Source organism: Xiphophorus maculatus, chromosome 7, assembly GCF_002775205.1.
Source record: "Xiphophorus maculatus strain JP 163 A chromosome 7, X_maculatus-5.0-male, whole genome shotgun sequence".
In the NCBI taxonomy this organism is placed as follows: domain Eukaryota; kingdom Metazoa; phylum Chordata; class Actinopteri; order Cyprinodontiformes; family Poeciliidae; genus Xiphophorus; species Xiphophorus maculatus.
In genome coordinates this window covers 2,445,227-2,517,315 of record NC_036449.1, presented here as the reverse complement: position 1 = coordinate 2,517,315, position 72,089 = coordinate 2,445,227, and the positions used below count along the sequence as shown (strand labels likewise).

At 39.5% G+C, this 72,089-nt stretch overlaps 2 protein-coding genes across 4 annotated transcripts; both read right to left on the bottom strand.

The window, feature by feature from the left end:
• Nucleotides 1-35,338: 35,338 nt before the first annotated feature.
• On the bottom strand, nt 35,339-44,385 carry LOC111609364 (acetylcholinesterase collagenic tail peptide-like). Its single transcript, XM_023337488.1, has 15 exons — nt 44,186-44,385; nt 42,648-42,774; nt 42,287-42,399; nt 42,099-42,140; nt 41,952-41,978; nt 41,798-41,869; nt 40,369-40,434; nt 38,657-38,683; nt 38,531-38,575; nt 38,415-38,450; nt 38,251-38,331; nt 37,969-38,065; nt 37,221-37,330; nt 36,851-36,970; nt 35,339-35,597 (listed from the first exon to the last, which is right to left on the bottom strand). The coding sequence occupies exons 2-15, from the start codon at nt 42,721-42,723 to the stop codon at nt 35,568-35,570; spliced, it is 942 nt and encodes a 313-aa protein (XP_023193256.1). The 5' UTR covers nt 42,724-42,774; nt 44,186-44,385; the 3' UTR covers nt 35,339-35,567.
• A 1,446-nt stretch (nt 44,386-45,831) lies between these two features.
• rif1 (replication timing regulatory factor 1) lies at nt 45,832-70,352 on the bottom strand. 3 transcript variants are annotated; one of them, XM_023336933.1, is made up of 36 exons: nt 70,133-70,352; nt 69,743-69,788; nt 67,599-67,739; nt 67,452-67,530; nt 66,003-66,099; nt 65,791-65,921; nt 65,616-65,710; nt 64,209-64,398; nt 64,028-64,120; nt 62,565-62,703; nt 62,331-62,482; nt 62,113-62,227; nt 61,864-62,040; nt 60,481-60,591; nt 59,967-60,029; nt 59,253-59,356; nt 59,082-59,168; nt 58,934-59,007; nt 58,676-58,856; nt 57,417-57,509; nt 57,189-57,338; nt 55,871-55,970; nt 55,494-55,795; nt 54,233-54,435; nt 54,067-54,160; nt 52,981-53,109; nt 51,615-51,757; nt 51,441-51,530; nt 51,306-51,360; nt 47,997-50,801; nt 47,775-47,903; nt 47,615-47,701; nt 47,208-47,323; nt 46,937-47,087; nt 46,741-46,861; nt 45,832-46,588 (listed from the first exon to the last, which is right to left on the bottom strand). In XM_023336933.1, the coding sequence occupies exons 3-36, from the start codon at nt 67,712-67,714 to the stop codon at nt 46,296-46,298; spliced, it is 7,065 nt and encodes a 2,354-aa protein (XP_023192701.1). In that variant the 5' UTR covers nt 67,715-67,739; nt 69,743-69,788; nt 70,133-70,352; the 3' UTR covers nt 45,832-46,295. The 3 variants fall into 3 exon arrangements, with proteins under 3 accessions (XP_023192701.1, XP_023192703.1, XP_023192702.1); XM_023336935.1 differs by having other exon boundaries at nt 59,253-59,353; XM_023336934.1 differs by lacking the exon at nt 69,743-69,788.
• Between the last annotated feature and the right edge of the window lie 1,737 nt (nt 70,353-72,089).

The window sequence follows — 72,089 nt, the reverse complement described above, 5'->3', positions numbered from 1 at the left end:
TTTGGAAAATTACAAAATTTACAAGTCGAAAGCAGTCCCATTAACAATCTTTCAATACTTCATTGTCTACTCAGTCTCCAAAAGAGAAGGATGGAGCTAAGAAAACAACTGTGCCACCAAAATTGGTACGTGGAAAGTTATCTACACCTGCCATAGGTTCTAACAGAACTTTAATCATGAACCAATTTTTATAAAATTACAAAATTTACAATTCAAAAGCATTCCCATTAACAATCTTTTCATCCTTCATTGTCTACTCAGTCTCCAAAAGAGAAGGATGGGGCTAGAAAACCAACAGTCCCACCAACATTGGTAAGTTAGAAGTTATCAACACCTGCCATAGGTTCTAACAGAACTTTAATCATGAACCAATTTTTATAAAATTACAAAATTTACAAGTCGAAAGCATTCCCATTAACAATCTTCTTATCCTTCATTGTCTACTCAGTTTCCAAAAGAGAAGATTGGGGCTAGAAAACCAACAGTCCCGCCAAAATTGGTAAGTGAGTAGGTTTCCAAACCTGCCACAGGTCTTACAGCATTTTAATTATGACCCAATTTTGGGAAGTCTACAAAATTTACAAGTCAAAAGCATTCCATTAACAATCTTTTCATCCTTCATTGTCTACTCAGTCTCCAAAAGAGAAGGATGGGGCTAGAAAACCAACAATCCCACCAACATTGGTAAGTTATAAGTTATCAACACCTGCCAAAGGTTTTCCCGTACTTTAATCATGACTCAATTTTTATAAAATTACAAAATTTACAAGTCAAAAGCATTCCCATTAACAATCTTTTCATCCTTCATTGTCTACTCAGTTTCCAAAAGAGAAGGATGGGGATAGAAAACCAACAGTCCCGCCAAAATTGGTAAGTGAGAAGGTTTCAAAACCTGCCACAGGTTTTACAGCATTTTAATTATGACCCAATTTTGGGAAGTCTACAAAATGTACAAGTCGAAAGCATTCCATTAACAATCTTTCAAAACTTCATTGTCTGCTCAGTCTCCAAAAGAGAAGGATGGAGCTAAGAAAACAACTGTGCCACCAAAATTGGTACGTGGAAAGTTATCTACACCTGCCATAGGTTCTAACAGAACTTTAATCATGAACCAATTTTTATAAAATTACAAAATTTACAAGTCAAAAGCATTCCATTAACAATCTTTTCATCCTTCATTGTCTACTCAGTCTCCAAAAGAGAAGGATGGGGCTAAAAAACCAACAGTCCCACCAACAATGGTAAGTTAGAAGTTATCAACACCTGCCATAGGTTTTCCAGTACTTTAATCATGACTCAATTTTTGGAAAATTACAAAATTTACAAGTCGAAAGCAGTCCCATTAACAATCTTTCAATACTTCATTGTCTACTCAGTCTCCAAAAGAGAAGGATGGAGCTAAGAAAACAACTGTGCCACCAAAATTGGTACGTGGAAAGTTATCTACACCTGCCATAGGTTCTAACAGAACTTTAATCATGAACCAATTTTTATAAAATTACAAAATTTACAAGTCAAAAGCATTCCCATTAACAATCTTTTCATCCTTCATTGTCTACTCAGTCTCCAAAAGAGAAGGATGGGGCTAGAAAACCAACAGTCCCACCAACATTGGTAAGTTAGAAGTTATCAACACCTGCCATAGGTTCTAACAGAACTTTAATCATGAACCAATTTTTATAAAATTACAAAATTTACAAGTCGAAAGCATTCCCATTAACAATCTTCTTATTCTTCATTGTCTACTCAGTTTCCAAAAGAGAAGATTGGGGCTAGAAAACCAACAGTCCCGCCAAAATTGGTAAGTGAGAAGGTTTCCAAACCTGCCACAGGTTTTACAGCATTTTAATTATGACCCAATTTTGGAAAGTCTACAAAATGTACAAGTCGAAAGCATTCCATTAACAATCTTTCAATACTTCATTGTCTACTCAGTCTCCAAAAGAGAAGGATGGAGCTAAGAAAACAACTGTGCCACCAAAATTGGTATGTGGAAAGTTATCGACACCTGCCAAAGGTTTTAACAGAACTTTAATCATGAACCAATTTTTATAAAATTACAAAATTTACAAGTCGAAAGCATTCCATTAACAATCTTTCAATACTTCATTGTCTACTCAGTCTCCAAAAGAGAAGGATGGAGCTAAGCAAACAACTGTGCCGCCAAAATTGGTACGTGGAAAGTTATCTACACCTGCCATAGGTTCTAACAGAACTTTAATCATGAACCAATTTTTATAAAATTACAAAATTTACAAGTCAAAACCATTCCCATTAACAATCTTCTTATCCTTCATTGTCTACTCAGTTTCCAAAAGAGAAGGATGGGGCTAGAAAACCAACAGTTCCACCAACATTGGTAAGTTATAAGTTATCAACACCTGCCATAGGTTTTCCAGTACTTTAATCATGACTCAATTTTTGGAAAATTACAAAATTTACAAGTCGAAAGCAGTCCCATTGACAATCTTTCAATACTTCATTGTCTACTCAGTCTCCAAAAGAGAAGGATGGGGCTAGAAAACCAACAGTCCCACCAACATTGGTAAGTTAGAAGTTATCAACACCTGCCATAGGTTCTAACAGAACTTTAATCATGAACCAATTTTTATAAAATTACAAAATTTACAAGTCGAAAGCATTCCCATTAACAATCTTCTTATCCTTCATTGTCTACTCAGTTTCCAAAAGAGAAGGATGGGGCTAGAAAACCAACAGTCCCGCCAAAATTGGTAAGTGAGAAGGTTTCCAAACCTGCCACAGGTTTTACAGCATTTTAATTATGACCCAATTTTGGGAAGTCTACAAAATGTACAAGTCGAAAGCATTCCATTAACAATCTTTCAATACTTCATTGTCTACTCAGTCTCCAAAAGAGAAGGATGGATCTAAGAAAACAACTGTGCCACCAAAATTGGTATGTGGAAAGTTATCGACACCTGCCAAAGGTTTTAACAGAACTTTAATCATGAACCAATTTTTATAAAATTACAAAATTTACAAGTCGAAAGCATTCCATTAACAATCTTTCAATACTTCATTGTCTACTCAGTCTCCACAAGAGAAGGATGGAGCTAAGCAAACAACTGTGCCACCAAAATTGGTACGTGGAAAGTTATCTACACCTGCCATAGGTTCTAACAGAACTTTAATCATGAACCAATTTTTATAAAATTACAAAATTTACAAGTCAAAAGCATTCCCATTAACAATCTTTTTATCCTTCATTGTCTACTCAGTCTCCAAAAGAGAAGGATGGGGCTAGAAAACCAACAGTCCCACCAACATTGGTAAGTTAGGAGTTATCAACACCTGCCAAAGGTTTTCCAGTACTTTAATCATGACTCAATTTTTGGAAAATTACAAAATTTACAAGTCAAAACCATTCCCATTAACAATCTTCTTATCCTTCATTGTCTACTCAGTTTCCAAAAGAGAAGGATGGGGTTAGAAAACCAACAGTCCCGCCAAAATTGGTAAGTGAGAAGGTTTCAAAACCTGCCACAGGTTTTACAGCATTTTAATTATGACCCAATTTTGGGAAGTCTACAAAATTTACAAGTCAAAAGCATTCCCATTAACAATCTTTTCATTCTTCATTGTCTACTCAGTCTCCAAAAGAGAAGGATGGGGCTAAAAAACCAACAGTCCCACCAACATTGGTAAGTTATAAGTTATCAACACCTGCCATAGGTTTTCCACTACTTTAATCATGACTCAATTTTGGTAAAATTACAAAATTTACAAGTCTAAAGCATTCCCATTAACAATCTTTTCATCCTTCATTGTCTACTCAGTCTCCAAAAGAGAAGGATGGGGCTAGAAAACCAACAGTCCCACCAACATTGGTAAGTTATAAGTTATCAACACCTGCCAAAGGTTTTCCGTACTTTAATCATGACTCAATTTTTATAAAATTACAAAATTTACAAGTCAAAAGCATTCCCATTAACAATCTTTTCGTCCTTCATTGTCTACTCAGTTTCCAAAAGAGAAGGATGGGGATAGAAAACCAACAGTCCCGCCAAAATTGGTAAGTGAGAAGGTTTCAAAACCTGCCACAGGTTTTACAGCATTTTAATTATGACCCAATTTTGGGAAGTCTACAAAACGTACAAGTCGAAAGCATTCCATTAACAATCTTTCAATACTTCATTGTCTACTCAGTCTCCAAAAGAGAAGGATGGAGCTAAGAAAACAACTGTGCCACCAAAATTGGTACGTGGAAAGTTATCTACACCTGCCATAGGTTCTAACAGAACTTTAATCATGAACCAATTTTTATAAAATTACAAAATTTACAAGTCAAAAGCATTCCCATTAACAATCTTTTCATCCTTCATTGTCTACTCAGTTTCCAAAAGAGAAGGATGGGGCTAGAAAACCAACAGTCCCACCAACATTGGTAAGTTAGAAGTTACCAACACCTGCAATAGGTTCTAACAGAACTTTAATCATGAACCAATTTTTATAAAATTACAAAATTTACAAGTCGAAAGCGTTCCCATTAACAATCTTCTTATCCTTCATTGTCTACTCAGTTTCCAAAAGAGAAGGATGGGGATAGAAAACCAACAGTCCCGCCAAAATTGGTAAGTGAGAAGGTTTCCAAACCTGCCACAGGTTTTACAGCATTTTAATTATGACCTAATTTTGGGAAGTCTACAAAATGTACAAGTCGAAAGCATTCCATTAACAATCTTTCAATACTTCATTGTCTACTCAGTCTCCAAAAGAGAAGGATGGAGCTAAGAAAACAACTGTGCCACCAAAATTGGTATGTGGAAAGTTATCGACACCTGCCAAAGGTTTTAACAGAACTTTAATCATGAACCAATTTTTATAAAATTACAAAATTTACAAGTCGAAAGCATTCCATTAACAATCTTTCAATACTTCATTGTCTACTCAGTCTCCAAAAGAGAAGGATGGAGCTAAGCAAACAACTGTGCCACCAAAATTGGTACGTGGAAAGTTATCTACACCTGCCATAGGTTCTAACAGAACTTTAATCATGAACCAATTTTTATAAAATTACAAAATTTACAAGTCAAAAGCATTCCCATTAACAATCTTTTTATCCTTCATTGTCTACTCAGTCTCCAAAAGAGAAGGATGGGGCTAGAAAACCAACAGTCCCACCAACATTGGTAAGTTAGGAGTTATCAACACCTGCCAAAGGTTTTCCAGTATTTTAATCATGACTCAATTTTTGGAAAATTACAAAATTTACAAGTCGAAAGCAGTCCCATTAACAATCTTTCAATACTTCATTGTCTACTCAGTCTCCAAAAGAGAAGGATGGAGCTAAGAAAACAACTGTGCCACCAAAATTGGTACGTGGAAAGTTATCTACACCTGCCATAGGTTCTAACAGAACTTTAATCATGAACCAATTTTTATAAAATTACAAAATTTACAAGTCAAAAGCATTCCCATTAACAATCTTTTCATCCTTCATTGTCTACTCAGTCTCCAAAAGAGAAGGATGGGGCTAGAAAACCAACAGTCCCACCAACATTGGTAAGTTAGAAGTTATCAACACCTGCCATAGGTTCTAACAGAACTTTAATCATGAACCAATTTTTATAAAATTACAAAATTTACAAGTCGAAAGCATTCCCATTAACAATCTTCTTATCCTTCATTGTCTACTCAGTTTCCAAAAGAGAAGATTGGGGCTAGAAAACCAACAGTCCCGCCAAAATTGGTAAGTGAGAAGGTTTCCAAACCTGCCACAGGTTTTACAGCATTTTAATTATGACCCAATTTTGGAAAGTCTACAAAATGTACAAGTCGAAAGCATTCCATTAACAATCTTTCAATACTTCATTGTCTACTCAGTCTCCAAAAGAGAAGGATGGAGCTAAGAAAACAACTGTGCCACCAAAATTGGTATGTGGAAAGTTATCGACACCTGCCAAAGGTTTTAACAGAACTTTAATCATGAACCAATTTTTATAAAATTACAAAATTTACAAGTCGAAAGCATTCCATTAACAATCTTTCAATACTTCATTGTCTACTCAGTCTCCAAAAGAGAAGGATGGAGCTAAGCAAACAACTGTGCCGCCAAAATTGGTACGTGGAAAGTTATCTACACCTGCCATAGGTTCTAACAGAACTTTAATCATGAACCAATTTTTATAAAATTACAAAATTTACAAGTCAAAACCATTCCCATTAACAATCTTCTTATCCTTCATTGTCTACTCAGTTTCCAAAAGAGAAGGATGGGGCTAGAAAACCAACAGTCCCACCAACATTGGTAAGTTATAAGTTATCAACACCTGCCAAAGGTTTTCCCGTACTTTAATCATGACTCAATTTTTATAAAATTACAAAATTTACAAGTCAAAAGCATTCCCATTAACAATCTTTTCATCCTTCATTGTCTACTCAGTTTCCAAAAGAGAAGGATGGGGATAGAAAACCAACAGTCCCGCCAAAATTGGTAAGTGAGAAGGTTTCAAAACCTGCCACAGGTTTTACAGCATTTTAATTATGACCCAATTTTGGGAAGTCTACAAAATGTACAAGTCGAAAGCATTCCATTAACAATCTTTCAATACTTCATTGTCTGCTCAGTCTCCAAAAGAGAAGGATGGAGCTAAGAAAACAACTGTGCCACCAAAATTGGTACGTGGAAAGTTATCTACACCTGCCATAGGTTCTAACAGAACTTTAATCATGAACCAATTTTTATAAAATTACAAAATTTACAAGTCAAAAGCATTCCATTAACAATCTTTTCATCCTTCATTGTCTACTCAGTCTCCAAAAGAGAAGGATGGGGCTAAAAAACCAACAGTCCCACCAACATTGGTAAGTAAGAAGTAATCAACACCTGCCATAGGTTTTCCAGTACTTTAATCATGACTCAATTTTTGGAAAATTACAAAATTTACAAGTCGAAAGCAGTCCCATTGACAATCTTTCAATACTTCATTGTCTACTCAGTCTCCAAAAGAGAAGGATGGGGCTAGAAAACCAACAGTCCCACCAACATTGGTAAGTTAGAAGTTATCAACACCTGCCATAGGTTCTAACAGAACTTTAATCATGAACCAATTTTTATAAAATTACAAAATTTACAAGTCGAAAGCATTCCCATTAACAATCTTCTTATCCTTCATTGTCTACTCAGTTTCCAAAAGAGAAGGATGGGGCTAGAAAACCAACAGTCCCGCCAAAATTGGTAAGTGAGAAGGTTTCCAAACCTGCCACAGGTTTTACAGCATTTTAATTATGACCCAATTTTGGGAAGTCTACAAAATGTACAAGTCGAAAGCATTCCATTAACAATCTTTCAATACTTCATTGTCTACTCAGTCTCCAAAAGAGAAGGATGGATCTAAGAAAACAACTGTGCCACCAAAATTGGTATGTGGAAAGTTATCGACACCTGCCAAAGGTTTTAACAGAACTTTAATCATGAACCAATTTTTATAAAATTACAAAATTTACAAGTCGAAAGCATTCCATTAACAATCTTTCAATACTTCATTGTCTACTCAGTCTCCACAAGAGAAGGATGGAGCTAAGCAAACAACTGTGCCACCAAAATTGGTACGTGGAAAGTTATCTACACCTGCCATAGGTTCTAACAGAACTTTAATCATGAACCAATTTTTATAAAATTACAAAATTTACAAGTCAAAAGCATTCCCATTAACAATCTTTTTATCCTTCATTGTCTACTCAGTCTCCAAAAGAGAAGGATGGGGCTAGAAAACCAACAGTCCCACCAACATTGGTAAGTTAGGAGTTATCAACACCTGCCAAAGGTTTTCCAGTACTTTAATCATGACTCAATTTTTGGAAAATTACAAAATTTACAAGTCAAAACCATTCCCATTAACAATCTTCTTATCCTTCATTGTCTACTCAGTTTCCAAAAGAGAAGGATGGGGCTAGAAAACCAACAGTCCCGCCAAAATTGGTAAGTGAGAAGGTTTCAAAACCTGCCACAGGTTTTACAGCATTTTAATTATGACCCAATTTTGGGAAGTCTACAAAATTTACAAGTCAAAAGCATTCCCATTAACAATCTTTTCATCCTTCATTGTCTACTCAGTCTCCAAAAGAGAAGGATGGGGCTAAAAAACCAACAGTCCCACCAACATTGGTAAGTTATAAGTTATCAACACCTGCCATAGGTTTTCCACTACTTTAATCATGACTCAATTTTGGTAAAATTACAAAATTTACAAGTCTAAAGCATTCCCATTAACAATCTTTTCATCCTTCATTGTCTACTCAGTCTCCAAAAGAGAAGGATGGGGCTAGAAAACCAACAGTCCCACCAACATTGGTAAGTTATAAGTTATCAACACCTGCCAAAGGTTTTCCGTACTTTAATCATGACTCAATTTTTATAAAATTACAAAATTTACAAGTCAAAAGCATTCCCATTAACAATCTTTTCGTCCTTCATTGTCTACTCAGTTTCCAAAAGAGAAGGATGGGGATAGAAAACCAACAGTCCCGCCAAAATTGGTAAGTGAGAAGGTTTCAAAACCTGCCACAGGTTTTACAGCATTTTAATTATGACCCAATTTTGGGAAGTCTACAAAACGTACAAGTCGAAAGCATTCCATTAACAATCTTTCAATACTTCATTGTCTACTCAGTCTCCAAAAGAGAAGGATGGAGCTAAGAAAACAACTGTGCCACCAAAATTGGTACGTGGAAAGTTATCTACACCTGCCATAGGTTCTAACAGAACTTTAATCATGAACCAATTTTTATAAAATTACAAAATTTACAAGTCAAAAGCATTCCCATTAACAATCTTTTCATCCTTCATTGTCTACTCAGTTTCCAAAAGAGAAGGATGGGGCTAGAAAACCAACAGTCCCACCAACATTGGTAAGTTAGAAGTTACCAACACCTGCAATAGGTTCTAACAGAACTTTAATCATGAACCAATTTTTATAAAATTACAAAATTTACAAGTCGAAAGCGTTCCCATTAACAATCTTCTTATCCTTCATTGTCTACTCAGTTTCCAAAAGAGAAGGATGGGGATAGAAAACCAACAGTCCCGCCAAAATTGGTAAGTGAGAAGGTTTCCAAACCTGCCACAGGTTTTACAGCATTTTAATTATGACCTAATTTTGGGAAGTCTACAAAATGTACAAGTCGAAAGCATTCCATTAACAATCTTTCAATACTTCATTGTCTACTCAGTCTCCAAAAGAGAAGGATGGAGCTAAGAAAACAACTGTGCCACCAAAATTGGTATGTGGAAAGTTATCGACACCTGCCAAAGGTTTTAACAGAACTTTAATCATGAACCAATTTTTATAAAATTACAAAATTTACAAGTCGAAAGCATTCCATTAACAATCTTTCAATACTTCATTGTCTACTCAGTCTCCAAAAGAGAAGGATGGAGCTAAGCAAACAACTGTGCCACCAAAATTGGTACGTGGAAAGTTATCTACACCTGCCATAGGTTCTAACAGAACTTTAATCATGAACCAATTTTTATAAAATTACAAAATTTACAAGTCAAAAGCATTCCCATTAACAATCTTTTTATCCTTCATTGTCTACTCAGTCTCCAAAAGAGAAGGATGGGGCTAGAAAACCAACAGTCCCACCAACATTGGTAAGTTAGGAGTTATCAACACCTGCCAAAGGTTTTCCAGTATTTTAATCATGACTCAATTTTTGGAAAATTACAAAATTTACAAGTCGAAAGCAGTCCCATTAACAATCTTTCAATACTTCATTGTCTACTCAGTCTCCAAAAGAGAAGGATGGAGCTAAGAAAACAACTGTGCCACCAAAATTGGTACGTGGAAAGTTATCTACACCTGCCATAGGTTCTAACAGAACTTTAATCATGAACCAATTTTTATAAAATTACAAAATTTACAAGTCAAAAGCATTCCCATTAACAATCTTTTCATCCTTCATTGTCTACTCAGTCTCCAAAAGAGAAGGATGGGGCTAGAAAACCAACAGTCCCACCAACATTGGTAAGTTAGAAGTTATCAACACCTGCCATAGGTTCTAACAGAACTTTAATCATGACTCAATTTTTGGAAAATTACAAAATTTACAAGTCGAAAGCAGTCCCATTGACAATCTTTCAATACTTCATTGTCTACTCAGTCTCCAAAAGAGAAGGATGGGGATAGAAAACCAACAGTCCCGCCAAAATTGGTAAGTGAGAAGGTTTCTAAACCTGCCACAGGTTTTACAGCATTTTAATTATGACCCAATTTTGGGAAGTCTACAAAATGTACAAGTCGAAAGCATTCCATTAACAATCTTTCAATACTTCATTGTCTACTCAGTCTCCAAAAGAGAAGGATGGAGCTAAGCAAACAACTGTGCCACCAAAATTGGTACGTGGAAAGTTATCTACACCTGCCATAGGTTCTAACAGAACTTTAATCATGAACCAATTTTTATAAAATTACAAAATTTACAAGTCAAAAGCATTCCCATTAACAATCTTTTTATCCTTCATTGTCTACTCAGTCTCCAAAAGAGAAGGATGGGGCTAGAAAACCAACAGTCACACCAACATTGGTAAGTTAGGAGTTATCAACACCTGCCAAAGGTTTTCCAGTACTTTAATCATGACTCAATTTTTGGAAAATTACAAAATTTACAGGTCGAAAGCAGTCCCATTAACAATCTTTCAATACTTCATTGTCTACTCAGTCTCCAAAAGGGGAGGATGGAGCTAAGAAAACAACTGTGCCACCAGAATTGGTATGTGGAAGGTTATCAACACCTGCCATAGGTTCTAACAGAACTTTAATCATGACTCAATTTTTGGAAAATTACAAAATTTACAAGTCGAAAGCAATCCCATTGACAATCTTTCAATACTTCATTGTCTACTCAGTCTCCAAAAGAGAAGGATGGGGCTAGAAAACCAACAGTCCCACCAACATTGGTAAGTTAGAAGTTATCAACACCTGCCATAGGTTCTAACAGAACTTTAATCATGAACCAATTTTTATAAAATTACAAAATTTACAAGTCGAAAGCATTCCCATTAACAATCTTCTTATCCTTCATTGTCTACTCAGTTTCCAAAAGAGAAGGATGGGGCTAGAAAACCAACAGTCCCGCCAAAATTGGTAAGTGAGAAGGTTTCCAAACCTGCCACAGGTTTTACAGCATTTTAATTATGACCTAATTTTGGGAAGTCTACAAAATGTACAAGTCGAAAGCATTCCATTAACAATCTTTCAATACTTCATTGTCTACTCAGTCTCCAAAAGAGAAGGATGGAGCTAAGAAAACAACTGTGCCACCAAAATTGGTATGTGGAAAGTTATCGACACCTGCCAAAGGTTTTAACAGAACTTTAATCATGAACCAATTTTTATAAAATTACAAAATTTACAAGTCGAAAGCATTCCATTAACAATCTTTCAATATTTCATTGTCTACTCAGTCTCCAAAAGAGAAGGATGGAGCTAAGAAAACAACTGTGCCACCAAAATTGGTACGTGGAAAGTTATCTACACCTGCCATAGGTTCTAACAGAACTTTAATCATGAACCAATTTTTATAAAATTACAAAATTTACAAGTCAAAAGCATTCCCATTAACAATCTTTTTATCCTTCATTGTCTACTCAGTCTCCAAAAGAGAAGGATGGGGCTAGAAAACCAACAGTCCCACCAACATTGGTAAGTTAGGAGTTATCAACACCTGCCAAAGGTTTTCCAGTATTTTAATCATGACTCAATTTTTGGAAAATTACAAAATTTACAAGTCGAAAGCAGTCCCATTAACAATCTTTCAATACTTCATTGTCTACTCAGTCTCCAAAAGAGAAGGATGGAGCTAAGAAAACAACTGTGCCACCAAAATTGGTACGTGGAAAGTTATCTACACCTGCCATAGGTTCTAACAGAACTTTAATCATGACTCAATTTTTGGAAAATTACAAAATTTACAAGTCGAAAGCAGTCCCATTGACAATCTTTCAATACTTCATTGTCTACTCAGTCTCCAAAAGAGAAGGATGGGGCTAGAAAACCAACAGTCCCACCAACATTGGTAAGTTAGAAGTTATCAACACCTGCCATAGGTTCTAACAGAACTTTAATCATGAACCAATTTTTATAAAATTACAAAATTTACAAGTCGAAAGCATTCCCATTAACAATCTTCTTATCCTTCATTGTCTACTCAGTTTCCAAAAGAGAAGGATGGGGCTAGAAAACCAACAGTCCCGCCAAAATTGGTAAGTGAGAAGGTTTCCAAACCTGCCACAGGTTTTACAGCATTTTAATTATGACCCAATTTTGGGAAGTCTACAAAATGTACAAGTCGAAAGCATTCCATTAACAATCTTTCAATACTTCATTGTCTACTCAGTCTCCAAAAGAGAAGGATGGATCTAAGAAAACAACTGTGCCACCAAAATTGGTATGTGGAAAGTTATCGACACCTGCCAAAGGTTTTAACAGAACTTTAATCATGAACCAATTTTTATAAAATTACAAAATTTACAAGTCGAAAGCATTCCATTAACAATCTTTCAATACTTCATTGTCTACTCAGTCTCCACAAGAGAAGGATGGAGCTAAGCAAACAACTGTGCCACCAAAATTGGTACGTGGAAAGTTATCTACACCTGCCATAGGTTCTAACAGAACTTTAATCATGAACCAATTTTTATAAAATTACAAAATTTACAAGTCAAAAGCATTCCCATTAACAATCTTTTTATCCTTCATTGTCTACTCAGTCTCCAAAAGAGAAGGATGGGGCTAGAAAACCAACAGTCCCACCAACATTGGTAAGTTAGGAGTTATCAACACCTGCCAAAGGTTTTCCAGTACTTTAATCATGACTCAATTTTTGGAAAATTACAAAATTTACAAGTCAAAACCATTCCCATTAACAATCTTCTTATCCTTCATTGTCTACTCAGTTTCCAAAAGAGAAGGATGGGGCTAGAAAACCAACAGTCCCGCCAAAATTGGTAAGTGAGAAGGTTTCAAAACCTGCCACAGGTTTTACAGCATTTTAATTATGACCCAATTTTGGGAAGTCTACAAAATTTACAAGTCAAAAGCATTCCCATTAACAATCTTTTCATCCTTCATTGTCTACTCAGTCTCCAAAAGAGAAGGATGGGGCTAGAAAACCAACAGTCCCACCAACATTGGTAAGTTATAAGTTATCAACACCTGCCAAAGGTTTTCCGTACTTTAATCATGACTCAATTTTTATAAAATTACAAAATTTACAAGTCAAAAGCATTCCCATTAACAATCTTTTCGTCCTTCATTGTCTACTCAGTTTCCAAAAGAGAAGGATGGGGATAGAAAACCAACAGTCCCGCCAAAATTGGTGAGTGAGAAGGTTTCAAAACCTGCCACAGGTTTTACAGCATTTTAATTATGACCCAATTTTGGGAAGTCTACAAAACGTACAAGTCGAAAGCATTCCATTAACAATCTTTCAATACTTCATTGTCTACTCAGTCTCCAAAAGAGAAGGATGGAGCTAAGAAAACAACTGTGCCACCAAAATTGGTACGTGGAAAGTTATCTACACCTGCCATAGGTTCTAACAGAACTTTAATCATGAACCAATTTTTATAAAATTACAAAATTTACAAGTCAAAAGCATTCCCATTAACAATCTTTTCATCCTTCATTGTCTACTCAGTTTCCAAAAGAGAAGGATGGGGCTAGAAAACCAACAGTCCCACCAACATTGGTAAGTTAGAAGTTACCAACACCTGCAATAGGTTCTAACAGAACTTTAATCATGAACCAATTTTTATAAAATTACAAAATTTACAAGTCGAAAGCGTTCCCATTAACAATCTTCTTATCCTTCATTGTCTACTCAGTTTCCAAAAGAGAAGGATGGGGATAGAAAACCAACAGTCCCGCCAAAATTGGTAAGTGAGAAGGTTTCCAAACCTGCCACAGGTTTTACAGCATTTTAATTATGACCTAATTTTGGGAAGTCTACAAAATGTACAAGTCGAAAGCATTCCATTAACAATCTTTCAATACTTCATTGTCTACTCAGTCTCCAAAAGAGAAGGATGGAGCTAAGAAAACAACTGTGCCACCAAAATTGGTATGTGGAAAGTTATCGACACCTGCCAAAGGTTTTAACAGAACTTTAATCATGAACCAATTTTTATAAAATTACAAAATTTACAAGTCGAAAGCATTCCATTAACAATCTTTCAATACTTCATTGTCTACTCAGTCTCCAAAAGAGAAGGATGGAGCTAAGCAAACAACTGTGCCACCAAAATTGGTACGTGGAAAGTTATCTACACCTGCCATAGGTTCTAACAGAACTTTAATCATGAACCAATTTTTATAAAATTACAAAATTTACAAGTCAAAAGCATTCCCATTAACAATCTTTTTATCCTTCATTGTCTACTCAGTCTCCAAAAGAGAAGGATGGGGCTAGAAAACCAACAGTCCCACCAACATTGGTAAGTTAGGAGTTATCAACACCTGCCAAAGGTTTTCCAGTATTTTAATCATGACTCAATTTTTGGAAAATTACAAAATTTACAAGTCGAAAGCAGTCCCATTAACAATCTTTCAATACTTCATTGTCTACTCAGTCTCCAAAAGAGAAGGATGGAGCTAAGAAAACAACTGTGCCACCAAAATTGGTACGTGGAAAGTTATCTACACCTGCCATAGGTTCTAACAGAACTTTAATCATGAACCAATTTTTATAAAATTACAAAATTTACAAGTCAAAAGCATTCCCATTAACAATCTTTTCATCCTTCATTGTCTACTCAGTCTCCAAAAGAGAAGGATGGGGCTAGAAAACCAACAGTCCCACCAACATTGGTAAGTTAGAAGTTATCAACACCTGCCATAGGTTCTAACAGAACTTTAATCATGAACCAATTTTTATAAAATTACAAAATTTACAAGTCGAAAGCATTCCCATTAACAATCTTCTTATCCTTCATTGTCTACTCAGTTTCCAAAAGAGAAGATTGGGGCTAGAAAACCAACAGTCCCGCCAAAATTGGTAAGTGAGAAGGTTTCCAAACCTGCCACAGGTTTTACAGCATTTTAATTATGACCCAATTTTGGAAAGTCTACAAAATGTACAAGTCGAAAGCATTCCATTAACAATCTTTCAATACTTCATTGTCTACTCAGTCTCCAAAAGAGAAGGATGGAGCTAAGAAAACAACTGTGCCACCAAAATTGGTATGTGGAAAGTTATCGACACCTGCCAAAGGTTTTAACAGAACTTTAATCATGAACCAATTTTTATAAAATTACAAAATTTACAAGTCGAAAGCATTCCATTAACAATCTTTCAATACTTCATTGTCTACTCAGTCTCCAAAAGAGAAGGATGGAGCTAAGCAAACAACTGTGCCGCCAAAATTGGTACGTGGAAAGTTATCTACACCTGCCATAGGTTCTAACAGAACTTTAATCATGAACCAATTTTTATAAAATTACAAAATTTACAAGTCAAAACCATTCCCATTAACAATCTTCTTATCCTTCATTGTCTACTCAGTTTCCAAAAGAGAAGGATGGGGCTAGAAAACCAACAGTCCCACCAACATTGGTAAGTTATAAGTTATCAACACCTGCCAAAGGTTTTCCCGTACTTTAATCATGACTCAATTTTTATAAAATTACAAAATTTACAAGTCGAAAGCATTCCCATTAACAATCTTTTCATCCTTCATTGTCTACTCAGTTTCCAAAAGAGAAGGATGGGGATAGAAAACCAACAGTCCCGCCAAAATTGGTAAGTGAGAAGGTTTCAAAACCTGCCACAGGTTTTACAGCATTTTAATTATGACCCAATTTTGGGAAGTCTACAAAATGTACAAGTCGAAAGCATTCCATTAACAATCTTTCAATACTTCATTGTCTGCTCAGTCTCCAAAAGAGAAGGATGGAGCTAAGAAAACAACTGTGCCACCAAAATTGGTACGTGGAAAGTTATCTACACCTGCCATAGGTTCTAACAGAACTTTAATCATGAACCAATTTTTATAAAATTACAAAATTTACAAGTCAAAAGCATTCCATTAACAATCTTTTCATCCTTCATTGTCTACTCAGTCTCCAAAAGAGAAGGATGGGGCTAAAAAACCAACAGTCCCACCAACATTGGTAAGTAAGAAGTAATCAACACCTGCCATAGGTTTTCCAGTACTTTAATCATGACTCAATTTTTGGAAAATTACAAAATTTACAAGTCGAAAGCAGTCCCATTGACAATCTTTCAATACTTCATTGTCTACTCAGTCTCCAAAAGAGAAGGATGGGGCTAGAAAACCAACAGTCCCACCAACATTGGTAAGTTAGAAGTTATCAACACCTGCCATAGGTTCTAACAGAACTTTAATCATGAACCAATTTTTATAAAATTACAAAATTTACAAGTCGAAAGCATTCCCATTAACAATCTTCTTATCCTTCATTGTCTACTCAGTTTCCAAAAGAGAAGGATGGGGCTAGAAAACCAACAGTCCCGCCAAAATTGGTAAGTGAGAAGGTTTCCAAACCTGCCACAGGTTTTACAGCATTTTAATTATGACCCAATTTTGGGAAGTCTACAAAATGTACAAGTCGAAAGCATTCCATTAACAATCTTTCAATACTTCATTGTCTACTCAGTCTCCAAAAGAGAAGGATGGATCTAAGAAAACAACTGTGCCACCAAAATTGGTATGTGGAAAGTTATCGACACCTGCCAAAGGTTTTAACAGAACTTTAATCATGAACCAATTTTTATAAAATTACAAAATTTACAAGTCGAAAGCATTCCATTAACAATCTTTCAATACTTCATTGTCTACTCAGTCTCCACAAGAGAAGGATGGAGCTAAGCAAACAACTGTGCCACCAAAATTGGTACGTGGAAAGTTATCTACACCTGCCATAGGTTCTAACAGAACTTTAATCATGAACCAATTTTTATAAAATTACAAAATTTACAAGTCAAAAGCATTCCCATTAACAATCTTTTTATCCTTCATTGTCTACTCAGTCTCCAAAAGAGAAGGATGGGGCTAGAAAACCAACAGTCCCACCAACATTGGTAAGTTAGGAGTTATCAACACCTGCCAAAGGTTTTCCAGTACTTTAATCATGACTCAATTTTTGGAAAATTACAAAATTTACAAGTCAAAACCATTCCCATTAACAATCTTCTTATCCTTCATTGTCTACTCAGTTTCCAAAAGAGAAGGATGGGGCTAGAAAACCAACAGTCCCGCCAAAATTGGTAAGTGAGAAGGTTTCAAAACCTGCCACAGGTTTTACAGCATTTTGATTATGACCCAATTTTGGGAAGTCTACAAAATTTACAAGTCAAAAGCATTCCCATTAACAATCTTTTCATCCTTCATTGTCTACTCAGTCTCCAAAAGAGAAGGATGGGGCTAAAAAACCAACAGTCCCACCAACATTGGTAAGTTATAAGTTATCAACACCTGCCATAGGTTTTCCACTACTTTAATCATGACTCAATTTTGGTAAAATTACAAAATTTACAAGTCTAAAGCATTCCCATTAACAATCTTTTCATCCTTCATTGTCTACTCAGTCTCCAAAAGAGAAGGATGGGGCTAGAAAACCAACAGTCCCACCAACATTGGTAAGTTATAAGTTATCAACACCTGCCAAAGGTTTTCCGTACTTTAATCATGACTCAATTTTTATAAAATTACAAAATTTACAAGTCAAAAGCATTCCCATTAACAATCTTTTCGTCCTTCATTGTCTACTCAGTTTCCAAAAGAGAAGGATGGGGATAGAAAACCAACAGTCCCGCCAAAATTGGTAAGTGAGAAGGTTTCAAAACCTGCCACAGGTTTTACAGCATTTTAATTATGACCCAATTTTGGGAAGTCTACAAAACGTACAAGTCGAAAGCATTCCATTAACAATCTTTCAATACTTCATTGTCTACTCAGTCTCCAAAAGAGAAGGATGGAGCTAAGAAAACAACTGTGCCACCAAAATTGGTACGTGGAAAGTTATCTACACCTGCCATAGGTTCTAACAGAACTTTAATCATGAACCAATTTTTATAAAATTACAAAATTTACAAGTCAAAAGCATTCCCATTAACAATCTTTTCATCCTTCATTGTCTACTCAGTTTCCAAAAGAGAAGGATGGGGCTAGAAAACCAACAGTCCCACCAACATTGGTAAGTTAGAAGTTACCAACACCTGCAATAGGTTCTAACAGAACTTTAATCATGAACCAATTTTTATAAAATTACAAAATTTACAAGTCGAAAGCGTTCCCATTAACAATCTTCTTATCCTTCATTGTCTACTCAGTTTCCAAAAGAGAAGGATGGGGATAGAAAACCAACAGTCCCGCCAAAATTGGTAAGTGAGAAGGTTTCCAAACCTGCCACAGGTTTTACAGCATTTTAATTATGACCTAATTTTGGGAAGTCTACAAAATGTACAAGTCGAAAGCATTCCATTAACAATCTTTCAATACTTCATTGTCTACTCAGTCTCCAAAAGAGAAGGATGGAGCTAAGAAAACAACTGTGCCACCAAAATTGGTATGTGGAAAGTTATCGACACCTGCCAAAGGTTTTAACAGAACTTTAATCATGAACCAATTTTTATAAAATTACAAAATTTACAAGTCGAAAGCATTCCATTAACAATCTTTCAATACTTCATTGTCTACTCAGTCTCCAAAAGAGAAGGATGGAGCTAAGCAAATAACTGTGCCACCAAAATTGGTACGTGGAAAGTTATCTACACCTGCCATAGGTTCTAACAGAACTTTAATCATGAACCAATTTTTATAAAATTACAAAATTTACAAGTCAAAAGCATTCCCATTAACAATCTTTTTATCCTTCATTGTCTACTCAGTCTCCAAAAGAGAAGGATGGGGCTAGAAAACCAACAGTCCCACCAACATTGGTAAGTTAGGAGTTATCAACACCTGCCAAAGGTTTTCCAGTATTTTAATCATGACTCAATTTTTGGAAAATTACAAAATTTACAAGTCGAAAGCAGTCCCATTAACAATCTTTCAATACTTCATTGTCTACTCAGTCTCCAAAAGAGAAGGATGGAGCTAAGAAAACAACTGTGCCACCAAAATTGGTACGTGGAAAGTTATCTACACCTGCCATAGGTTCTAACAGAACTTTAATCATGAACCAATTTTTATAAAATTACAAAATTTACAAGTCAAAAGCATTCCCATTAACAATCTTTTCATCCTTCATTGTCTACTCAGTCTCCAAAAGAGAAGGATGGGGCTAGAAAACCAACAGTCCCACCAACATTGGTAAGTTAGAAGTTATCAACACCTGCCATAGGTTCTAACAGAACTTTAATCATGACTCAATTTTTGGAAAATTACAAAATTTACAAGTCGAAAGCAGTCCCATTGACAATCTTTCAATACTTCATTGTCTACTCAGTCTCCAAAAGAGAAGGATGGGGCTAGAAAACCAACAGTCCCGCCAAAATTGGTAAGTGAGAAGGTTTCTAAACCTGCCACAGGTTTTACAGCATTTTAATTATGACCCAATTTTGGGAAGTCTACAAAATGTACAAGTCGAAAGCATTCCATTAACAATCTTTCAATACTTCATTGTCTACTCAGTCTCCAAAAGAGAAGGATGGAGCTAAGCAAACAACTGTGCCACCAAAATTGGTACGTGGAAAGTTATCTACACCTGCCATAGGTTCTAACAGAACTTTAATCATGAACCAATTTTTATAAAATTACAAAATTTACAAGTCAAAAGCATTCCCATTAACAATCTTTTTATCCTTCATTGTCTACTCAGTCTCCAAAAGAGAAGGATGGGGCTAGAAAACCAACAGTCACACCAACATTGGTAAGTTAGGAGTTATCAACACCTGCCAAAGGTTTTCCAGTACTTTAATCATGACTCAATTTTTGGAAAATTACAAAATTTACAGGTCGAAAGCAGTCCCATTAACAATCTTTCAATACTTCATTGTCTACTCAGTCTCCAAAAGGGGAGGATGGAGCTAAGAAAACAACTGTGCCACCAGAATTGGTATGTGGAAGGTTATCAACACCTGCCATAGGTTCTAACAGAACTTTAATCATGACTCAATTTTTGGAAAATTACAAAATTTACAAGTCGAAAGCAATCCCATTGACAATCTTTCAATACTTCATTGTCTACTCAGTCTCCAAAAGAGAAGGATGGGGCTAGAAAACCAACAGTCCCACCAACATTGGTAAGTTAGAAGTTATCAACACCTGCCATAGGTTCTAACAGAACTTTAATCATGAACCAATTTTTATAAAATTACAAAATTTACAAGTCGAAAGCATTCCCATTAACAATCTTCTTATCCTTCATTGTCTACTCAGTTTCCAAAAGAGAAGGATGGGGCTAGAAAACCAACAGTCCCGCCAAAATTGGTAAGTGAGAAGGTTTCCAAACCTGCCACAGGTTTTACAGCATTTTAATTATGACCTAATTTTGGGAAGTCTACAAAATGTACAAGTCGAAAGCATTCCATTAACAATCTTTCAATACTTCATTGTCTACTCAGTCTCCAAAAGAGAAGGATGGAGCTAAGAAAACAACTGTGCCACCAAAATTGGTATGTGGAAAGTTATCGACACCTGCCAAAGGTTTTAACAGAACTTTAATCATGAACCAATTTTTATAAAATTACAAAATTTACAAGTCGAAAGCATTCCATTAACAATCTTTCAATATTTCATTGTCTACTCAGTCTCCAAAAGAGAAGGATGGAGCTAAGAAAACAACTGTGCCACCAAAATTGGTACGTGGAAAGTTATCTACACCTGCCATAGGTTCTAACAGAACTTTAATCATGAACCAATTTTTATAAAATTACAAAATTTACAAGTCAAAAGCATTCCCATTAACAATCTTTTTATCCTTCATTGTCTACTCAGTCTCCAAAAGAGAAGGATGGGGCTAGAAAACCAACAGTCCCACCAACATTGGTAAGTTAGGAGTTATCAACACCTGCCAAAGGTTTTCCAGTATTTTAATCATGACTCAATTTTTGGAAAATTACAAAATTTACAAGTCGAAAGCAGTCCCATTAACAATCTTTCAATACTTCATTGTCTACTCAGTCTCCAAAAGAGAAGGATGGAGCTAAGAAAACAACTGTGCCACCAAAATTGGTACGTGGAAAGTTATCTACACCTGCCATAGGTTCTAACAGAACTTTAATCATGACTCAATTTTTGGAAAATTACAAAATTTACAAGTCGAAAGCAGTCCCATTGACAATCTTTCAATACTTCATTGTCTACTCAGTCTCCAAAAGAGAAGGATGGGGCTAGAAAACCAACAGTCCCACCAACATTGGTAAGTTAGAAGTTATCAACACCTGCCATAGGTTCTAACAGAACTTTAATCATGAACCAATTTTTATAAAATTACAAAATTTACAAGTCGAAAGCATTCCCATTAACAATCTTCTTATCCTTCATTGTCTACTCAGTTTCCAAAAGAGAAGGATGGGGCTAGAAAACCAACAGTCCCGCCAAAATTGGTAAGTGAGAAGGTTTCCAAACCTGCCACAGGTTTTACAGCATTTTAATTATGACCTAATTTTGGGAAGTCTACAAAATGTACAAGTCGAAAGCATTCCATTAACAATCTTTCAATACTTCATTGTCTACTCAGTCTCCAAAAGAGAAGGATGGAGCTAAGAAAACAACTGTGCCACCAAAATTGGTATGTGGAAAGTTATCGACACCTGCCAAAGGTTTTAACAGAACTTTAATCATGAACCAATTTTTATAAAATTACAAAATTTACAAGTCGAAAGCATTCCATTAACAATCTTTCAATACTTCATTGTCTACTCAGTCTCCAAAAGAGAAGGATGGAGCTAAGCAAACAACTGTGCCACCAAAATTGGTACGTGGAAAGTTATCTACACCTGCCATAGGTTCTAACAGAACTTTAATCATGAACCAATATTTATAAAATTACAAAATTTACAAGTCGAAAGCATTCCCATTAACAATCTTTTTATCCTTCATTGTCTACTCAGTCTCCAAAAGAGAAGGATGGGGCTAGAAAACCAACAGTCCCACCAACATTGGTAAGTTATAAGTTATCAACACCTGCCAAAGGTTTTCCCGTACTTTAATCATGACTCAATTTTTATAAAATTACAAAATTTACAAGTCAAAAGCATTCCCATTAACAATCTTTTCATCCATCATTGTCTACTCAGTTTCCAAAAGAGAAGGATGGGGATAGAAAACCAACAGTCCCGCCAAAATTGGTAAGTGAGAAGGTTTCAAAACCTGCCACAGGTTTTACAGCATTTTAATTATGACCCAATTTTGGGAAGTCTACAAAATGTACAAGTCGAACGCATTCCATTAACAATCTTTCAATACTTCATTGTCTGCTCAGTCTCCAAAAGAGAAGGATGGAGCTAAGAAAACAACTGTGCCACCAAAATTGGTACGTGGAAAGTTATCTACACCTGCCATAGGTTCTAACAGAACTTTAATCATGAACCAATTTTTATAAAATTACAAAATTTACAAGTCAAAAGCATTCCATTAACAATCTTTTCATCCTTCATTGTCTACTCAGTCTCCAAAAGAGAAGGATGGGTCTAAAAAACCAACAGTCCCACCAACATTGGTAAGTTAGAAGTTATCAACACCTGCCATAGGTTTTCCAGTACTTTAATCATGACTCAATTTTTGGAAAATTACAAAATTTACAAGTCGAAAGCAGTCCCATTAACAATCTTTTCATCCTTCATTGTCTACTCAGTCTCCAAAAGAGAAGGATGGGGCTAGAAAACCAACAGTCCCACCAACATTGGTAAGTTAGAAGTTATCAACACCTGCCAAAGGTTTTCCCGTACTTTAATCATGACTCAATTTTTATAAAATTACAAAATTTACAAGTCAAAAGCATTCCCATTAACAATCTTTTCATCCTTCATTGTCTACTCAGTCTCCAAAAGAGAAGGATGGGGCTAGAAAACCAACAGTCCCACCAACATTGGTAAGTTAGAAGTTATCAACACCTGCCAAAGGTTTTCCAGTACTTTAATCATGACTCAATTTTTGGAAAATTACAAAATTTACAAGTCGAAAGCAATCCCATTAACAATCTTCTTATCCTTCATTGTCTACTCAGTTTCCAAAAGAGGAGGATGGAGCTAAGAAAACAACTGTGCCACCAGAATTGGTATGTGGAAGGTTATCAACACCTGCCATAGGTTCTAACAGAACTTTAATCATGAACCAATTTTTATAAAATTACAAAATTTACAAGTCAAAAGCATTCCCATTAACAATCTTCTTATCCTTCATTGTCTACTCAGTTTCCAAAAGAGAAGGATGGGGATAGAAAACCAACAGTCCCGCCAAAATTGGTAAGTGAGAAGGTTTCAAAACCTGCCACAGGTTTTACAGCATTTTAATTATGACCCAATTTTGGGAAGTCTACAAAATGTACAAGTCGAAAGCATTCCATTAACAATCTTTCAATACTTCATTGTCTGCTCAGTCTCCAAAAGAGAAGGATGGAGCTAAGAAAACAACTGTGCCACCAAAATTGGTACGTGGAAAGTTATCGACACCTGCCAAAGGTTTTAACAGAACTTTAATCATGAACCAATTTTTGGAAAATTACAAAATTTACAAGTCGAAAGCATTCCATTAACAATCTTTCAATACTTCATTGTCTACTCAGTCTCCAAAAGAGAAGGATGGAGCTAAGAAAACAACTGTGCCACCAAAATTGGTACGTGGAAAGTTATCTACACCTGCCATAGGTTCTAACAGAACTTTAATCACGAACCAATTTTTAGAAAATTACAAAATTTACAAGTCAAAAGCATTCCCATTAACAATCTTTTCATCCTTCATTGTCTACTCAGTCTCCAAAAGAGAAGGATGGGGCTAGAAAACCAACAGTCCCACCAACATTGGTAAGTTATAAGTTATCAACACCTGCCAAAGGTTTTCCAGTACTTTAATCAGCAACCTATTTTTATAAAATTACAAAATTTACATGTCGAAAGCATTCCATTAACAATCTTTCAATACTTCATTGTCTACTCAGTCTCCAAAAGAGAAGGATGGGGCTAAAAAACCAACAGTCCCACCAACATTGGTAAGTTATAAGTTATCAACACCTGCCAAAGGTTTTCCCGTACTTTAATCATGACTCAATTTTTGGAAAATTACAAAATTTACAAGTCGAAAGCAATCCCATTAACAATCTTCTTATCCTTCATTGTCTACTCAGTTTCCAAAAGAGGAGGATGGAGCTAAGAAAACAACTGTGCCACCAGAATTGGTATGTGGAAAGTTATCAACACCTGCCATAGGTTCTAACAGAACTTTAATCATGAACCAATTTTTATAAAATTACAAAATTTACAAGTCAAAAGCATTCCCATTAACAATCTTCTTATCCTTCATTGTCTACTCAGTTTCCAAAAGAGAAGGATGGGGATAGAAAACCAACAGTCCCGCCAAAATTGGTAAGTGAGAAGGTTTCAAAAACTGCCACAGGTTTTACAGCATTTTAATTATGACCCAATTTTGGGAAGTCTACAAAATGTACAAGTCGAAAGCATTCCATTAACAATCTTTCAATACTTCATTGTCTAACCAGTCTCCAAAAGAGAAGGATGGAGCTAACAAAACAACTGTGCCACCAAAATTGGTATGTGGAAAGTTATCGACACCTGCCAAAGGTTTTAACAGAATTTTTTCATGAACCAATTTTTATAAAATTACAAAATTTACAAGTCGAAAGCATTCCATTAACAATCTTTCAATACTTCATTGTCTACTCAGTCTCCAAAAGAGAAGGATGGGGCTAAAAAACCAACAGTCCCACCAACATTGGTGAGTTATAAGTTATCAACACCTGCCAAAGGTTTTCCCGTACTTTAATCACGACTCAATTTTTGGAAAATTACAAAATTTACAAGTCGAAAGCAATCCCATTAACAATCTTCTTATCCTTCATTGTCTACTCAGTTTCCAAAAGAGAAGGATGGGGCTAAGAAAACAACTGTGCCACCAGAATTGGTATGTGGAAAGTTATCAACACCTGCCATAGGTTCTAACAGAACTTTAATCATGAACCAATTTTTATAAAATTACAAAATTTACAAGTCAAAAGCATTCCCATTAACAATCTTCTTATCCTTCATTGTCTACTCAGTTTCCAAAAGAGAAGGATGGGGCTGGAAAACCAACAGTCCCACCAACATTGGTAAGTGGAAAGTTATCAACACCTGCCTCAGGTTTTACAATACTTTAGACTTTATTCTCATTGTCACAAGAACAACCAAATTTAAAAAGTGCCATCAACACCTACCACAGCGTTTAACAGAAATTGAAACATGAAATAATTTTGGTAAAATTACAAAACTTACAAGTCAAATGTTTCCGCATTAACAATCTTTTAATCTTTCATTGTCTACTCAGTCTCCGAAAGAGAATGATGGGGCTAACAAACCAAACATACCACCAAAATTGGTAATTGAGAAGTTATCAACACCTGCAACAGGTTTTACAGTACTTTAATCATGACCCAATGTTTGTGTAATTACAAAACAGTTCAGTGGAAAGTTTTCTAATTAAAAATCGTTTATTACTTCATTGTCTGCTCAGTTTCCAAAAGAGAAGGATGGGGCTAACAAACCAGCAGTCCCACCAAAATTGGTAAGTTAGAAGTTTTTTCGGTCTGTGGCAGCTGAAGGAGGAAGAGCTTGTCCTGCTCTCTCCTGTCCTTTTTGATAACTTTGCCTGAGCTATTTTTAAAGTGACAGTTTTTATAGTTATATTCACATTTTCGACACCATAACTGGATTACTACAAACCTAAGGACTGGGGGATTTTCTTACTTTTATTTTTACCTTACTTTTCTTCATCTCCAAGTTGAACCAGGACAAAATGCCTCCGGCTGACCCCAAGGACATTAGCAGTATTATACAACGACTTCAGTCTATAGAAATGAAGATCAAACAGCTGGAGGTGAACTTTGAAATCAACGCTAACTGTGGAAACGAGACAACTCTTCCTCAAATCAACGGAGAGGTTTGTGATGGGGTTCTATTATGATTTAGTCAAACATAATGACTGGTCCAAGTCGGAGATCGTTTTAGAGGAATTTATTAAGCCCACACAAAGATGGCAAGTGCAGACCACACATGAAGGATATCCAGAGCAGGTTAGAAATCAAATAATCATCAGTACCTTCACTGCAACAGTCCATAACCTCCAGCGTGACTTCTTCAGGAGTCTAACCACAGACTGACTTCCTGTGGAGCAGAGCCCTGCTTTTAAAGCCTCAGGCTCCGCCCACAGACAATCCAAACAAGCAAAAATACTAAGCAATTACTTCTAACTCAAATGAACTCATAAAGTATATAAATTAATAATAATAATAACAATAATAATAGTAATAATAATAAGAGAAAAAAAATAAACTTGTAAACAAAATACAATACTCAATTTAATAGACAACACCCAGTGCGCTCTGATGACATTACCACCTCATGTGACTCCCTCCCGGCACGCCACAATCCGGAAACACCCTACTTGAAAACAGAACCGGGAAAACGTTTAATGCTGAAAACAGGTTAGAATGAATGTTTAACTGAAGCAGGAACATCGCGTGTGCACCCACGATGAACCGCCCCAGTTTAAGCTGCAACAAAAGTAAGTTAGTAATTGTGTATGTGTTTGTCAGCGTGTGTGCGCGTGTCTTCGTCGGTGTGCGCGCGCATGCAGACACGGACTCTAAGTCCCAGCTTGTTACGGCTCCTCCGTCACAAGGTTGTACGCCTCGCATCAAGCAGCTCACCCTGGAACGCTCTGGGTGCCAAGCCGAATCAAAAGTCTCACACTGCATATCTGATGAAGGGACTGACAGGGAGAACCCCTCACCTGGACGAATCAGCGTGGCCGGCTCTGAGCCACATAAAGACAGTTACAAAGTCGGCCTTCTATCACCTGAAGAACATTTCCAGGATTGAAGGACTAATGTCTCAGCAAGATCTAGAGAAACTCATCCATGCATTCATCTTCAGTCGTATTGATTATTGCAGCAGCGTCTTCACAGGTCTGTAAAACAAATCAATCAAACAGCTGCAGCTGATCCAGAATGCTGCTGCTCGCGTTCTCACTAAAACCAGGAAGATAGAGCACATAACACCAGTTTTAAAGTCTCTACACTGGCTCCCTGTAGCTCCAGGAATAGACTTTAAAATACTGTTGTTAGTTTACAAATCACTGAACGGCTTAGCACCACAGTACATTAAAGATCTACTGTTATTGTATCAACCCTCCAGACCTCTCAGGTTTTCCGGTTCTAGTCTGCTCTGCATCCCCAGAACCAAACGAGGAGAAGCAGCTTTCAGTATCTATGCACCCCAAATTTGGAACAAACTTCCACAAAACTGCTGAAACACTGACTTCTTTTAAATCTCGAGTAAAAACCCACCTGTTTAGAATTGTATTTGAAATGTAATTAATTACAAATTTATTGATGGAACCTGACTTCATGTCGTGTTTTGATTGTTGATTCTATGTTGCATTGTGTTTCTGTGTTTGATGTGATGTAAAGCACTTTGAAATGCCTTGCTGCTGAAATGTGCTATACAAATAAAATTTGATTGATTGATCAACACTTGCCACAGGTATTACAGCACTCTAATCATGACAAAATTTTTGTAAAATTATAAAATTTACAAGTCGAAAGCATTCCCATTAACAATCTTTTAATCCTTCATTGTCTGCTCAGTATCCAAAAGAGAAGGATGGAGCTAACAAACCAAACATACCACCAAAATTGGTAAGTGAGAAGTTATCAACACCTGCCTCAGGTTTTACAGCACTTTAATTATGACCCAATTTTGATAAAATTACAAAATGTACAAGTCGCAAGTATTCCCATTAACAATCTTTTAATCCTTCATTGTCTTCTCAGTCTCCAAAAGAGAAGAATGGGGCTAAGAAACCAAACATACCACCAAAATTGGTAAGTGAGAAGTTATCAACACTTGCTTCAAGTGCAATTATTCCCAATATTTTAATCCTTCATTGTCTACTCAGTGTCCAAAAGAAAAATATGGGACTAACAAACCAACAGTCCGACCAAAATTGGTAAGTTAGAAGTTAATAACACCTGCCATAGGTTTTCCGGTACTTTAATCATGACCCAATTGTTGGAAAATTACAAAATTTACAAATCGAAAGAATTCCCATTAACAATCTTTGTCTACTCAGTTTCCAAAAGAGAAGGATGGGGCTAACAAACCAGCAGTCCCACCAAAATTGGTAAGTTAGAAGTTTTTTCGGTCTGTGGCAGCTGAAGGAGGAAGAGCTTGTCCTGCTCTCTCCCGTCCTTTTTGATAACTTTGCCTGAGCTATTTTTAAAGTGAGAGTTTTTATAGTTATATTTACATTTTCGACATCATAACTGGATTACTACAAACCTAAGGACTGGGGGATTTTCTTACTTTTATTTTTACCTTACTTTTCTTCATCTCCAAGTTGAACCAGGACAAAATGCCTCCGGCTGACCCCAAGGACATTAGCAGTATTATACAACGACTTCAGTCTATAGAAATGAAGATCAAACAGCTGGAGGTGAACTTTGAAATCAACGCTAACTGTGGAAACGAGACAACTCTTCCTCAAATCAACGGAGAGGTTTGTGATGGGGTTCTATTATGATTTAGTCAAACATAATGACTGGTCCAAGTCGGAGATCGTTTTAGAGGAATTTATTAAGCCCACACAAAGATGGCAAGTGCAGACCACACATGAAGGATATCCAGAGCAGGTTAGAAATCAAATAATCATCAGTACCTTCACTGCAACAGTCCATAACCTCCAGCGTGACTTCTTCAGGAGTCTAACCACAGACTGACTTCCTGTGGAGCAGAGCCCTGCTTTTAAAGCCTCAGGCTCCGCCCACAGACAATCCAAACAAGCAAAAATACTAAGAAATTACTTCTAACTCAAATCAACTCTTAAAGTATATAAATTAATAATAATAATAATAATAATAATAATAGTAATAATAATAAGAGAAAAAACAAACAAACTTGTAAACAAAATACAATACTCAATTTAATAGACAACACCCAGTGCGCGCTGATGACATCACCACCTCATGTGACTCCCTCCCGGCACGCCACAATCCGGAAACACCCTACTTGAAAACAGAACCGGGAAAACGTTTAATGCTGAAAACAGGTTAGAATGAATGTTTAACTGAAGCAGGAACATCGTGTGTGCACCCACGATGAACCGCCCCAGTTTAAGCTGCAGCAAAAGTAAGTTAGTAATTGTGTATGTGTTTGTCAGCGTGTGTGCGCGTGTCTTCGTCGGTGTGCGCGCGCATGCAGACACGGACTCTAAGTCCCAGCTCGTGACGGCTCCTCCGTCACAAGGTTGTACGCCTCGCATCAAGCAGCTCACCCTGGAACGCTCTGGGTGCCAAGCCGAATCAAAAGTCTCACACTGCAGATCCGATGAGGCAACTGACATGGAGAACCCCTCACCTGGACGAATCAGCGTGGCCGGCTCTGAGCCGAAACCCACCTTCAACCTCAACACCTGCTCCACCAAAGAAAAACAAACAAGCAGCTGCAACCAAAACGGTTCCACCGACCCTGCTCCCAAGGACAAAGTGACCAGCCCGAGCCTCAAAACATTCTGACTCTGTGGGAATCCCACTGAAAAACATTGTTTCTGTACTCCAGCCTGAGTCTCTGAGTGAAACCTCGCCTTCAAACATCAACAATGAGGCAAGACCAACACATCCACCCCCCAAAACCCCAAAAGACAAAGCGGCTACCAGGAAAACGAAAGGTATGCCAAAAGTGCTTATTGTTGGAGATGATGCAGTAAATGGAATCAGTCACGTTTGCAATCCCAAAAAAACAAGAGTGATTTCTTTTCCTGGTGACACTGTATCTGATTTACCTCTCAAAGTTCTTTCGCTAACCGTTGATCAGCCAGATACTGAGTCTTTAGTTGTGCATGTTGGAGCCAACGGTCTGGCAAAGCAGAAATCTGAGATTCTGAAAAAGGACTTTAACATTCTTCTGAACATTATGGGAAAGTTAAAAATGAAATTATTTCTCAGTGGTCCAATTCCATCACCTCAATGGGGAGACGAAATCACTCCAGGCTGGACATGATAAACAAATGGCTGATTAAAAGCTCCTCTGCCAGCTCAGTGACCTTCATCGATAACCTCTGGATCTATTGGCAGCGCTTTCACCTTTTTGGAAGAGGCGGACGCAATCTTAATAAACATGGGATAAAGCTACTCACTGCAAATCTTTTTCATTTTATCAACAATGTGATCATCGCTTCAGAAGAGCAGGCTCAAGGATTTCTGACTAGGATGAAACCCTCTGCTTATCAGGAACAACTGGTTTCAAAACAAGCTGATACAACATCGACTGAAGACGGAGCGACTGGTTCCCTTCCTCAAAGGTCACATGTGGGGTACCCCAAGATTCAATCCTAGGACCCCTTTTATTCAATATTTATATGCTCCCACTAGCTCAGGTTATAACAGGAAATAATATTAGCTACCATAACTATGCAGATGACACACAGCTCTACATTACGATGTCACCAGGTGACTCTGAACCCATCCAATCACTGAACAAATGCTTAGAACAGATAAATGCGTGGATGTGCCAAAACTTTCTCCAGCTGAACAGAAACAAAACTGAAGTTATTATTTTTGGACTTAAAGAGGAACGATCTAGAGTCAATGCACAGCTTCAGTTATTACAACTGAAAACCAGTAATCAGGCCCGAAACCTGGGAATAGTGATGGACTCTGACCTGAACCTCCAGAGCCACATAAAGACAGTTACAAACTCGGCCTTCTATGACCTGAAGAGCATTTCCAGGATTAAAGGACTAATGTCTCAGCAAGATCTAGAGAAACTCATCCATGCGTTCATCTTCAGTCGTATTGATTATTGCAACAGTGTCTTCACAGGTCTGTAAAACAAATCAAACACCTGCAGCTGATCCAGAATGCTGCTGCTCGCATTCTCACTAAAACCAGGAAGATAGAGCACATAACACCAGTTTTAAAGTCTCTACACTGGCTCCCTGTAGCTCCAGGAATAGACTTTAAAATACTGTTGTTAGTTTACAAATCACTGAACGGCTTAGCACCACAGTACATTAAAGATCTACTGTTATTGTATCAACCCTCCAGACCTCTCAGGTTTTGCGGTTCTAGTCTGCTCTGCATCCCCAGAACCAAACGAGGAGAAGCAGCTTTCAGCATCTATGCACCACAAATTTGGAACAAACTTCCACAAAACTGCTGAAACACTGACTTCTTTTAAATCTCGAGTAAAAACCCACCTGTTTAGAATTGTATTTGAAATGTAATTAATTACAAATTTATTGATGGAACCTGACTTCATGTCGTGTTTTGATTATTGATTCTATGTTGCATTGTGTTTCTGTGTTTGTAATGATGTAAAGCACTTTGAAATGCCTTGCTGCCGAAATGTGCTATACAAATAAAATGTGATTGATTGATTGATTGATCAACACTTGCCACAGGTGTTACAGCACTTTAATTATGACCCATTTTTTGTAAAATTACAAAATTTATAAGTTGAAAGCATTCCCATTAACAATCTTTTAATCCTTCATTGTCTGCTCAGTCTCCAATAGAGAAGAATGGGGCTAACAAACCAAACGTCCCATCAAAATTGTTAGGTGGAAAGTTATCAACACCTGCCTCAGGTTTTACAGTATTTTAATCACAACTCACTACAATCCACCTTTTAAAATTCAGCAATACTTGTCATGGTGATGAAAGTATGTGATTCCATTCCAATTATTATTGCTTACATGAGGTTTGGCAAACATACAGCTCATTACAGTGGATTTCTTCATATTTTGCGAGCCACATTCGTTTGCTGCACAAAACAAAATCCATAATATTTACAGTAAAAATGATAAAATACCAACAGTTAAATCCAAAGTATTATATTACCATATACAATTCATAGCGTAACTCAGGAAACATAAATTTCACATATATTTGTTCAATGAAGTCATATTAAATTAAGTAAAATTTGATTAAAAAGTTAATTTACTTTAGTAACTTAATTTACTAAGTAAATAAACTTAAATTTCAGCAATACTAGTCATGCTAGCATTGCATCAGTAAATAAACTATTTTTATTTACTGATCAGTAAATAAACATTAAATAAACATGCAAATAAACATCAGTCTATTTACACATACACTGATGTTTTCAAACCTTTATTTAATTAAATTTTTATTTTATGAATTTATTGTGGAAATTTTAGAAATTGTAAAATTCATGGAAAAATACTGTAATGATGCTAGCAATTAGTCACCCTAAAATTCAGTGACGTGCGGTGAGGTTCATAGCTGGTGAGGCACTGACGTCATCAGAATCAGATTTGCAAATAGATGCATAGATTGACAGCAGTTTACAGGTTATGTTTCACTTCTGCATCCTTACACATACAAACTGTAGCTCACAAAACACACATTTCCTTAAAAAACAAAACAAAATAAATGTTATTACTGTCTTACCTTTACTTATAAATGAAGTCCATGCGTCGCTCCTTCTGCACAAAAACATCCGTCACTTTGCGATAGAAGTCCTCCTTATCTTCCTTCAGTTTTAAAAGTCTCTCTTCCACTTGAGAAAACTTTTTTAGTGTTGTAATGTAGTCATCCATGTCGAAAGTCGGGATAAGCGAGAGGAAAAAAATCACTATCTCTATTATAATCTATCGCTGCACTTGACTTGCTTCCCGAATCGTTTAGCCTAGCTCGCTGTCACTTACTCGGCAGTTGAGGAGTGAACAAGACGAACGTCTGGGATCTTGAGCGCCCCCTGCCATAAGGCAAGAGAACTGCCTGCCTCACCTCGAACCTGTTCTCTGCCGTTTATAATCGCTCATTACACGAAACACGTTACACAAACACAGTTGGTGACAAAAAGCACTGTACATTATATACATAAGCTAAATTATTGGAAATAAGTTCACATATTAAATTTGTTTAAACCATTTTATTGACGCCGTACAGCAACATGCTCTCTCCGCTTAGCAGCCAGCGCAGAGCCAGGGGTTGCGCAATCCAAGGTGAGGCAGAGCTCGCTGCTGCCTCACCGGCATCGCTTCCAAGCATTTGAATGGGAAAATAAGAAAATTCAGCGATTTTGAACAAATAAAAATCGAAATTGGTGAAGCTACATGAAAAATAAATATTTTTTAGTACAAACCACCGGATGAATATAACAATTGAAATTACTTTATGATTATATATTTTCTTTCTTTCCATGCCTCCCCTGACCGCACGTCACTGCTAAAATTACTCTTAAACATTAAACTATAGCAGTTTTGCTGGTGATGCATCAAGCAGAAAAATCTTAGTGTATGACAAATGTGTGTTCGGCGTAAAATTACAACTAACACCAAATGTATCACTTGATAAAAAGTAGCAGAAACGTCGGCAGTATTTGTTTTCACTGTAATCATTTGATTCCTGATCTGTCGTTGAATTGTTACCAAGACACTTCAACCACCTCATCTGCTGGTAATGTTTAGGAAAACCAATTGCACCCTCGCTACTGTCAAACTGCCTCACAATCCAGTAGATTGCCATCATTAGTGTGTGAATGTGCCCTTTGATATTTCAATTTGATATATAAAGGGCATTATAAGAAAAAATTATTAAGGAAATTATATGAAACCAAAATATCACACTAACTTTCTATTCTCTATTATTATGCTGAGGAACACAAGGGATATATGCATGCATCCAAGCACACATACATCCATACATACAGTATATATACATATACTGTATATATTCTTACATTAACTTAAGTTCAGGAGCTTTGACACACCCAAACCACAACTCCAATTTTCCAATTTTCCAGTGTATTTATACTCTGTGCACCCATTCTCTGTTGCGTTTCATCAACCCCACCCTCTCTTATCATTTACCTCTTTTACCTCACCCCACTTCAATCGATCAAATCTTCCCCTTTCTCCCATCATCCTCATCCCCCTTTTCCTTCCCTCCATGCCATAACCATGCTTTACTCCCTTTTGCTGCAGGTTACATCTGAGAAACCCACAGGGACCTGAAGAACCTGAGGTAGGTGGGCTTGGGAAAATAAGCGGAACACATTTTCCTGAAGACCATATCCCACTCTGAGTCTTCATCTCCCAAGACCTCCAGCATTATCCTCAGATCCAAGCTCATTCATCCCTCCATCCTCTTCCAGCAATAAATCTTTCAACTTATACCTTTGTGGTGGGGTCCTTGCTGCTAGTGAACTCAGGCACATCTGGGGGAGGGACATGAACCCCTGCACCTTTTATTCTTGATGCCCCAAGTGCACTTTTTTGAGGGTTTTTAAAAAAATGTTTATCTGTGAGGCCTGCTTGTGACCCTCAACAATAGTATTTAGCTAAATATAACAATTTGCCAAAGTTAGTTATTCTGGCTGCCCTCTGTCTAATAATGACTGAGGATTCTCTAATATACATACTTATGAAGCCTAGGCGCAAATTCAAACTGGAAGACTCTTTAGCCCCACCTGCATCATCTAATCGGCGCGTCCCGCTCATCGCCGCCGACCTATCAACGCTGGACCAAGCCACGTCGCGGCCAATCACCAACCAAACTCTAGTTGATAAGGACCTCCATCCATGGCATCTTCCGCTTTTCAGCTGTGCTCAACCCTCCTCCACCCCTTCTCCACCTCCACTCTCCCGGCTCTCCAGGCACACATCATCCACCGACCTCCACCACCAGTGTCGGTGGATGACATTCCTAACTTACATTGGGAATGCTCATCCGAGCTTATTGCAATTCACAGCTCGATGTCCTCAGCCGGGGCCCGAGCGCCAAAGAACTTTAATTTATGTACAGTACAGACCAAAAGTTTGGACACACCTTCTCATTGAATTCAATTAGAAAGTGTGTCCAAACTTTTGGTCTGTACTGTATGTCATTAAACCTTTTTAATCGCTGTCTTTCTCTGTCTGAGTCTCTCCAGATTGAAATATACATATACATACATACATACATACATACATACATACATACAGTGAGAAAAACTGTGTATTTATAATTGGTATATTTAAATATCTGCTTTCAAATGTCTAATCATAAATCTGCTGCTCACATATTCATGCACCATGGATTGGACACAGACACACATTTACATGTTTACAACATATTGTCTGACGTTGCAAAAGTGATCAGAGCTTTATTGGCATTTTTGTTTTAAGGTCTTTAGCTGCTTACAACACAGTTTTCCATTTATGATGGAGAAGTGTTTGCACGAGGGAAATCTAAATTTGAAAAACAATTGTTTAAAAAAAAATCCTCATAAATGAAAAAATACCAGACATGCAGAGATTCTTAATCTGGACTCAATGAATCTTTGAAACCAGTAAAATGTTGCATGAGAGGGATAAGGAATCGATCTGATGATCCATCAGGCAGCTTGGAAGGATCACCCAGTTAGATGTCAGGGTGTAGTCTGCGGCCCTCCTGGTCCAAACAGGGAGACAGAGCAAAAACACACAGAGAATGGATGGCTATGTTAAAGTACCTTTTCAATATAACAACCTATAAGAAGGCAATTAGTGTGAAGTCATATTTTGATTCTAAATGTTATGTCATGTATTGGCTGAAAGGCAGTCAATCAAAATGAAATAAAATAAAGGTTTGAAAACATCAGTCTGTGTACAAATAATTACTTAGTGAATTAAGTTACTAAAGTAAATGAACTTTTTATTCAAATTCTATTTCATTTAAATGACTGTATTGAATATGCTGCAATCTACACATAAGGAACAATAGCATATGGTACCTAAAGACAATCGTACTGCAAAAAAAACTTGATCTTTTCTATAATTCACAATATCTTATCAAAGCCGAATCACTGTAAAATACTTGGTGCTAGTCCTGGTGTAAGCATTTGTTAAACATAATTTAGTGGGGCAAAAAAATGTATAAACGTCGAATAAAGACATGAAAATAAATTTTAATTCAAAATATTGAAGTCATCTTCATTTGGTCCAGCTCTTTTTTCCCCTCTCCCCTCCAGGTGTCCTTTTTGTGGGCTCTAGTGTCCCTTATATGAAAGTAGACTGACAGGAAAGGGGAAAAGGCAGGTGGGAAGGCATGCGGTAAATGTCGCCGGGTCCGGGAATTGAACCCGCGACGACCGCGTCGAGGACTCAAGGCCTCCAAACGTGGGTCCCCTACGCCACCACAGCACGCCCTGGTCCAGCTCTTTTTAAATGTGTTCATTTTAATTTTCCTCTCTAGTAGAACTGGTCCCATCCATACACGTGTTTCATGCATGACACACACTTCATGCCTCATCAATACGAATACTTTTTGGCATGATTTAACTTTCTGTCAACTCTGTGGATTAACTGAAGAAACGTCTGTGTTAAAACTTCTTCCTGTGTATGTGTTGATGTTCTGGGGTGTTAATGAAGATGGATGCTCTCCGCGCATGTCTAGACTTCTGTAATCTCAAACTTGTGGAGCTAAACTGTTTCAGGATGTTTGACACATCCTGAAGGAACATCTGTTCACTGGTTGCAGATGAGGATCTAGCAGAAGGCTAGATTACATTAGATGTTCAAGAAAACTTAAATGTTAGATCATGTCAGACCAAATAACGTTTTTTATGTTCTGATAAATAAAACCTAGAGGAGGTATGTCTTTCTGATAATATTGTATTTCTATTCCCTCTAAACTTCTTGGATTGCCTCTCCGGCGGCGGTTACCAGGATGTTCATCCACTGGGAATCTGTGTAGATGTAGAGAGATCTTCTGTCCGTCCGCAGCACCATCACGTTCTCCGCCCGCAGCCGCCTCATCTCTTTCTCTCCGTCTGCGACAAACACCTGCAGGAGTAAAGATGGGATGAATATTTATCCTAAAGAAAGGGAGAAATCAAGATACCTGAGTCAAGAAGAAGCTCACAGAATTTAATAGGATCTCAAACAAATGAGGCCTGAATGTCAGGATGCATATCTGGGGCCCTCTGCGGCCCCCTGCTGGAAGCATGCCGCCTCCATTTATCAGACCTCAGGTCGATGTGTTGATTGTTGGAACCACATTGTTCAATCAGTGGGAGTGGGTGAGTTTACTGACCGTCAGGACGTTGTCCGATGGTCTCTGTGAACTTTGACCCTGTGGGCAGCTGCAGGGGGCCGGGGGTCCTCTGCTGCCGGAGTCTCCCTGCAGGCCAGGCAGGATGTACACTGGAACAACACAAGCTGCTTCACTCAGCCAGGACCAGAGCACCTAACTTCTTATCAGATATGTCAGCATGTTGTGCTCATGCTTTGATTCAACAACAATATTGTAGGAATATGGATCAAACGCTACAATGGTAAACATTAGAGTTTGAAAAGTTTCTAAAGCTCACAGATCCCTTTATCTCCATCGTTGCTGACTGCATGGAAGGTCTGACTCCTGCCTGTTGAAATGAGCAACTCTGCAGAAATGTTGTACAGGACTCCAAATACAGCTGAGTTGTTCTTTTCTACTGTCACCCTGGGCAACTGCCAATATTTGAAACCATCTCAACATCCATGATTACACATGAAAGGTCATAACAAATTTTTAAAGTCCAGGTACATGTAACGACCTTTCAGGAGGTATTAAACTTACTTCTCATTGAGCCCACATTTCTATATTAAACAATAATTTTTTATTGTAATATTCTAATGGATTTTCATTAAATGTAAGCAGAAAATCAACATTAACAGAAATAAAAAAAAAACATCAGACTGTGTGGAATTAATCTACATATTATACTTGGTGAATGGAGTGAAATGAGTTATATTTTTATAAATATAACTATTTTATATTGATTTTATTTTTCTTCCATACAAACCTTGTCCAGGTAGACCAGGCTCTCCATGTAGACCAGGCAGTCCTGCTGCACCGGGGTCTCCCTGTTCCCCAGCCGGTCCCATAGAACCTTTTAAGCCCTGCACACAATTACTGACTTACTGACTCTTTGAAAAATCAATGTTTGAATATACTCATAACTATAGATACATACTGTACATTCCTTCCACTTCACAATTATGCTCTACTTTGTGTTGATCTACTACAATTAGTGAGAAATCATGAATACTTGCAGTATGCATGCAGTACATCTGTGTGCACCTACCATCTTTCCTCTGGTTCCTGGCTCTCCTCTTGTTCCTTGCTCCCCCATCAGACCTCTGTCTCCCTTCTGGCCCAGGTGTCCCTGAGACAGGACATGTATTCTGTCACAGCCTCTCCGTCATGCAGCTTTTACATTCGCCTAACACTCATCAGTCAGAGTTTCACCTGTTCTCCGGCCGTCCCAGGGATGCCACGCTCGCCCTGCGGACACACACATACACACCAGATCCGAGTGTGTTTCATTCAGCACTGAGTGGAGGAAAAAGATCTGACTTCCTAACCTTCTCTCCTGAGGGGCCTCTGTGTCCTTTGAGACCCTTGTCGCCCTGATAATGAGAGAGAAAAGACAGCAGATGAGAGACGAGCAGCTCAGAGACGGTTGGCAGGAAAAGGAAGATGTTCCTCACCCCGAGTCCTGGATGACCTTTACTGCCCTGTAACAACACAACACAAACTCACTTAGGTCCATTCTGTGGTCCACTTGTGCTAAATTCATAAACCCCAACAGGGCCGGCCCAAGCCTTTTTGGGGCCCCAACCAGATTTTAATTTGCCCCTTCCCCATACCAACATGTCAAAACCAGATACTTCATCATTCCTAGGCTACATACCAGCTACATACCAGCAGTTATTAGCTTACACTTCAAAAACTAAATCGTACCAAGAATTTTTGTTTAGTTCTAGTGCAAACATCTTAGTACAAATGAAATAAAACAAAACTAGCTTATCAGTACATTTTAGCAAGAAATAGCATGTTATATCTTGCTGAAAAGTTACTTATAAATTAGTTTGGTCTTATTTCAAATGTACTAAGATATTTGCACAACAATACTTGGTCAGACTGTGTTTTTTCAATCTACATCATTCTGGTTATTATGGTTGTTGATTTTAACCTTACAGGAGAAACAAACAAGCAAAAATGGTCTAATTTTGTATTTTGAGATTCAGAATGTTATTTAAGTGTAAGATATTAACTTAACCACTTTAAAAATAACAACTGCAGACAATTTTAATTTCTGAGTCTGCCAATATTTGCATCTATTGTCCTGTTGATATGAAACTTATAGCAGTAGCTCAGAGAACAAATGTCATTACATAGAAAAGGTGAAATGCCTCTTAACTCTTCATTTCTTTCAGCCTCAAGGCAAACGAAAGGTTTCGTAGTTTGGGACCATTTTGATCTTACATCAGAAAATAAGGTATTGGTTATCACTTTGTTGTTGTTTCATCTGGTTCTTTTCAGTTTCTACTTGATCTATCTGAATCCAAATTCAGCTGAAATTGACTCTTAGTTTACTTTCACATTATGTTCTGCAGGTTAAATGTTGCATATGTTCGACAGAACTGTCTTATTTAAATAAATCCACCTCCTCAATGCTGAGGCATCAGAATGAAGTCCCAGATACACCCAGGAAAACTCGGGTATACAGCCAATCTACAAATTACTCAGTTGCTTTTTATAAATGATTTCATATAAATGTATTGTTTACTTCATTTTTTTCTACAGCAAGAGAAGTTGTGTCAAAAAAGCATAACAGACTAATTTCAAATGTTGGAAAAAACGTATTTTTTTTTTAATGAAAATTTGTGAAAAAAAACAAAAACAAAAACAGTCCACAACAATCCTCATTCCAAACACGTTCACTTAAATTCTCACTTTATGGTACATGTTCACATTATTTATTGACTGTATCTAAGAATATCAAATATATTTTGAATTTAACTGAAGATATAACATAATACAATGTGTAATATACAATAAAATACAATGACTTAAATCTCATTGTATAGACTAGGTCATCAAATCAGTCTGTCAACTACATTGCCTGTAGGGATTTTTAATGTCCAGCAGGTGTCAGTATTCAGTGACGCAGTATCGACACAGTATCAATACAGTTTTGCTTTGGGTCGAAACGCTTCATGATGCCTCATTTATCCATCACTAGTAGGTAGTGTAAAATGTGTAATCTATTACTACAAAGTAAAATCAGATGGTACTCTTGGGCCCCTCCTGGTGGTGTTGTTCTACATATTGTATTTATCAGATTTTTTTTTTAAATAGTTGAGACATTTCTTCCATGAATTGGTAAAATGTAAGATGAATTAAAGCTTTGTTGTACCTTTATCATCCCAGGAGTTCCGATGTCTCCATACAGACCCCTCCAGCCTCTCTCACCTTCCTCCCCCTGCGGGACACAGTGACCTACATCAGCTCCAGGCTTCCAAAGGTCAATGCCCTTTATCACCATTTCTATCATATTTGCTGCAAAAGTTTCATTTTCCAACATGATTAATACTTACTTTAACAACCTGTTGTATACAATATTTGACATGTATTTTGCCTTCTACTGGATTATCATTACAGTTCAGTACGGTTCAGTACAGTTCAGTACGGTGCAGTGCGGTTCAGTACGGTTCAGTACAGTGCAGTACAGTGCAGTGCGGTTCAGTACGGTTCAGTACAGTACAGTGCAGTGCGGTTCAGTACGGTGCAGCGATTTGTTTGTTGCCTTTTCAAAATGTCTGCTCCCAGGAGATTGATCAAAAGTTATAATAAAAGTAATATCTGGATTGTTTTTCATTTTCACTGAAAGCTTTGTGTTTTGAGATGATGCATAATTACTTAAAATATATATTCTTCATATTCAGTTTAAATCATTTAAAACGTGGGCACCATATTTGGTAGTGCAGATATGAATGAACAGTCAGGTAACATTTTTTTACGGTAATCTATGCCACCATGCAGCCACACACTATTTTGTTTATGTAACAATTGTCACTAAACGGTCAGGCCTTTGGACACAGTTAATGATTTCTCCATGTCCATGTTTTTATATGCACAGTATTAACCACGACAGCAGAAATGGGAGCCTTAAATGTGGAAATGAAGAACTCGCTGGAGACTCAATTAAAGCTTTCAGATGAATCAATTTAGACTTAAATCAATTGAAAAATTATATAAGTCTTTTATCTGTGTTCCACTTTTTTGTACTTCCATTGGTTGGTATGATTTTAGTCTTTATTCCTAATTAGCAATCAAATTTTACTTGTGTTTAGATTTGTGGCCTGAGCCCGACCCGAGCCGGGTTGGGACACCATCATTTGCTCCATGGTCAGGTCTGGGTCAGGCTCAGGCTCCCGGTGTGTTTAACAAGCCTGCAATGCATGCAGCACTCAGAAGACCACATGAGAACACACCATGCAAAGTTGTGGTAATCTACTTATTATAGTCTAGACAGAGGAGTAGATGGTTTAATAAACAAAGTAAATAGGGTGCCGCAGTTCATTAGCCTGAAACAGGCGCAGTCGCTGCATGTGGGTCAGGCTGGTTGGGTTGGATTTCTTAGGCCTGATCTAAACTAGCATGTGACGACATAAATGGAGGCTTTGCTGGGATCTTTGAAATGACAGTGTTGACTGGCTTAACAAACCTTAGATTCTTTTAGCATCCTTTCCTACTGTTGGTCATTATCTTAAGAACATAAACATATGTTGGGACACATGTCCCTGACTTGTATAGTTTTTCAAATGCTATAAACTGCCTTTTACCTTCTGACCTGGTTTTCCCAGAGGACCTTGTGGTCCTGGCTCTCCTTTTGGACCTGTCACACCAGGTTTCCCCTAAAACAAACAGAATTAAGGAGCTATTGCTTTTAATCTATTACATAAAAAAAAAACAGATAAAATTTGTTCTGTTCTGTACCTTTGCTCCTCGCAGCCCTCTGCAGCCCTTTAAACATAAAATATCACAAAGCACTCTGTAATGCGTCAAAAAAATATGTCTTCTATGCCATTGTTCTGGGTAGCCTTAGCAACGATTAGTATATAAAATAGAAAAGGTCCTTCCCACCTTTTCCCCTGTGGGTCCTGTGATGTGTTCTGTCATGTCGACCTGAAGGTATAAGGATAACAGGCTCAGCATCGCTGGATGCTTTTATTCATAGTTTGCAACCCAACGACATTAGAAACTAAAGCTGAGAACTAAATGTACTGCAGAGCTTGTTTTTTAACTGGTGTGTGAGCAAAAGGCCTCCTTACCATCAGCTCTGCTTTGTGTTTGATTGGAGGAAACATCGGAGGAGGCAGAGGAGGCAGGATGAAGACTTCACATTTCCGAGCCGGCCCCCTGCTGCCTCTACTCACTGGAAATCCTGTATGCACACAAGTAACATAAACACGTAAAATACTGCCAGAACATTATAGACACAGAGAAAGACTTGTAGTCCATGTGAAGCCAAATATCGGTTTAAAAAGTGTCGGCCGATCACAAATCTCCCAAAACTAAGGAAGTCTGGGCCGATATATCGGTGAACCCTTACTGGTGAGTTCAGGGATTTTGCTACGCTGACTAAGCAGTGATGAGATGAGGTTCTGGGGACAGTGTTCATTTTTCACTTACGGGATGTTAAAGAGGAAGCTGCATGTGGGAGGCCAGAAAGTAATGTAGTCCACCCCAGAAGCAGCATCGTCAGCATCTCTTCTCTTCATGAAGCAGCAATCAGATGACCACAACTTCAGAAATGAACCTTTGAAAAGAAAAACTCTCTTGAGACATTCTGGGTTGTTACAACACAAACAATTCTGCCTGTGACTTCACACACAGCTTCATTTGTAGCAGTGATTTCACCACTTCCACAGGTCAAGAGTGTTATCAATCAGGTCGTTTCAGGTTAAAGTCTCAGTATCATTATATCAATTTGTAAAACTGAAATTGATCAATAGAGCAAAATTATAGCCAGGAGGTTCGTTATGTTTACAGTGGAAGGAAGCTTTTTGTTGTTGACTATGACTTTAAGGTATTCAGAGTAGAATCAGAAATGAAAAAATTAAATAATACAGAGAATATAGAAGGACTCCTTTCACTGGAAGTAAAAGGCTGAGCCCAACGCCTGAAAAACAGACCAAACCCATAATCCAGCCTCCGACAAACTGGAGTCAGGCAAAAGTCAAATCCATCAACTAATAGATCTCCGTTAAAGAACATTGAAATAATCCAACATCAGTTCATCTGTTTCTTTTTTTGCTTTCTTTTCAACCTCCAGTCGGTTGTGGCAGATGGCTGCTTGTACAGACCCAGGTTCTGGTTCTGGTTCTGCTTCTGCTGAAGGTTTCTACCTTTTAACGGGGAGTTTTTCCTCTCCACTGTCGCTACTTGCACGCTCAGTATGGGGGAACGCTGTAAAGTCAACAACTTGATGGAATCCGATGGGTTTCCTAAGAAAGAAAACTTTCTAAACTAGTTTCAATAACAAACTGAGATTAATGCATTGGTGGATAACTAGGATCAATACATGGCTGAATTTAAATGACTTTTTTAAAACTTCTTTTGTGCAGTGCTGCTATATGAATAGCTAAACAGAAACTTAATCTGAATAATTGAGCAGATTCAACAGAAATATATAAAAATATCAATTTCATCAAGACAGTTAAGTTGTAAGCTAACAGCTGGTCATAAATCTTCACTCATCCTGTTTCTTGTCTTCCTCATCTGCTCACTATGTTGCAGTGGTTGTGGTGTGTAACACTGGATAAGTGTTGAAAATGATGAAAAGTATTTCAGTGTGCAGATGAGAAAGGATGCAAGTGCCTGGAGCGTTTCTCCACACAGCTGAGCTCTGTTCACACTAAGGATGATCTCAGGAGGATGGAAAAGTTGCACCACTCTGCCTGCAATAATTCATCTCCTGCAGCCTGAAGCCCTTCCAGTACAACGGCCAAAAATGTCTGCAGAGCAAAAAGCCACACACACTAGGAAGAAAGGCTAGAAAAACCTCAACCATCCAAAGAGGTTACGGAATCCAATCTGACACAATTTAAAGACTTAAAAAAAAACTTCCTCCACTGAATGATCAATCAGAGGTAAACATGAGGGCATCCACCCTGATGAACTCTTATTCTAGCAGGTTCCCATGCACCGGTCCCTGCACGCTGTCTTACCTTGTCGTTGAATCCTCTGGGACCTCGTCCTGCAGAGCTGGAGCACAATCTGCTAAGCTTGCACGCCTGAATCCGGCTCATCTCAATAAAGTGTGGAAACGCAGCACAGCCACTGGCAGAGCTCAGCAGAAATAATCAGATAATTACTTAAAACACCGAGCCAAAGAGGAGCTTGCTCATCAAAGCTCAGAGCAGGAGGAAATCACTGGCATCTTCTGTTAGCTGTTAGCTGTCAGCCTGTCACTGCTGCAGCCAACAGATTTACTACAAAAGGATGGCAGGAAAAAACACACAAACCCTTTCACTTGTCAGGTTAGAGACAGACTATCTGGGCTTTTCCAGATTTAAACAACAGGAAACACATCAGAGGTACAGCAATGTCCCATGTTACAGTGTCTTTACAATGAATGATTATTCAGTAAGTCTTCCTCTCATCAGTCAGCAGTTCAGAGCCTGTCCTGCTGTTCCCTGTGTGGCTGCAGCATTTCAACCAGATTCAGGTCCGGACTTCTTCACGCCACAGCATCCGAGTGAAGAACACTTTCACTTTGGCATGGTGATGAAAGTACAAGAGCAGATCTGATGGCAGCATGGCGGCCCGGCTGTTACAGCGACAAAGTGTGCAGTTATTAGACATGTCGTCCTTTAGAGGATTTTTATTACTGATCAATCAATTCTAAAATGTTAGTAAACCTCAGACCTGATATTTCAAGAAAATGAAGAGGAGCTTTTGGCCGTTTCAGGAGAATATCTGTCCTTTAGTGTGAAGACTTGTTCTGCAACTAAATGGACAAATGAAAAATGTTTCCATCTCACTTGTTTTCAACTGCTAAAGTGAGGATACAAAATCAAATCAAAATTTACAACTAAACCTGACATTTTAAAAACATCATGTGACTCTTTCAGTAACAGAAGTCTGTCTGTTTCCTGATCTGATGATGGATGTAGCAGCAGCCTCCCAGAGCTCAGCTCCTTCACCGTAAATCTGGTTTCAGAAGGATCTACGAATCCTTAATGGGGTCAGGTGGGGAAGGGGCCGTTCCGTCACTTTTACCTTCACTGGGAAACCCTGCAATGCAGTGCTTGGATGCATGTGATGTTCGCTCTGCCTGCATGAACTAGCGCCGTCAATTATCCCTGCTAAGCTGCAGCTTTTCCTCGTCAGTGGAGCCTGTTGTTAATGCTAGAGCTAGTTAGCACGGCCACTGATGACGGCGGATAAACGGTTTTCCTGAGTTGCTTCTCCCCCATTAACATGTTTGGCAGCACATACATGAAGAGGTTGGTTGACGGCGCCAAGACCCGCCTCCTGATTCTGATTGGTTGTTTTGGGTCAGCAGCTGTGCATTTCTGTAGACAGCAGCTCAGGAAGGAGGTGGAGATCAATCTTTTCAGATTCCACTAGTCAAAAGCCAAAAAATAGTTTGGAGTTTTCCAACAGTTTTAGGGTGATGTTGATGAGCCGAATCAATTTACATGTACAGTACTTACCCTTACTGTCATAAAGGGCGATGTCTGTCCTCCTTATAGACACAGGTACACATCACCAGAAATCTTCAAATTAAATATGAATTCACGTTTATGGTCTAAATACATAATGTTCCACACAGCATACGCCGAATGATAACTCGAAGAGACATCCTGCATAAAGTCTTTACACTGCTTTTATTTAGGAATTTTAATCCACAAAATAAGTATAGAGCACACTGTGGGACAGTCTGTTAAAACAAGAAAAATGTTAAGACAAAACTGAAGGGATGGAAAAGAAGTTTGATAAAATATACACCACCACAGGCGAGTTGTAAGCAGCCTAAAATCAGCCCGATGGAGGGAAACGCTCCTTATTTACAGAGGTCAAATCCAAAAGTAGGAAGATGAAGTTCATTCAGAAACGGCTTAAAAACATCCGACGCTGTTTACAATTACTTTTTAAATTTTATAATCTACTCAAACAGCTTGATCAGAAAATGAACTGTTCTTAAAAACAACCAATGATACAAAATAAAAATAAAAAAGGTCAATTGATCCAAATTGAAGCCCATAAGATCCTCCATCAGCAGGAAAACCTTCATTCTTCTATTGCAAATTCCTCAGCAGACTTCGCCGAGCCTCAGTGCGTCTGTCCGCTCCTGGCAGCCACTCTGTGTTTGTCGCTGGCGTGGCAGAGGCGCGCCTGCAGCTCCACCGCTACGCCCCTCATCATGCCTCCCAGCTGCTCGTGCATCTGCAGCAGCTGTTGTGGTGAGCAGCGGCTGAGCTCCAGAGGGGTCGCCCTGCAAGCCAGAGCCTCCACGGCCGCCGGCAGCTCTGCAGCGGGGTCCGCCGGCACCGCGGGTCGCTGCTCCATGTCCTGGTGCTCCGCCGCAGCGTCTGCAGGCAGCGGCTCGTCCAGCAGCTCTGTGGCTGTGAGCGGACACATGAAGAACACGCAGAAATGAAGGAAAACAACATTCTGTGGTATGTGAGCAGAAGTTAAAGGTGCAATATCAAACTTTTGCAATAAGAACTTTTTGTGAGGTGGAGAGCTTTGTTGAAGGCACCCAGTGTTTACCCACCCAGAGTCTCTGCTGAGGTCTTCTCGTCGTCATGGTTGTGAGGACTGGCCGCCTCCTCCACCTCAGAGGTCATCCTCTCTGTTTCGTCGAAGCTCTTCAGCTCATCTGCTCTCCCTTTGCGCTGGACGACAGAAGCTCAGATGTTACAAAGACGCCGATGACAACTTGACCAGCACCGTCGTGACCTGAGGGTTACCTGCTGCTCATAGATCTTCAGCGCCTTCTTGACGTTGGAGATCTTTGGAGATCGGATGGGCAGAGTCTTGATCTCAGACGGAGTCAGGGCGCAGAGGTCGCCCACTGATTTGACGTTTCGAGCGCGAATCAGCTGTCCGAACCCTCGAGACCTGTGTGGTTAACCAACAGGAAGCTTGTCAGGCCAAGCTGAATGGTTTTTACACCGCCGTCTAACCGTCTTAAGGAACACATGTCGAAATGTTTCAGTGTGTGACGTCTGCTGCTCTCACCACATGGTGGAAGAGATCTGAGAAAGCACAGCCTCCACGGGGGCCGAGCAGCCCACCAGGGACGGGTAGATGCAGTCCCTGGGCACGGCTCGAGGCTCCCGAGTCATTTCAGAAATCTGAGCCAACCAAAGAGAAACCTGTTCTGAAATTTCATGTACAACTAATAATCACTTCTGTTGAGACATGGCTGATATGAAAAACATCCACAGCAGAGTTTGAATTTTGGCTAGTTTACAAAAAAACTGAGTCACCACAGCAAGTGAGATATCAGAGTTGGTCAAAAGTTTCAAAATAAGAGCATTAAAGTACATATGGAAATCCAATGTAATGGCTACAACTGTGTTGTAACTCTGCTACAACAAAAGCAGTAAGTTGTTCCCTCCACTTCCCAGAACATGCCGACCTACCAGGCACTTCTTGGAGCTCCTGTAACTTGGACTGTGGATATTTCTGGGGCTCAGGACCAGCATGCCTTTTGTTGGAGTTGTAATGTGCTGAGTAAAGAAGTAGAGCGTTAAGGAAACCGTCTGTTCCACATGTGAAATACATCACCAGGTTCTTGTATACCTTCAGCTGAGGGACGTTACATCCTTTGGACCTTCTGGGAGAGCTGGTCCTCAGAGCCGGACTGCGCCGGTCGATGTCATCAGCCGTCTCCTGCTGTTGGATGGGGTTAGCGAAAGATACACGGCGGGACTGCGAAGGTAAAAACAATGAAAGCATGACAAACAAATCACAGGTTTTACCAAGTTTTAGTCTTATGGACTTAGAGCTGCATGGGTTACTTACCTTGACAAGAGGAGAGGTCGTTTCCACCTCTAACTGTCTCTTCTGGCATTTCTTGAGGATGCTGTTGGAAGGGGAAGCTGAAGGAGACCATGTTCCCTTCAACAGCCCATTGCTGGGACTCTGTCCGACATCTGGTTCTGTTACAGCCTCCAGGTCTTTTTGTTTAACTGGAGAGTCCTGGGCAGCAGCTTGTGAGGACGCTGCAGTGATGCAGTCCAGATCAGCAGCACCTGACGTTTCGGTGGCAGGTGCCTTTTCGAGTTTGTCCTCAGATGTCTCAGGTTGACCATCTTCATTGTCTTGTAGAGTAATGTCCTCCTTAGCACTGGCCTCAGAGACCTGGTGTGTGGCAGACGGTTCCTCATCTTCAGTGACCTGTGCACACTCCATCTGACTTTGCTGAAGCTCCTCAGGAGAGGGTTCTTCTGGAGGAGGAGCTGGAAAGTCTTGCTGGTCTGAATTTGATTCCTCCTGTTTTTCGGTAACTCCTTCAGTTTCAGAAACCTTTTCTGCTGTTTCTTTGGATGTCTCCGAGGCTTGCAGTTTCTCCTCAGCCGGCAGACATGAATCTTGTGCTGGTGCGTCTCCAAACACAGAAGATTCAAGCACTTCTACTTCTTGTAAAGAATCCTTTTCACTGTTTGAGTCTCTTTGTTCAGTAGTGTCCAGTGACCTGGTATCCTGGCTTGCCTCTTCACTTTCTGTCTTCTTTGAATCTTCTGTCTCCAGAGGTAAATCAGCCGGTGTCTCAGTAATCATTGGGGACTCAGACTCTTCCTCATTTGACTCTGTCTTGCTTCCAGATTCCTTTGAATCTTGGTTCTCTAATGATTCTTCTAAACTGTTTTGTGTCTCCGAATTTTGAGAAGCATCTTCCAATATGTCCTCCTTCGTTTCAAGAGGAAGTGGACTCTTCAGAGATGCTCGAGGTTTCCTCCCTTTCTTTTTGCGAACGGCGTTAACTAAGACTTCTGAGGACTCTGACTCTGGCGTCTCTACACTGGATGCTGATGACTGAGAGGATCTTAGTCTGCCCTTGCCTTGAGACGACCCTGATCCGGATGAATCTAATGACCGAGAACTTTCTGGGGTTGAGCTTTGACTAGATTCTAGTTTGCGCCTTCTGGTCCTGCCTCCAACTCCAGCTTCAGGTTGATTGACAGGGGTGGACGTCTGAGAACGTGTCAACCGTCCTGAAGAGTTGATGCTATCATCTTTGTCTTCAGACTCTGTTGCTTTGCTTCGCCTGGATCTTCGTCTGATCTGACTGTCAGACGAAGGCGTGACCTGGGAGTCTTCCTGGCTACAGTTGTCAATCACAGTTTCTATGGCATTGTCTTGGATAATTTCCAGATTCTGTAGCAAATTTCTAGTTTCACCTTTGGACTCTTCCACTGGAGAAAACATGACGACATCAGAATCTATCTGCTCTCGAGATTTGTCTTCACACTGGGGAGAAGATGTGACAACGTCTTGCTTTTCCTTTTGGCTCTCACCTTGTTCAGTCTGTTCTTCAAACTTTACCTCCTCAGACTTTTCAGTCTGAGCCAAAGGTACGACCGTTTGGGAGTCGGTGTTTGGGTAGGGATCGTCTTTCTGAGACAGATCTACCATACTCTCTGTAACAGTGTGGTTGAATTCTTCTTTGGGCTTTTCAGCGTCACCACCCTCCTTTGAAACTTTGCTAATCTCATTGCGTTTTCTGTGCTTTTGGCTTTCATGACCAGAGAGTGATTCTGATTTGATGTCAGTCTGGCTAGAATCCAGCCCACTGGTGCTTCTCCTTTTATGCTCAGGAGATCCAAGAAGATCCTCTGAAATGTTGTTAAGTTTGATCTTCTTTCGGTGTCTTACCTGAGAGTTACTTTGGCTAGATTCATTGGCGTTGCCTTGAGACTTCGATCGCAGCTGGATTCTGCTACTGTTCTCCTCCGCAGCCTGTTTACTTCTTGTGTTCGGTCTGCTTGGTGCCAAATTAGAAGATTCACTTTTTGGATCTTCTCCAGAACGTCTTCTTTTGACGTGTGTGTATTTTGCCTCACGGTCGTCTGGGTCTTCTCCAGGGAGCTGAGGTCTTATTCTGTGGCGTCTGGATCGTCTTGGTTCACCTGAAGGTGTCTGGGTCAGAGATGACTGGGAATCATCCAACACCGTTTCAGATTCCTCATCCTGACTGGAAGAGTTGATTTCTTCTGAGTAACTAGTGCTTTCTTTGTCCTCGTCTTTTGTCTGCGTGTCAGGGATAACATCTTCCTCCTCTGCCGAGTCACTTTGCATTCTCTCAATCAATCTTACCGGCTCACTTCTTGTCCTCGACTCTTTAGGCCTCCGAGGAGACTCGCTTCCAGGACACTGTGGACCAACCGTTTCTGAAGGAGTGGGATCTTGACAGTTTGGTGCTGTGGATGTCTGTGAGGCCTCAGGGGACAATATGTTCTTCTTGCTAGAGTGATCTTGACTTTTGGACATCTTTACAAGAGGACCTGTAAAAGACGATCCACTGCTGGGACTGGCCGGCTTTCCCTCGCCATACTTTTCCAAGGTAATAAATGACTGGCGCCGACTGCTGGGTTTTTGAGGAGTCCCCGACACCAAATCAGAAGAAGCAGACGTGTTTGGACTCGCACTGTCTTTTAATTCAACGTCTATGTCTTCAGTCCTCTCAGTGCTTTTAGTAGACTCCTCCAGAAAAACATCTGCTGAATCTGGGATGCTCTCCTCCATTTTGTCATCATGTTTAGGACGGGAGTAGTCTTGAGTTTCTTTAGAAAGAATTTCAGCATCTTCTCTGGGTTTCTCTTCTGTCTGAAAAACATTAAGGAAAACAAAGACGTTAACTTGTCTGCAGACGTGAGCAAGAACATCCATATAAGGCTTTCAAAGACAAATTTGAACCAGGGTACAAAAGGTAAAATTTAGTCAAAGCTACACATGGAGACTCTGAAGTGCTTGGATTTTGCAATGACCTGCTCATGATGCAGGTTTTTTTCCCTACTGCAAATAGTAGATTCACACATTGGCCACAGAAAGGTATAACAGGGAATTGGAAGGTTACAAACAAAGAAATTTTAAAGTTTCAACAGCTTGTAAGGAAATCATAATTTCTTTGTTTTGTAAAGATACCCCCAGCTATAGCGCCATAATATGTTGTATGCAGTCATTTGAATCGGCTGTTCTGGAACAGAGACATTTAAAATAAGCAGGGTCAGTAGTCCCTGAGCACCGGAACTGAGAAACACTGTTCTAGACTCATTCAACAAAAGACGGCCAAAGAAACTGATATCCAGCAGAGTTTTAATGCTTTGTTACCTCACTGGGAGATTCTGGTGGGATGCCATCGACCTGTTCAGTTGGAACTTTATCCCTGAAGAAAAGCTGATTGTTAAACAAGAGCCTTTAAATCCCACAAAATAAATTTGCTCACATTACAGCAGGTGAACTTACAGAGAGTCGTCTTGGCTCTGGGTGTACTGGCTGAAAACGGTCGTGTCCTGAGAAGCGTCCAGGTTGTTGTACATGGCCGGAATATCAACCCTGTACCACAGCAATCATCAGCATCACCATGGTGACAGGATACAGTAGGAATGACTGGTGCAGATGAGGGGGGAAGAATCTGACCTTTTGGTTCTTTTCACCTCCTTCTGGTGTTCAGTTAGAACCCTCTCCTTTGTCTCAGGAGGAATGAAGACAAAGTCGATGGAAGCCTCTTCCTCCAGGACGTGCCTGCGTGGAGGTTTGGGAGAACCAAAGTCCAACTTCGTCTGCAGAAAGAAGAAAAATAGAGAAGTGCTAACCTGCTTTTCCCCTCAATGTGGAACAGGAGCTGAGTGGAGCATTTTCATTGTCACCATGTTGATTCTGTTTGGATTTAGTGCTAAAGACCAACCTAACATAGAAGTTGTTTGTTCTTAATGCAAGTCAGAATCACGTCCTTTATTCCATTATTAGGAGTAGGTAGTGATCCATCATCACCATGGAGGATGACTGAATGTGAGTGAAGCTCTGGGTAACCATCAGCACCTACCTGATCCCAGAACCGAACCTTAAAGTGGGCAGGTACCAGACTAAAGCTGGAACGATTTGTCCAATGAGTCGAGTATTTTGATTGCTAAAATTCCACAGGGAAAATTATTAGGTGGCAGACCGACACAAAGTAGCTCAAAAACTTAAATGAAAAAAGTTGACATTATTTGTAAAAAAAAATAAAAAAATAAAATAAAAATCTTGAAAGAGTGGCGTCTGTGTGTATTTAGCCAGCCTGAGTCAATACTTTGTAGAATCATCAGTTACAGCTTCATCTCATTTTGTTAATCTCTCTCCAGTTTTGTGCTTTTGGAGCCTGAAATAACCACAGTCTGTGCAAGTGTTTCATTTTCAGCAACTAAAAGTATGACAAAAATATTTTACAAATAAATTAACAAAATCAAATCATTCTAAATGACAACTGAATGAATTTACATTTCCATCAAGAAATAAAAACAATAAAAGTGTAAGAAATCCAGTTAGATCAAAATTTAAGTTGCATGAAAAGGCAGGACTGCTTATTTATTATTAGTATTAGGCCATACTAAATCATTCCATCATAGCACCGTGAACACAGAATCCAGGGAGAAGTGTTAGCTTCTGTACAGATCAGCACCTTCTTTCATATTTGCTACTAATGAAGCAGAACCAAATGATTAATCCTGTGTTAGTTTCAGTGACCCGTCAGGTTTTGGTAGGTTTGAGTTTGGGTTGTAACTAATTTGGATGGATTCAACAGATATTGTTTTAAAAACCCAACCCTGCTTTAACGTCTCCACGCCGTCCCCCCTGCCCTGCCTGCTGGGCTCCTGCCCTCCTTTAAGCTGCTTGTTCTCTGTAGAACATGTGAGTCAGTTACACTTGGGGCGTTTGGGGGTTCTGGATTCTATTCAGACGTTTCAGGCTGAAAAGGAATGCATGTTAATTTGTGTGACGTAAACCGTGTGGGTGCAGAACCTACTGGAACCGGCTTGGCCGCCTTTGTGGCGCTGCGGTCCTTCAGATCAGCTCTGCTGAGCATGGAGTCTCTCTTCCCAGCAGAAGAAATGGGGATCCCACTGAGCTTTGGCTCAAGCTCGGAGCTTTCACTCTGAACACACACACACACACACACACATTATATTAAACTTTCATAAAAATAAAAAAAACAACACCTTTACAATCTAAAGAGATATTTTGCTCTCAGGCATAATACAGGAAATGTGGCGTCATTTTTAAAGAACCACCACTTTGTTTCCATTTTTGGATTTAAAATGAAGATAAACATAAGATTTTGCAAATAGTGGATGGATCATACTGTGGAATGTAAAATGATGTAAAAAATAAAAACTAATTCTAAAGTAATGACAAGAAAACCTGATCTTAAAACACATTACTGATACTTTTAGTGTCATTCTTTGTGGAAATTCAATGCAAGTATTGCAGGAAAAACGGCTATAAACCTGCATTTGTTATATCCTTATTAGCCAAAGTTATTCAGAGCCACTACAGGATCAAAGAGCCGCAGGCTGCAGGACCGTCATATAGTTTGAGACTGATAATCTGGGATGGAAAAAAAAAAAATTCAGTTTTAACTACAGAAACACACCACTCGGTCAAAAACATCCAATCAGAGCCAGGAGGAGGGTCTTGGCACTCCAGTAAGTGATGCTAACACTTTCCCACTTTCTCTCTGCTAAGCTACAGCTGGTTCACCTTAACACAGCCTGCAGGAATGCTAGTTAGCTATTGGTGATAGCAGATAAACTGTTCGTCTAAACCTGTAAGTTGTTTCTCTGCCACTAGCACATTCAGCTGTGTGTTTACAAGCTTGCTTGTAAAAAAGCTAAGCCCCGCCTCCTGGCTCTGATTGGCTCTTTTTGAGTGGGACCAGTGCATTTCCTCAGCAACAGCTGGAAAGGGAGGACATGAAGGAGATAATTTTTTTCACAGATTATCTGTCTTATATAAAGTCACAACATGGTGACAGTTTTAAAGTGTAAACATTTTATAGAAGTTACACACTCCAGGTTTGAGACCAGATCAATACATACATGGAGCAACTTACTGAATAGGTCTCACTGAGCTCATCAGGAACGCCGACAACCTCAAAGCCTGGAAGAATGATCGGAGTCTTCTGCTTCACTTGGTTCAGCACCGGCCTGCAGGAAGAAAACTGCTGTCAACGACTAGAAACCGGGCATCACTATGGCGACATTGTCGAAGACAATCACCTGAGCTCCTCTGGATACGCGAGTCTGACTGTGTTGGCAAAGGTGGCGTTCCAGAACTGAGCAACGGCTGAGCGCAGATGCTTGTTCTTGTGCGGAAACACGACACACAGCAGAGGAGACAGCAGAGCCAGCAGTTCGTCATCATAGGCCAGAGTGGAGCGGGACTGCAGGCAGCCCAGGACCTCACACAGAAGCTTCTCCAGCTACAGCACAAACACACACACAAACAGTCACACTCCAAACTAGAGATGCATCGACCCACTTTTTTCCACTTCCAATACCGATCCACATATTGGAGGTTTAGTATCGGCTGATACAGATTTGATACAGAGAAACAGCTGAACTGTTTTCTTAAACAAAGACATAATATTACACATTTGCCAACTCTACGCTAGATCAGCTCACTTAAATACAGTAATAGCTTCACAAGGTTGGCTAAACATGAAAAACCAACTTTAATTTGTTCAGTGTAATTAGCAGTAGAACAGCTATGCCTGTCACAATAAGGAATTTGCTTGACGATAAATTGTGCCAGAAACTATTGTGATAAATGATAGAATCGTTGATTTGAGACCATTTTCAAGTAATATATCAATAGTGATAAAAAGTGTGTTTGCTCTCTCAAAGACAAACTTTAATTTTGTAAGAAGGCTTAACACTGCAACAGGAAGATATTTTACATAGCCAAAGAAAATAAATAATGAATAATTCAATTCAACAATACTTCATTGATCGCAAAGGGAAAATAAATGTTCTTGTAACTCATTCATTCAATGAGCTAGTAGCTAGTGAAGGCTGTTGGCAGGAAAGTTCTCCTGTAGTGGTCTGTATTACAGTCAATCTGAAGAAGCCTCTGACTGAAGACAAAATGAATGACAAATTAAAATAGAATGAAATAGATTATGAAGTTCTATAAGCAAAACTGCCCTTCAATAACTCTTAGAATGGAAATTATCCAACTCATTTCAATTTATCATGTAATTAATTTAATAATTGCAACAACCGAAGTAAAATAAATAAAGTGAAACTGACAGAAACAATAAGTTGACTATCTTGGTCAAACGTAAAAATAAACTTTCTTTCAAAAGGTTCAGAAAGAGAAATTAGGAATTCTGAATATAATGTAAAATAAATAAAGCATGAAGTCACTCCAAATTTAGATATTTTTTCAATATCAGGACCGATACAGATATTGATATTTAATAGGTGCCTCTCTAAACCAAACTGATGGTTTCATGGAGAGGTTAGGTGAAGTGCTGACCTTTCCCTGGAGCTGAGGGGAGAATTCAGCGCCGCCGCCCGCAGCGCACTTATAGAAGAGAGCCAGAGGCTGGACGAGCGCACTCAGCGCCTCGGTGACGGCGTTGGCCAGGATGAGGTTGGCAAAGAGAGTGGACATGATGGAGATCAGGACCAAGGGCGTGGCGTCGGGGGCCGCCTCGGGGGCCGCCTCGGGGGCCTCCAGGAACGCCTGCAGACTCTGGACCAGCAGGGACAGGAAGGCAGACAGGTTCCCCAGGGCTTTGCTCCGCTTCCGCGTCCAGTTCAGCGGAGTGTGAGGAGCTGGGAGGAAGCAGGTGTTAAGATAAGATCGGTACGACCGCACAATGAAGAGTGAAAAAAATAAAAGAAACTTACACTTCAGCTTCTGCTGAAAGTGAGGCGTGTAGGGAGAGAAGTCCACACACTCCACCATGACCTGCAGGATGCTGGAGACGGCGCTCAGTGTGGAAGGGACCTGCAGAGTTAGACGTTTGTGTAGCTTTTAAAATTCTTCATGACATTGCTGCTCCACCTTTGCGTGGGTCTCTCTGAGATCAGATAACATGACTGAAGTCACAAGGGCACCCTCTTGAGGTGAGTGCAGTATCCCCCCAAAATGCACAACTGCTCTTAGTGAAATTGCCTTCTCTGTTGTCATGACGAATAGATTTTAACATGTTCTGGTTATAAACTGTTTGCATATTTGGCAAAAACATGGCTGTTAAATATGCAGATTTGTACTCATTATTGATGAAGGAATTGATTTATGAATTGTTTGTAGTTGATTTGGGTTGCTTGGTGTTAGTGAGATCTGACTAATGAATTATCAGACATTAATTATAATGCTTTTCACCAATTCAGTATGAGCTCCTGGCCAGAGATCTGCTCATGCAAACCCACAGACAAAACCACAAAATATGTAAAGCATGAACTATTATTCACTGTTCAATAATTGTTATGTACATTCATTTAGCATGAATGCCGCCTCATACCATCTGATTTTAGATTTCCATGAGTTCTGTGGCAAGAAAATTTATATATATTTTATGTTTTGCCAAATACGACAATCTTTCATTACAACTTCCTCTTTTGATTATAACAAAGTAAGTAATATTTTACATGAAATCACATCAAATTTTACTTTACTTCCAAAGCTTATGTTTTTTGCAGCAGAATTATACACAGCGGTACTACTGGTCGGCTCCTCTGGTGTTTTTCATGTCAGAAACTTTTTTATTTCCCGCTAGCTCTGCTAGCTTGAGCAGCAAAGTAGCTTGATGATTTGACTGGCAGCCAATCAGAAAGATGACAATCAGAAATAACATTCAAATCAATTGTCTTAACTTATATTTAAAAAATTGGTGAAAAACAAACACTAAAATTATGATGACAAATTTTAGATAAAACATTTACCAGAATCAGTTGGGGGTTTTTTTTGTTGCTATTTTTGCAATTTTTTTTCTCATTTTGTCCCCAACTTTCTGAAAAGCACTGAACTAACTCGCTCACTCTGGTTGCCTAGCAACAACCTGTTCAGTAAATTGTGCAGTAACAGTTTTGTATTTCACCACCATGAATCATGACTGCTTAAAAACAACAAAAAAAACTGACATGGAGTAAAAACTGTGGATAAAAGAGGAAAAAGTTGCAGATTGTCGCAGCAGATTGGCAGAAAAAAACCCTCATCACTCACCCTCAGCGCCTCCCTGTCTGCAGCGGCAGCCATCTTCACACAGAGCTCCTCGCAGCAGATGTTCTCCTCAGCCGTCACCACCAGGGCGGCGCAGCGAGCGAACACGCGGTACAGCTTGGACCAGGAGGACAGCAGGGACTTCTGGGACGCCTGAGGCCACAGCAGACACTCGGGTTAGCAGGACGCCGCCATTACCTGACGGTTCATTTAAAACGCGCAGCAACAGACCTGCTGGAGGAGGTGAGTGATGGGGAACATCAGGGCAGAGTGCATGGCGCTGAAGTTATGCTCCAGAGCGTCACCTTGGTTCACCTCATTAGACTGTGAGAGGGACGCAGTAACAGATTCATTTATTAAGGTTAATAATAATATTTCAGCAACTCTGATCCAAACTTTGAACTTAGAAACATTGTCAGAATAAAGAGTTTCCCGTCAAAACAAGACAGAAAAACTGTTGCATGGCTTTACTTTCAGTAGGTGAGACTTTTTTTGTGCGTTTTTTAAATAGTGTCTTCACTGTTCTGTGTAAATATAATAAATAAATTAAAATCAGGCAGCTGCAGGTCATTGGAAATGCTGCTGCAGAGCTTCCAGGACCAGAAGCAAATGAAGTAAGGCAACATCTAGTTTCAGCTCAAATTCTGAAAACCTGAGAGGTGAAGAAACTGTTTTAGTTTTAAGCCGCAACGAATAACATTTAAAGCCTCAACGTAGAAATGTAGTTCTATAGATCCATGCCTGACATCGTGGCCAGGTTTGGAATCAGATCGACTCCTGGAGACTGAGATTCTAAATAGCAGGAAGCACTTTTACTAAAGACTTTGTAGTTGAGGTTCACCAATAAATCAGCCCAGATTCCCTTAATGCTGGGAGATCAGACGATCTTATTTACTGAAAACACTGATAGGATACAGAAAAACAGCTGAACTGACTGAAAACCTTTTTTTAATAAACTCATACAAACGTACTGAACTATTAATGTATCTGATAACAGGAATAGTACAGCACACGGAAATATAGCAATTTGTTCACTAAGTGCAATTAAGGGTAGAACAGCCAATGTAAAACAATTTAACTGAAACTAATGGAAACAATAGACTGACTATTGTGGTCAAACATATAAAAAGAAATTGTAACAAATGTTTCATTAGACTGGTTAGGAAAGTGCAATTAGAAATTTTAAATATAATGTAAAACAAATAATAAACCACGATTGTATGCTCAGAACAAAGAGCACAGAATTAAGACCGAAGAAATCTGCCCTTACTGATCAGGCACAACTTCAACCCGTCTAGAATTTTTTTCAATATTGTTGCTAGCATAGATATTAATATCAGATTCAGTCCGTCTCTCCTTTGAAGCCCTGTGTGAAGAGTCAGAGTGTAGAAATAAAAACCAGAATGTTTCTGCTTTTAGAAAGCCTCATGATGACTGGACTTTAGATGACGGGCAGATTGGCGGTGCTGTTTAACCCAAGTGTAGGTCACCTGTGTGATGGTGTCAGTCAGAGGGCCGACTAGTAAACTCCACATCCTCCAGAGCAGCTCCTTGTTCTGCAGAGACGCTGCACAGCTGCTCATGACGCCCAGCACGGCCTCGGCGAAGGCCAGAGGAGACGTGGGTCCAGACAGGCCGCACGACACCAGAGTCTGCAGGCACTGGAAGAATCTGCTGCCACAAAAGTAATAATCACTCATCAGGAACGCATGGAGTGTTTCTGTAGTAAGGCTGGAGAGAAGAGCTACCTGTCGTGCTCCAGGTAGGCCGGCAGTTTGCTGCTGTTGAAGAGCAAGAGGATGACGAACAGAGCTGGGGTTCCCTGGAGAGGCAAACAGATGTCATCATCATCCTGAACCCACCTTCCACACACCGTCACAAACCACAGACCCTCACATTCAGAACGTCCATCTTCCCCACTTGGTAGGAGGCGGAGCCCAGCACTCTTGGAGGCAGACCCTTCACTGTGGCCTCCAACAGAACCTGCAGGGGAAGACAGGGGCAGCAGTTAGAGGGGCCGGTGTTGTGACCGGGTCTGGACCCGACCTCATGTTCCATCGGCCTCACCAGGACTCTGTCTGCAGGGAGAGCCTCGGAAGAGACCACGCTTTGCAGCGCCTGCAGCATCAGGGTGAGACACTCACTGCCTTGCCGCTCCTTCTTACTGCCTGCTGAAACACACACACCCCATCAAACCCAGCAAAGACAGACATCTGATTGGTTCTAGATGTTGAGAAGCGTCATCATCGGGGCCACGCCCCTCAGGGTTTCACTGTCCTCACTGTAGCCTACAGCACAGAGCAGTAGGCTCAGACTTAAACTGATGATGATGAGACTGGGTGGTGCAGGAGACGAGGATGAAGGCTAACAAACCCTGATCTCTAGAGTCAGTCCAACCCAGTCAGATTCCTCTGTGTGGCGCTGCAAAGGCTGGACCCACGACTGTAGAGCCGCCTGCTGAGCAGCAGCCACAGCAACACACACACACACAGGATCACAGAGCTCACGGTCAGCAACCATCCAGCCACTACCGTGCTCGACAGCTGGAGAACTAGGCTGACAATATCGTTTTGTTTTTTTTTAATCAAAAGCAACATTTGACATAGTCATTTGAAACAGTCACGTCAAACGCACTGAGGTGCAGAGTCGGTTCTGCTCAGATTAACCTAGAGGTAACAGAACCTGAACCGCTCTCGGTTCAGGTTCTGTAAACCACCGTGTGTTTACATGGTGGTCTGTATCACACTAAACCAGCTACAAGCTAGAAAAACCGGCGCTTACCTGACTCTATGGTCAAGCTGACAAACCGGACCAGGCTGGTCCAGATGACGGCCAGCAGCGGCTCTGGAGGCGGGAAGTAAAAATGAAACGATTTATATTCAGGGTTAGCTCAGAACTTATTATAATACAGTTTCCATGGATCTGCCAAAATTGCTCTGTGGCGTTCATATTTCATTTGTTTAATTTCCCTCTGGGATCAATGAAGTATTTCTGAATTTGGCTGGCACTGAAAGGGTCACTTGCTCTGCTGCTTTCTAATCCTAGTCAGACTAGCAGGTAATCTGGACAGAGGAAACATCTGGTTCACGTCATCTAGATTGGCCCTGACTGCAAGTTTACAGACCTGGGGAGAAAGTCATTCTGTTCATACTTAAAAAAAATAAAGAATCAGAACTTTCCGGAAGTCAGTGATGGAAATAAAAACATACCAAGCAAGCAGTCCTGAGATTAAAGAATAAAGAACACATTTAGCCATTTTGAGTGTGACCTGCTCCAGTAGTTGATGTCTCTGTACCTGGAGCGTCTTTGCCGGCGTTTATGAAGGCCTCCCTCATGGTGGAGATGAGAACAGCAGCATGCTTCATGAAGGACGGAGCACCAGAGAGCATCGGGTGGGTCAGAGGTTCTGGAAGCAAATAAAAAAATAAATAAATAAAAATAAACACTTTATCCAATCACCAATCTGATAGCAGATGACCTCTGACCTGCAGGTTTAAGTCAAAAATTGGCTTCACAGCATCAAGAACGAGGCAGTGGTGTTATTAAGAATTACTTCCATTCAGAGTAAAACTGAAACAATATAGGATCAGCAGGAACCACAGACTGGACAGAGGCTGGACGGACGGATGGACGGGCAGATCACTGATAGAGCAGAGGAACTGACACACACATCTGGAAACACATTTTCCATGATAATCCGAATAAGACATATTTCTATCCTAGACTTCTCCACACCGACAGAACATTGGTAGTGGACAGCAGAACTAAGGATCACCCATCCACTTTTTTAAATTCTGATACAGATATGTGAGGCTTAGTATCGGCCGTTACCGATCCGATACACAGAAACAGTTCTGGATTGACTTAAAACGTTTCTTTTTTTAAATCATAAAACATAAATGTACTAAATTACAAATGTATTTGATAACTCTGCACCAGTACAGCGCACTGAAATACACCAATAGTTTCACATGCTTGGTCAAACATGGAAAAACAATTTTAATTTGTTTAGTCAGTGCAGTTAGGAGTAGAGCAGTCAATGTAGAATAAATGATAAAGAAACTGAAACGGACTAAAGCAACAGCTTGACTATCTTGGTCAAACATGTAAAATAATCTGCAACAAACCTTCTGTCAAATGATTCACAAAGAGCAACTGGGAGTTCTGAATAATAACAATAAAGCATGACATCACTCAGAACACAAAGCATAGAATCAGGCTGAATAGATCTGCCCTTATGAATTGGGGACTTTGTCACCGATAACCAATCTAGAAATATTGGGACCAGTACAGATATTATCAGATCACATGATAAATTAAAATAAGATCAATAATTTCCATTTGTACGACTCTTTCTGGTCAGTCTGGTGTGTTGGTATAAACTTGTCCCTTAATCAAGAACTATTCTGTTTACCGACTTTAATATTAATTTTGTCGTTTCGTTTATTTATTTTGGATATTAAAAACGTCTTCCAGTTCCAGTATTACATGTTGGTTAGAAATGACTAGTTCATTAATTTTTCAGGAATGTGTTCTAGGATTATTATGCCATTACCATGATATTACCAGAAAAAGATCTCAAGAACAACATTATTATTTATGGCAGTAACTTCATGGAGAGCCTATGGTCCAGTAGAGTTGGTCATGGTGACGGGACAGGGCTAGCTCTCTCACCCACCTAGACTCAACACGAGTTTGTTCTTTGCTGCGGCAGCGACGACCTCTGGCCCCAGGAAGTAGTGCAGCAGCATCTCCAGGCCCAGCTGCTGAATGGAGGAGAAGCTGGCAGGAAGATGCATGCTGGAGTTCAGGCACGTCCGGGGCGTGCTGGCCGACGTGTTGAAGCTGCCGCTGCCTGCACACATCAAAAGAAACCTGCAGAAGTTGCTCCTCCAGTGGGAACTTTCTGCTCAGCGACTCAGCCAACCTGACTGTGGGGTGCTGGGAGTCACGGCTCCGTTCTGAGCAGCAGCCCGAGACGGAGTGTTTGGAACGGACGGCAAATCGGGTCCAATGGTCACCTGGAGCAGAGGCACGGACACCTGCAGGGGACAAAACACACACACAGATGAGAGGTGTCATCACACTGAACATACACTCGTCACAGTGGAGGGCCGGGGGAGACAGATGTAGGCGATCCTGGACCTGATCGAAGTTGGAGGACAGATTGGGTCCCAGCTGCACAATGAGGTACCACCACACCTCCACCTTGGTGAGCAGCAGCGCCTCTGTCCGGACGTGGATGGAGGTGAGCGGCTGCATCAGCAGCTTCATGCGCTTGGAGCTGCACAGGATGTCTGGAAGAGATTCACACCTCAGGCAATAAGAAGCAGGGAGGAGGAGGATGTGTTGGAGGAAAAGGGGGCGGGGTCAGCTCACCTGGGTTGAGAGCAAAGTTATCGATGAGGCTCTTCCAGGCGATGAAGGCGATCTTCTTGATGGTGGGGGAGGAGCTTCGGAAGCCCAGCTCCTCCAGGTGCAGCAGGGAGTTGATGAACGGACCGCCTTTATGCAGCAGCTGAGCAGCACAGACATGGAATGGATTTACCACCAATCACAGCTCAGCACTCATCTGCTCTGATGGTGATGAGGATGATGATGCTAAACTGTTAGCAGGGTTCCAACTACGACTGTAACAATTATTTTAATTACCAATTCATATATGTATTATTCTGACAATCAATTGATCAGATAACAGGAGAGGAGCATTCTGCAGATTTTTCATTTAAGGGGGTTTTGTACAATATTAGAAATCAGAGATTTATTAATCCGATATTAGCATCTGTTTCAGTCCAGATATTGAAAGGATTCTAGATTGATTATTGACAATGTGGCTTATCCATGAGAGCAGATCTATTCAGTTTAATTCTATGCCTTATGCTTTGAGCAACGTCAGACTCTGTTATTTATTTTACATTATATTAAGAATTTCTTTTTTTTTTTTTCCTTTTTTTTCTCCAAAGAGTTTTTGCGGCGCTAGTGGCTCGTATTTTCTCTACAGTAGGCAGACAGGAAGGAGGGTGAGGAGAGGGGGGAAGACATGCAGTAAAGGTCGTCGGGACCAGGAGTCGAACCCGCGACGTCCGCGTCGAGGACTAAGGCCTCCAAACGTGGGGCGTGCTAACCCCCTGCGCCACCACAGCACGCCCCATATTAAGAATTTCTAATAGCACTTTTTGAATCATTTGACAGATGGTTTGGTAAAGTTTATTTCTACACGTTTGACCAAGATAATCATCCTGTCTGTCAGTTTCAGTTTATTATTTATTAAACATTTGCTGTTCTACTCCTAACTGCACTGACTGAACAAATCAAAGTTGTTTTAATTAATTGAAGGATCAATAAAAAATCACTTATTCTATTGAATAATCAACAGAATTATTCATTCGATTGATTAAAAAATCTTATTGAATCAAACATGGGTTTATAAATACTGATCAGAATGCAGGTCAGGAAACATTAACATAGATTTATGTTGTGACCTTCGACGAAAATGATAAAACCCAGAGTAAGGATCAATTTCACTGATTCATCGTGAACATTACATCATTTTCAGCCAACTTTCTGGCTGTAGTTAAACCAAACCAGTCGTTTGCTGAGTTTTTATTGAACCAGTTAATAAGTGACATCAGAACCAGCAGTGTCTCAGCAGTGGGAGAAATCCTCTTCAAATTCAAATAGTTTCACGGTTGCAGAAGTTCAACCTGGGATTCATTTAGAAGGTGGATCTAAATGAGGCTGCTTTATGTAACCTGGTGAGCCTCTTGTTTTGTGCAGAGCAGAATGTTTTCAGTCATGGATATGACTCAAACATCAGCCATCATTCAGAGGAGACGCTTTACCTTCCCAAGAAGCTTCACAAACAATGGCCAGAGCTTCAGGACGTTCGTTTCATTCTTGGACTTGAAGAGCTTCTGCAGCTCTGGGATCAGTTTCTGTGAGAACAATCACAGTTCATTTTATCACAACTAGTTTCATCCACTGCAATACGTCACACAAACACACAGGCAGAGAGAAACTCACTGTGGACATCATTGGTTCGATGATGGCAGCCACCTCCATCTGTTTGGCCAGCAGCAGAGGAATGCCCATCTCCAAGGCGGCAGCGGCGCGCAGACGCACCTTGGAGGCGGAGTGCACCACCAGGGGGACGACCAGCTTCGCCCAGCGTACCGCGCCGTCACACATCGGGGTCGGCACCTGCTCCAGCAGCCTGGAAACGAGGCGAGCAGAGAGGCTGAGGAGAGCAGGTCAGAGCTGGAAACAGGAAGTGACCAGGAAGCAGCGGTGGACAGTAATAGAACACAGTTACTCAAGTACTGTACTTGAAGGTTTTTTGAATGTCTCTACTTGATTTATTTTTTGGGGACCTTATGACTTTCACTCCACTATATTTCTAGTGGTTATTTTTCTGTTTGTTGTGGTGCACTGAACTAAATGAACACCACCTACATCTCCAGGTCTAGTTAACGGAAATGTTCTACTGCTGCAGCACTTTACTATGGATGGCAAGTAAAAGAATCATCATTTGGCTCTCCAGCATGTGTGGATGTGCAACATTTCCAGATGTAGACAATAACATGCAACGTGTCTATAGTTACCACCAGCTGCGTTTCCATTTCACTGTATTATTGTGCAATTTACCATTCTGAAAATAAATTTGCTTAAAGGAAACGCACTCGTTTATTGATTAAACAGTTTTGGCGCTAGAATAAGGTGAGTTTTTTGGCTGTATTGATATTAGTTTATTTCACATAACTACTACGGAAACACTTTTCACATCACACGAGTCACATGATCAACCACCAGATGTTGCCACTGGCGCAAACTATGAAAAAGAAGACAGGAAGTAGTTGGAGGACGATGATGCGGCATGTTTATTAATTACTTATTGCATGAACAAGCTCATTCGGGTGTAACATTAATTGCATTTCTTATTTAATGGAAACACCGCAATTGCAAATAAAATAAAGAAATAATTTAATAAAATATTTAATTAAAAATTGTTTACATTAGCAGAATATTGACAAAGTTTTGAACACATTTGTCATGGAAATACAGCTTCTGATGCAGTTTGTGGGGGAGAACATTTTTTAGTTTTTTTTTGTCATTGTTATGCTGAAGTTTTTACACATGATGTAGCCTTTCTGTGTTTCGACATGTTAGTTCATCAAGTTTCAGCAAGTTACAAGATTCTGTAAAAGAACTCAAACAATACGAGCATGTGCTGATATTAGAAAATATAATCTGGAAATTTGAATACTTCAGTATTTTCAAAAGTAAGCACTTTAACTTTAGTAAGGTTTTGACAGGTAACTTTAACTTGTAGTTGAGTAAGCGTTGACCATGAGTATCAATACTTTTACTCCAGCACTAGAGATGAGTACTTTGTCCACCATTGCAAAGTGACCAGCAGAACAACGGTCTGACCTGATGATCACGTTCAGGGCCTCATGCTCCATCACTGCAGACTGGATGTCCTCTCTGTTCCACACAGTCTCCAAAGCAGCCAACAGAGTCGGCACCTGAGGTAAACAACACCAAGCAGTCTGTATCCTTAAGCTCATGGAGGAACCAGTCAACACCGATCAATGCCAACGCTCACGTTTTTGCCGACTACGTCTGCAGGAAAGCACTGCTTGGAGATGACCCATAAGGCTCTGGTGCAGGTGTTCTTGTCGATGGACTTTGTCACCAGGGAGCAGAGAGCCGACAGTATCTGAGCTGCAAAGATCTCTGCAAAACAGAGGACTCGCACTGAGCTGCGACGACACAACGCCCGAAGTTCAAACCGTACGACGGATCAGAGCCACTGACCGGAGACTCCGGAAACAACCTGGGAGTGATACACACAGAACCCTAAAGCCTGGAGGGCAGCCTGACTCAGCTCAGCATTGGAACTGCTTGTGTGGGTCTGGAAACGACAAAGACAGAACATCAGATCACAATAACTCAACGCCCATGTTAGAAGTAAAAAAAGAAATGTGCACATTATGCAAACAATCATTAAGAAGCTACAGACCAATCCAGTTAATCTGTATAGCACCTTTCAGCAAAAAAGGCAGTTCAAAGTCCTTCACAACATAAAAACACAAAAACTAAAAGTCACAAAAACTACTTATAGTCACCAATTGAAAAACTAGTAATACATTTTGTCAATTACCTTAATCAATAATATGAAATACAATCAATGAGAAATCAGCTAAATTCACAGAGAGGATATGATTCATAAAAATATTGGTGAAGTTGTTGCAGAGCAGCAACAATTGATTATTTTAGCAATTTTTCCCTAAAATGCAAAAACAATGAATCTCCACCAAAAAAATACTTATATCAACACAGTGTATTGCTGATCTGGTGATTATATTTTGGATTATCCAATAAATAGTTGGATAGCAGAAGGTCATTAAAATTAGTTTTTGTTTGCTTTACAGAATTTGAACCAGGTGAAGCTAAAACTGCCACATGAAGAATTACGGATGGAGTATATGTATATATTTTATTTTTTTTAACTTAAATTCAAAAAAATAATAATATATGTACATATAGTTTTGGCTTGAATATATCTTTGTATTTTTCTTTCAGTCATTGGTCGTTTTTAGTCCAGGCTAAGCATCGATAACAAGAAGCATTTGGGCATGAATCCCAATCAGGAAGGACTCTGTATGTTCTCCATGTCAATCTGTGGTTTCTCTCTGGATGCTCCGGCTTCCTCCCACGCTCCAGAAACATGGAAGACGGGCTGATTTTTCTCTCAAAAACTCATTTCTTCCTCAGTTGGCCCTAGCCAGATTCATATCCATGTTCGGATACTGTACACTTCCTCCCCGTTTCTCGGAGCCACCTCAGCGGAGGCACAAGTCGTGGGCCACCTGCAAGTGATTTGATTGGATGGACACTGCATTTGTTGGTTGGCCCATGGATTTACATCAACAGCAACTTCACCACCACTACTTTTGAGCAGACTGTTGCAGTTGGCGAGAGATTTATTCCTTATTGTGGCCGGCCTAAAAATGACTACATTAAAAAATTACGTATGTTGGTTGAGTGGGTACATAACATCTGCCTGACAGGTGCTACTTTCTGTATCGTTGGCATAATTCAACTCACAGCAGACGGATTTATTTCGTACCTAAAAGTGTCAGATACCAAATGACAACAGCATCCAAACCAGTTTTAATCAACTTGTACATCACAGGGTGAACAAGATTGTTTTCTACACAAAACATTAACTGGGCAGTGTAAACAGATGGGCTCAAGACTCACCAGTATGACTTTACCCAAACGTGAGAAGTTCTTCTCTACTGCTGGGAGGAACTGGCGGCCTTCCTCCCCACTGAGGCGACTGGAAAACACAGAGATTGTTTAGTTTCTCCCTGTCTGACTTGCAGAGTAACACAGCAGGCGACTCACTTGGCGATGGTCAGGTAGGCGTCCGTCTGCTCCGACTGTCCGGCCGTACCGTCCTCCAGAGTCTCCAACAGAGGGAGGAAGCTGGAGGTGTTGGGAGGCCCTGCAGTAGCCATCATTATTCCTCACCTCCACTAGGCGCCTCTGATAAAAAAAGAAGACAGACTGAAGACGTCAGAAGGCAGGTTGGATTGGTGGAAGAATCTATGAGCAGAAAGGGCCAGCAGCAACCCTAATATGCTTTAATACGCACAGTGGAAATGTCATGTCAGCACTACCACAAAAGCTAGCATCTACAGCCCATGTATCAAACCCTAGGCTGGCCATAATCAAAGCAGATGTATCTGTTTAATGCCAAGATACAATAATATGAAAAGATATTCAACATTTATTCAATTTTAAGAAGTAATAGAATGAAGCTGTTAGTAATTTAACAATTTAATGGATAGACTTATCAATAACCTCTGCCACAAGCGACCCTTTTCAGTTTGTGATCTTGAGTTGGCCCAAAATGAAAATGAGTTTGACACCATTCTCAAACTCATTTTCACTCTGATTCACTCTTCAGCCAATCAGCGTCAAGGAAAATAAATCTTGCCCCTTGCTTGCTGCTTTATAAACACCAGACAATAGCACACAGGGTTTCCCCCAGTATACACTGGTGGCCTGCCAGTATAAGCCTGTGAAGTGAAGCCACCAGGCTAGGCGTCATTTGCTTATTTTGAATAAGGTTTTTTATACCCCAGTGACAGTAAAGACGGATTAAGCTAGGTTTGTAGTTGACGCATTGAACTGGGACAAAAGTCTGCAAACACTGAACAGTGATCAGGTGGAGGTGCACTGTAGTCCTTAGTTAAAGGCTGAGGACTGGTGAAGTTGGGAACATATGGAACGTTTCCACACAGGGGTCAGAGCGTTTCAAGACTAAGCTGCCCCCACAATGCATGTTTTCAATTGTCTTCTGTGCGATTTGAACCAGAATTGGTTTTTAGGATGCAACAGTGAGGACTTCAAACGTCACAATCATTCACAGAATTAAACATTACGCTACTTTAATTAGTTGCATTTATGTCCTTGATCCGTCTTCCAGGATTCAACTCAAGTGATGTTTGGTATGGAAACTACATATTTCTCTGGTGGGTTATGTTGTAATCTCATGTCCTGAATTGTGTTAATTAATCTTCTAGCTAGCCTGTGCTTTTAGGGAGCAAGCAATTACATCAATGTTTAAAATTTGCACACCATGTTGTGCAAGTATGAATTATTTTCTGTAAATCCACCGTTTGCTTTTTAAAAACTGTGGGAAAAATACAGCAGCTATAAATCACAAAATGTCTTGAAAGTTGGTTTCACATTTAGAGAAAAGTGTAAAATTGACCTAATTAAGACAATTCAGATACAGTAGGTATCATCTAAACTTAATTTTGACTATAAGCAGCCTTAGCAAGAGTTTTCACAACTCTCAAAAATGCCTCAATGTTCCTACTTTTTGAATCTGAACACATGATGGAAATCTTTTAACATATTTGCTTTTGCATCCATCTTATATATATATATATATATACAGTACAGACCAAAAGTTTGGACACACCTTCTAATTCAATGGGTTTTCTTTATTTTATGACTATTTATAAGGCAAGAAATCCCACTTATTAACCTGACAGGGCAGGTTGACCTATGAAGTGAAAACCATTTCAGGTGACGACCTCTTGAAGCTCATCAAGAAAATGCAGAGTGTGTGTAAAGTAGTAATCACAGTAAAAGGTTGCTACTTTGAAGAAACTAGAATATAAGGGCTATTTTCAGTTGTTTTACACTTTTTTGTTTAGTGCATATTTCCACATGTGTTATTCATAGTTTTGATGCCTTCAGTGTGAATCTACAATGTCAATAGTCATGAAAATAAAGGAAACTCATTGAATTAAAAGGTGTGTCCAAACTTTTGGTCTGTACTGTTTATATATATATATATATATAAATGGGGGGGGGGGGGGTGTTATGTGAGGGAAACGCGACAAAACAGTACGTTAGAGTCGTAACCGGGTAGTTTTAGTTTGAAGCTGCAGGTTTGGTGTTTTTAGCTCAGAGGTTTTATCTGAACACCAAACATCTTCGGGACTGAGGAGCAAACAGCCGCAGCTCCTCACCTCTCAGAGCCGTGTGTCCAGCTGTGTCCACCTCCCGTCTCCACAGCTGCAGACAGGACACACAAACATCACGGTTATACTTCACAAACACGCGTGGACACGAGTTACAGTGACAGGTCCGTCTGCCTGTCCATGTCTGAACTGAACACCGACAGGTTTCCACCAACTCTGCTGACAGCCTGCTAACTAGCTGCCCTAAGTTAGCCTCGCTAGCAGGCTACATGCACTTTATCCAGCTAGTTGTTGCTTTCTGCCACTCTGAGGTTTCTACAGCCAGCTCACCGAGGAGCTTCCTTCATCCTGCAAAAAGCGAACACCTCAACATTCACCTGAGCAACATGAGCCCGCCTGCTTCCACTGCTGGCTACCACACTGACTCTGTATGCTCACCTCCTGCTTGTCAGATGGGATAAGGACCCACCATGAAAGCCCCGAGACGCTTTACTTCCCCGCGACACACCTCTGCTCTCTTCACCGAGTGCCTCGCTCCCCTCCGGGCCGCCTGAACCCGTCGATGCAGCCGTTAACCCGGGTTATTGGTGCTTAGTGGTTGTGCTGTACAGTTCACTGTGCTGCTGATACCCCGCGAAATCTGCTGGCGCCAAAGCACCACGCGTTACGTACGTAACTACCTTTGACCCTCCTGCGTCACTTTTCGGACCGCCTACTTTACCTTTTAAGGGAAGATATATATATAATAATGTTTATCCAATCGTATTTGTAATTAGTTAAAGGTGTAACCTTTGATAAAAATATTAAGAAGAACGTTTTTTCCCAAGAGGACAAGTGATACCTAACACACTTTGGACACCTGCTGCACTAAGCTTTCGTGCAGGGTGTCCAAAGTGTGGCCTGCGGGCCATTTGTGGCCTTTAAAATGGATTTGTTGCGCCCCTGATCACAAGTCAAAATGGTAAATAAATAAATACAATTGCCCCACAAAATAGACACAAAAAATGGAAATTATTTGCTGCCGTCCAACGCCTTTTTAATGTTATGGATCTTTAATGGTATATTCCATAAAATTTTGATTTATTGTAGAGCAGGAGAAAAAATAAAAAAAGTCACAATAAACAAATTTTTGCATTTTTAATTAAAGGAATTTTGAAGCCCGCCAGTAGTTCATTTGCCAATTTTGGCCACCTGTAAAAAAAAAGTGTGGACACCACTGCATTAGTGGTTTTTGTTTTGTTTTGTTGTTTTGTGTGTGTGTGTGTGTGGGGGGGGGGGGGGGTGTGTGTGTGTGTGTGTGTGTGTGTGTGTGTGTGTGTTAATGAAATTTAATTGATAAATATAAAGAAGATAATGGAATTCGAATGAACTATAATATCTGAAAATCAGTTGTGACTGGGTCTACCTCTATAAGTTCTGGAAGTTTGCTGTTTTGCTGAAGCCCATTTTACATTTTGACATCAACATGACATAAAATAGGAAACGGCCCAAATTGTAAAATTGTACATAATCACTTGGATGGGTGTACCATTTGCAATGTGTTCAAATATAAAGGAAATATTTTTTTTATATGCACATGGATTCTTTTTAATATTGAACAAGTGGTTATGAGAATTTTCATTCTGATCTAAGAAATGAGACAAGCAACTGAGAAAATGTGCATTGTAGTATATTTCAGTCTATTATTTTCATTCATTTGTCAATTTAATGAATAAACACTAGGTGGCGTCAAGCTCTGAGAAATAGCGAGAGTTTTCTCACAGCACTGTATTTGTCGAAGTGTTTTTGGACAACGTTGCACCAGGAGATTTGTTCCTGATAGTGGTCAGTTATGGTGCAGTTTGGATATATATGAGCATTGTGAAATGAAACTAAAACACAGGTTTTAGCGGTATAGTTGGAGCACTTTCATTCATGTTGAATCGTAATTCGTTACACTTGGTAGTTTTCAAAAATAGTCATTTATTTTTTAATTTGTCACTTCCATCCATCCATCCATCTTCTTCCGCTTATCCGAGGTCGGGTCGCGGGGTCACTTCACAGCCATATTTTATTGTGAATTGCTGTGTTTGAAAAAGTCATAATTTTCATTTCTCTTCTCAGAAACGAAATTAAACTCATACATGTGGGGGTTTTTGTTAAACTTTTTTTTGGATAAAAATTTAAGAAATGTGCTATGCCTTTGTATTCAGTCATAATATCATGCTGTGTAGGAACATTTTTCGCTGCAAGTAAAGTTTTAAGTGCTTTAGGGTAGACGTGTTTACCAGCTTTGAACATTTAGAGACAGAAACTCCTGCTTATTTGCTTTGCAAAACCTCCAATCTCAGTCAGATTGGATGATCAACTTCTCTGAACATCGGTGTCAAGTCTTCAGATTTTCATTGGACTAAGT

What these genes read in the sequence shown, in the direction of transcription:
- LOC111609364 (XM_023337488.1), bottom strand. Translation starts at nt 42,723, where the DNA reads ATGCTGACGATGCTGCTTCTGGGGTGGACTACATTACTTTCTGGCCTC. An exon ending in TGGGAAAACCAGGTCAGAAG is followed by an intron (nt 40,435 to 41,797) that starts GTAAAAGGCAGT and finishes TGTGTCCCGCAG; the next exon opens with GGGGAGGAAGGTGAGAGAGG. An exon ending in CAGGAACCAGAGGAAAGATG is followed by an intron (nt 38,066 to 38,250) that starts GTAGGTGCACAC and finishes AATTGTGTGCAG; the next exon opens with GGCTTAAAAGGTTCTATGGG.
- rif1 (XM_023336933.1), bottom strand. Translation starts at nt 67,714, where the DNA reads ATGATGGCTACTGCAGGGCCTCCCAACACCTCCAGCTTCCTCCCTCTG. An exon ending in CTTTCAGCAGAAGCTGAAGT is followed by an intron (nt 55,796 to 55,870) that starts GTAAGTTTCTTT and finishes GCTTCCTCCCAG; the next exon opens with CTCCTCACACTCCGCTGAAC. An exon ending in GACCTCAGCAGAGACTCTGG is followed by an intron (nt 46,589 to 46,740) that starts GTGGGTAAACAC and finishes GTCCGCTCACAG; the next exon opens with CCACAGAGCTGCTGGACGAG.